Raw genomic sequence first — 72,089 nt, 5'->3', positions numbered from 1 at the left:
GTTCTATTTAGTAATGTAAACTGAGAAGGTTTCTTTGGGTTTTGTGTTTAGTTTGTTTTTTTTTTTCCTTTAACAAAATTATTTTCCTTCTGGTTATGATGACTTTAGAGAACAATTTCTTTTTGTTGAAGAACAAAATTCAGCTGAGTAAACTTTAAGGATTTTATTGGCTTTATCCAGGGATTCATGAATCCAGCAAGATCCAACCCAGATACAGAGGTGCTGCAAATAGTTAACACAATTCAAAAGCATTTCATAGACCAAAGTGAGCAAAAATAAGGAAGTTATACTAGTCCACCTGGCTGATTATACACTAGCTGGTGTTGGACATGAAAGTCCACTAGACCAGCCCCTGAATAGCCAGGTAGTGGGACTGAGTAGTCAGCCTCAGTGCCAGGATAGGCATCCTGGAGCCTGGTTGACCACTATATCCTGGAGGTCCTGAAATATGAACAAGTAAAATAGTTTGTATCTGGACAGAAAAACAGAAACATCAATACATTTAGAATTGCCCCAGTTATCTACAACCTGAAATTTCAGATTAAGAAGAATATATGCACCCCTATGTTCATAGCAGCTCAATTTACAATAGCTAAGATTTGGAAACAGCCCAAATGCCCATAAGCAATGAGTGGATAAAAAAGCTGTGGTATATTTACACAATGGAATACTATGCAGCTGTAAAAAAGAAGGAACTCTTCCCATTTGCAACAGCATGGGTGGACCTGGAGAGCATTATGCTAAGCGAAATAAGCCAGTCAAAGACAAATATCAAATGATCTCACTCATATGTGGGATCTAATGAACAAAATAAACTGATGAACAAAATAGATCCAAAGACACAGAACCATGAACAGGCTGATGAATTTCAGAGGGAAGGTGAAGATGGAGAGTGGAGGGGAGATTAATGGGGGAATTTATATGTATCTATGCATAGCCCATGGATACAGACAATAGTGTGGTAAGGGTTTGGGAGGGACGGGTGCAGGGAGGAGGAGGTCAATGAGGGGAAAAAATAAAGCAGACATCTGTAATACTTTCAACAATAAAGATAAAATTTAAAAAATATTTTAATCGCTTCTCGGCCTTTTGGCTAAGATCAAGTATAGTAAAAAATATTTTAAAATTATATGATCTTATCAATAGATGCAGGAAAAACATTTGATAAGATACAATATCCATCCATGATTAAGATACTCAATAAAATATGTATAGAAGGAAAGTACCTCAACATCCCCAGTGAATGTCATACTCATTGGTAAAATACTCAAAGATTTTTCTCTAAAATCAGAAACAAGACAAGGATGTCCATTCTTTTTCAACATAGTTCTAGAAGTCTTGGCGTGATCAATAAGGCAAGAGAAAGAAATAAAAGGCATCCAAGTTGGGAAGAAAGAAGTAAAAGGGTCACTTTTTGCACACAACATGATTCTGTATATAGAAAACATAAAGACTCCACCAAAAAACTACTAGAAATAATAGAGTGAAATTGTAGGATACAAAATAAATGCACAAAAATCCACTGCTTTCCTATATAACAATGAAACTTCAGAAAAAGAAATGAAAAAAGAAAATAATTCCTTTTGCTATTGCAACCAAAAGAGTAAGATACCTAGAAATAAATGTAAAAAAGGATGTGAAGAACTGAAAACTGCAAAGCATTATTTAAAAAGATAGAAAAAGACACAATAAAATGGAAAGATATTCTGTGTTCATGGATTGGAAGTATCAACATAGTTAAAATGGTCCTATTACCTAAACCAATATACAGATTTAATGCAATCCCCCATCAAAATCACAATGTTATTTGTAAAGAAATAGAACAACAACTGTGGGATCACTTAACACGACCCGCGTGGTTCAGGGCCCACTCAGGGTCCGGTTTCTGGAGGAGGCCGCACACTAAAATGAAGAGAGAGACTAGAAAAGAGTTAATTTGGGAAAATGGGGGGCCAGGAGGGAGTCAACCTCTAGTGGGAAGACTACCACTAGGCTCTGGCCTTGCTATCCCTTTTATTGAGGCTATGGGATACACCCATTACCCTTAAGCAGCTTTGGGAAACACCCATAGCCCTTAAGCAGGTAATTAGCGGATTATCATATCAGTAAGGATTTACATGATTACAAGATGGGGAAGTTGCCTCAGTTACCATTGTTTCAATTAGATAGGGAGTGGTTGGCTCTGACCTTTCAGAGCTTCAAGGTTGACCAGCCTCTTTCTGTTAGTGAGACAATGATTGGTTTTCGGCAACAACAAAACAACAACAACAAAACCATTATATTTGTATGGAACCACAGATGACCCTGAATAGCCAAAGCAATTCTGAGGAAAAAGAATGAAGCCAGAGGTAGCACACTACCTGACTTCAAATTATACTACATAGCAACGATAATCAAAGTGGTATTGTATTGGCAGAAAAACAGATACACAGAACAATGAAACAGAATTGAGAACCCAGAAATGAAACCACATGAATATATGAAATATTTTTTTACAAAGGAGAAAACACAAAATGAAGAAAAGAAAGTTTCTTCAATAAATGGTGCTGGGAAAATTAGAAAGCTGCATTCAAAAAAAAATGGGGGGAGGGGGCTAGATTACAATTTGTCCCAATGTATAAAAATTAATTCAAAATGGATCAAAGATGTAAGTATAAGATTTGAAACAATAACTTACATAGAAGAAAACATAGGTACTAAACTTATGGATCTTGGTCGTAAAGAACATTTTATGAATTGAACCTCAATGGCAAGGGAAGTAATAGCAAAAATAATGAATGGGACTATGTCAAACTAAAAAGCTTCTGCACAACAAAAGAAACACAAAACAAAACAAAAAGTCAGCCAACCAAATGGGACAATATTTGCAAACAACAGCTCTGACAAGGAGCTGTTGTTTGCAAATATTGTCCCATTTGGTTGGTTGACTTTTTGTTTTATCCAAAACATATAAAGAACCCATACAGCTCAACACCAAACAAACAAACAACCCAGAAAAAAATAAATAAGCAGAGCACCTGAACAGACCCTTCTCTCAAGAAGACCTAGAAATGCCCAACAGGTATATGAAAAGATGTTCAACTTCACTAGCTAGTAAGGAAATGCAAATAAAAACTACAATGAGATACCTCCTCACACCTGTGAGAATAGCTATTATCAACAAGATAGGTAATGACAAGTATGGAGAGGTTGTGTAGAAAAAAAGATCCCTTATTCACTGCTGGTAAGAATGCAAACTGGTACAGTCACCAATGAAAATAGTATGGGAGTTCCTTAAAAATTAAGAATAGAGTTACCATATGACCCAGCAATCCCTCTTCTGAGTATCTACCTGAAAAACTTAAAAACACTTATTTGCAAAGATATATGCACTGCCTATGTTTATTGCAGCATTATTTATGGTGGCCAAGACATGGAGACAACTAAAGTGTCCTTCAATAGATGATTGGATAAAGAAGATGTGGTACATATATACTACAGAATACTACTAAGCCATAAAAAAGATGAAATACTGCCATTTGTGACAACATGGATGAACCTTGAAAATATTATGCTAAGCAAAATAAGTCAGTTCAAAATAGCTAAGAACCATATAATTTCACTCATATGTGGGATCTAAAACTGAAACTTGTGGACACAGACAACAGTATGGTGCTTACCAGAGGGGTAGTGAAGGGTAAAGGGGGCCAAATATATGGTGATAAAAGATGAGTTGACTTTGGGTGGTGATCACATAATGCAATATACAGATCTTGTATCATAGAAATGTACACTTGAAAACAATATGATCTTATTAACCATTGTCACCCCAAAATATTTAACAAAGAAAAAGATACATTGGTATAGATAGACTATAGAAGTGAAAGTTAACTTTAATCCTCATCTTATTAGTGAGAAATTAACAATCAAATACACAATTTGAGAACCTATACTCCAAGGGTGGTTAGAGTAAAGCTTCTAATATCACTATGTAAATCTATACCAGAAGGTAAGCTGTTTGAATTTATTGTTAAGAAGAAAAATTAGCTAATGATGATAATAACAAAAAAGTAATTTATTGAATAATTAGAGGCCCGGTGCACCAAATTCATGCCTGGGGGTGGGGGGTGTCCTGCAGCCCAGCCTGCACCCTCTCCAGTCTGGGACCCCTCAAGGGATGTCCAACTGCCCGTTTAGGCCCTATCATGGTGGGATCAGACCTAAACGGGCAGTAGGACAGCCCTCACACAATCCAGGACTGCTGGCTCCCAACCGCTTGCCTTCCTGCCTGCCTGATGGCCCCTAACTGCTTCAGTCTGCCAGCCTGATCACCCCTAACCACTCCCCTGCCAGCCCAATTGCCCCTAACTGCCCTTCCCTGCTGGCCAGGTCGGCCCCAACTGCCCTCCTCTGCCAGCCTGGTCGCCCCTAACTGCCCTCCCCTGCAGGCCTGGTTGCCCCCAACTGCCCTTCCCTGCTGGCTGGTTACCCCTAACTTCCCTCCCTTGCTCAGCTGGATTGCCCCTAACTGCCCTCCCTTGCTGGCCTGGTTACCCCTAACTGCCCTCCCTGCAGGCCTGGTCGCCCCCAACTGCCCTCCCCTGCAGGGCTGGTCCTCCACAACTGCCCTCCCCTGCAGGCCTGGTTGCCCCCAACTGCCCTCCCTTACAGGGCTCATCCCCCCAACTGCCCTCTTCTTCAGGCCTGGGTCCCCCCCAACTGCCCTTTCCTGTAGGCCTGGTCGCCCACAACCGCCCTCCCCTGCTGGCCATCTTGTGTCCACATGGGGGTGGCCATCTTGTGTGTTGGAGTGATGGTCAATTTGCATATTACCTCTTTATTACACAGAATATGCTTTGTACAATGTCATTCACTTAAGAGTACATTCATTCATTCAATAAACATTTAGTAATAATCTATTATGTGTCAAACACAGTGAGAGGCCCTGGGTATACATTTGTCTAAGATGGATGTAAAGCCTGCCCGGTGGGGCTCCAGGATGAGGCCGGGATGAGACAACCCCTACCTGCTAAGGCTGGTGGGGATAAAGTTCTAGGCAGTGAGAACATCAAGGACAGGCCCTGGGGACAGGACACATTCTGTGACTGATAGGCAACTTGGGTGGTTAATAGTAGGGAGCAAGAAATGATTCCCTGGGCAGGTTTCACTTGACCTTCCAAGGCACTGGACCTGCTGAACCTTGAAATTGCCTCCCCTTGATTTCCATGTTGCTTCTATCCTTGTTTTTTTTCCTCCATCTTATACTAGGTAGGTTGAAGAGTGTCTCCCCTCCTCAAATTTATATTCACCTACAACCTTCCAATGTGACCTTATTTGAAAATAGGGTCTTTGCAGCTGTAATTAGTTAAGATGACTACACTAGTTGGATGGATGAGGCCCTAAATCCAGTGATTAGTGTTCTTATAAGAAGCCTATGTGAAGACACACACAGAGATAAAGGTGAGGTGATGTCAGAGCAGGGATTGGAGCAATCCAGCAATGTGGGGAAGCACAGGTATTGGTTAAAATGTCAATAAGGAGGATTCTCTGAAAGGTCCAGGGCCTCTGAGGAGACCTTGCTGAAGGTGGCAGCCCCTACCTTGACTTTTCAAACAAGTCCGATCCCCGGGGGTGTTTTGCTAGAATCTCTATGTTTAGTCTTTAAAGACCCGACCTTGTAGAGGCATATACTTTCTCAAGGATGCTTGCCCTTTTGATTGTATCTAGAGGTTAATTTGAGTTCAATCTGTTGTTACAATAAAAAGCCAATGAGGCATGCAAACAGGACTGCTTTTACTTATAAAGTAAAACAATCCCTTAGCTTCTCTTTCACAGAAACCTGTATCAGAGTAATCTGTTCATCTGTCACTCAGGGTCTGCTGGTCAGCCCCAGCACAGCTCAAGCCAAGCAATGCCAAGGATTACTGGAAACCACCAAAGCTGGGAGAGAGGCAAGGAACGGGTTATCCCTCAGAACTTCCACAGAGCCAAATGTGCTGGTACCTTGATTTCAGACCTCTAGTCTCCTGGACCAAGACAATAAATTTCTGTTGTTAAGCCGCTGAGTTCGTGGTAATGTGTTATGGCAGCCTTAGGAAACTAATAGACATCTCTTCACTGTACATTCTCAATCTTCTTCCTAGTTTCCTCTTCTATGCATACCCTGGTATGAGCCAAGTTTTGCATCCTTTGTTGATACTCTCTCTTAACACCTTCTCCCTGGCACCTATTGGCAAACAGCCTTACTCTCCACCAAAGGAAAATCTATATATACTAGAAGCTCAGTGCACAAAATTTGTGCACTTGGGGGGCATCCCTCAGCCTGGCCTGCACCCTCTCATTCAGAAGCCCTCGGGGGATATCCGACTGATGGCTTAGGTCCGCTCCCCAGACATCCTTAGCACTGCCATGGAGGTGGGAGAGGCTTCTGCCACTGCCACTGCACTCGCCAGTCATGAGCTTGGCTTCTGGTTGAGTGGTGCTCCCCCTGTGGGAGTGTACTGACCACCAGGGAGCAGCTCCTGTCACATCATAGTGACTGGTCATTCTGCTTTCAGGCCGAAACTGGCTCTCTTACATCCCCTGAGGGGTCCCAGATTGCGAGAGGGTGCAGGCCAGGCCAAGGGACTCCATTGGTGCATGATCAGGGCCAGGGAGGGATGCTAGAGGTTGGCCAGCTGGGGAGGGACTGCAGGAGGGCTCCAGGGCATGTCTGGCCTGTCTCGCTCAGTCCCAATTGGCCGGACCCCAGCAGCAAGCTAACCTATCAGTTGGAGCATCTGTTCCCTGATGGTCAGTGCATGTCATAGCAAGCAGTTGAGTGGCCTTTGCATATCATTAGCATATTACACTTTGATTGGTTGAATGGCCAACCAGACAATTGGACACTTAGCATGTTAGGCTTTTATTATCTTATCTAATAAATAGGGAATATGCTAATTGACCCTCATGCCATCACAAAGATGGCAGCACCCACAGCCAATAAGGAGGGAATTGCTAATTGACTGCCATTCCCTCAAAGATGGTGGTGCCCACAGCCACAAGATGGTGGTGCCCAGTCCCCTGAGGCTGCCAGGGTGGCAGGCATGGAAAGGCCGGGCCCACCCCCAGGGTGTCTGCCTCCAGAGTTCCCCAGTCCCCTCAGCCTCCCAGCCACCCAGGGCCAGCCCAAGGTGCAGGCAAGCCTCAGATGGCAGCTTCCCAGCCACCCAGGGCCACCTGAGGCTCAGGTAACCAGGGCTGGCCAAGGCTTGCACTGCTGGCAGTGGCAGCAGCAGAGTGTGATGGGGGCATTGCCTTCCCCTGATTGCCAGGTTGCCTCTGCTCCTGAGGGCTCCAAGACTGTGAGAGGGGGCAGGCCGGGCTGAGGGATCCCCCTTCCCAGTGCATGAATTTTCATGCACTGGGCCTATAGTATAGGATAAAAGGCTAAGTGTCTGTCCTTCCCTCTGACTGGTAGCTATGACGTGCACTGACCACCTGGGAGTAGACGCTCAACACAGGAGCTGCCATGACCCACACTGGCCATTTGAAAATAAATGGCCCCACGGACCTGGCGCCAATAAACCAAAACTTGGCTTCCCCCAAGAGGGACACAGGTCCCACCAACACCCCAGAGCCACACCCTACCAAATCACAGCCAACACTGCCAAGACCTCATGGCACAAATGCGGCCCACAGCCCTGCCCAACCTGGAAATGATCACTGTGGGTGCTGGGTAATGACATCACATAGCAATGCCCGGCTTCCTCTCCCTAGCAACTAGCCTCCTTGGAGTTTTTTCAGCCCAGGAATCCGACTTGCTTTATAGCCAGGTGGAAACATTTTACACTTTAACCAAATGTCTGTGAAGTGTTTTCACATGCATCATCTCATTTGATCCTCACAGAGTTCTGGAATAGGTAGACAGGAGACTTGGTAGAATTCTATTTTCTTTTCATTAGCCATAAAATGGAGATTTAGAAAGTTTAGTAATTTGACCCAATGGAAAAGAAGTAAGAAATGGTGGAACTTGAAAATGACTTCAGGTTTTCTCACTGTGCAGCCAAACACTGCTGCAGTTAAATATTTTACCCTTAGTTCTCCCTGCGTGATCTACAATAATAATCTGCTTTGGAGAAACCAAGATGGTGGCATAGGTAAACACCTGAAATTGCTGCCTCGCACAACCACTTCAAAACTACAATTAAAAGACAAAACAGACATCATCCAGAACCACAGGAAAGCTGGTTGAGTGGAAATTCTACAACTAGAAGGAAAGCGAAAAGCACACTGAGACTCAGAGGAGGTGTGGAAGTAAAGTGCAGAGGTACAGAGGCGCACACATGGAAAGGGCTGGCAACTGAGTACGCAGTTGTCTTTTCAATCAGGAGGGAGACACAAGCTACCGACTGCTCTGAACTCCAGTTCTGGGTGAGACTCTGAGGACCCAGACTCATACGAGGAGAAACTGGACTAAATGGCATCAGGCGGAACTCGAGGGTGGCTTTCTCTCAGAGGTGCTTGTAGCGATTACCGAGGGACACTGAGACCCGGGGGCCTCTTAGGGCAGGGCTGATGGTCAGCCATTGCTGTTTGCTCTGCCCTGTTGATTCCCTGAGACCCCACCCCACCCAAACTGTGTGCAGAGGCTTTTGCATATGAATGGCCTGGCCCTTTGCAATCTAAAATTACCTAACAAACTGCAGCTGGGTCAGGGAGCCCCAGAACTTCCAAAAGAAGACCTAAGGCTCCACAGCAGCTTTCATTGCTTCACAGTTGGGCTTCATCTGGGCACCTCCAAACCCCAAACAAAGAAGAGGAATCTGCAAATCTCTCCATAGCTCCTGCTGGGTGGCCTCAGGCAGAGCTAAATTTGCACCTCCTTGGAGATCCAAGAGCCAGTGTACCCAGTGGTCAGAGTGGGACCATCCAAATTACAACTCCTCAGATCCATAAGGGACACACTCAGGGGGCAGACTCAGTGAGCACCAAAGCCCCACTGAAGCAAGTCTTCCCCATAAGGGTATCTCCAGCACAGAAGTTCTCCCATCGTAGACACAGCTGATCATCACAGCCAATTGGCCTGGAGGTCAATTCCTCCCAGTGATACCAACAACAATCAAGGCTCAACTACAACAACATTGTGCACACAGCCCACAAAGGGGTGCACCAAGAGTGTCCACCTCAGGTAATTGGGGAGGCTGAGCCACTGGGCCCTATAGCACACCTAGCACACAAAGCAACTCTATCAACACAGGGAAGCAGCCAAAATGTGGAGACAAAGAAACAGGTCACAAATGAAAAAAATGGAGGAAAGCAAACTACTGGATATAGAGTTCAAACCAAGGTTATAAGGTTTTTCAATAATTTTCTAGAAACCACCAATAAATTTAGTGATATCCTCGAGGATATGAAAAAGGACCAACTAGAAATTAAGCATACACTGACTGAAATAAAAAATAATATACAGAGATCCAACAGCAGACTAGAGGATCCCAAGAATCAAGTCAAAGATTTGAAATATGAAGAAGCAAAAAACACTCAACTGGAAAAGCAAAAAGCAAAAAGAATCCAAAAATATAAAGATAGTGCAAGGAGCCTCTGGGACAACTTCAAGCATATCAACATCAGAATTATGGGGGTGCCAAAGAAGAGAGAGAGCAAGATATTGAAAACCTATTTGAAGAAATAATGACAGAAAACTTCCCCCACCTGGTGAAAGAAATAGACTTACAAGTCCAGGAAGTGCACAGAACCCCAAACAAAAGGAATCCAAAGAGGACCACACCAAGACACATCGTAATTAAAATGCCAAGAGCAAAAGACAAAGAGAGAATATTAAAAGCAGCAAGAGAAAAACAGTTACCTACAAGGGAGTACCCATACAATTGTCAGCTGATTTCTCAACAGAAACTATGCAGGTCAGAAGGGAGTGGCAAGAAATATTCAAAGTGATAAATAGCAAGAACCTACAACCAAGATTACTCTACCCAGCAAAGCTATTGCTGAGAACCAATTCCAGCATGTAATAATTACAAGAGTTCCATCAAAAGGTTGATGGGACTTGGGGGGCTCAACAAGGGTGAGCCACACATGTAGTTTACCTGTTGGAAATGGCTAAAAGGCACTTCCCCCAAACTTGAATAGGATTGTTAGCTCAGGGCATTTTATTGCCTCCTGTTGGCCAAACACCTGAACAGCTATAGGCTATTCCCCAAACTGACAATGATTCTGTAAACCCTTTGAAACCTTACCTTTTGAAGTGTATATTTCCACCTTGCCTTAGGATAAATTGTGTTGAATAAAAGCACGGGTCCTTGGTCAAGGAAGAGTCTTCAGTTCACTTTAGCTGAAGCTCCTCTGACCCCCAATGCCTTTCAAAAATATCTTTTGTCTTTGGACTCTTTAATCATCTATGCGCAGCCCCTTTCTCCAGAATGCTGAACCCTTTGTAAGGCTGGGAAAACAACTCCAGCATTATGGTACCCTAACAAGGGACACCAACAATTATGGTGCCCTAACCAGGGACACCAACAGCTATCATTCAGAATTGAAGGTCAGATAAAGAGCTTCACAGATAAGAAAAAGCTAAAAGAGTTCACCACTGCAAAACCAGTATTATATGAAATGCTGAAGGGTATTCTTTAAGAAGAGGAAGAAGATGAAAAAGGTAAAGATAAAAATTATGAACAACAAATACATATCTATCAACAAGTGAATCTAAAAATCAAGTGAATAAAAATCTGATGAATAGAATAAACTGGTGAATATAATAGAATCAGGGGCATAGAAAGGGAGTAGACTGACAATTCTTGGGGGGAAGGGGCTGTGGGGGGTGCAGGAAGAGACTGGACAAAAATTGTACACCTATGGATGAGGACAGTGCGGGGAGGGTAAGGGCAGAGGGTGGAGTGGAAACTGGGTGGATGGGAGCTATGGGGGGAAAAAGAGGAACAACTGTAATAATCTGAACAATAAAGATTTATTTAAAATAATAATAATAATCTGCTTTGTGTTGATATTTACTGCTGTGTTGCTGACAATTACTTGAAAGAGAAATTGGGGTGCTTCACTGGGCTGGAAAAAGTTTAGCTAAATCAGAAAGCAGGTCTAATTAAGCAAGTTTATCTATATATCTTAATAATAAAAGCCCAGGATTGTAACGACAGCTCACGACCAAACGCTGACCAGCGCTGGGTTGCCCAGCTGCAGCCTGGTGACCCAGCACTGACTGCCCAGGTGGCTGAGACCCAGAAAAGTGAGTCAGGCTCTGATGTGCAGCCTCAGTGGAAGCTATTCAGTGTACTTACCTCTCTTTCTCTCCCTCTTTCTTTCTGATCTTCATCAGCAGCCAGGCTTTTCTTTCTCTCTTGGCCTCCATGGGGGCTGCTGTTAAGCCCTGCCTCTTTGATCAGGCCCAGAGATAGGCCTGGAGATGCTGAATGACATAGGAACCAACCAATCAGAACCAAAGGTGGCTGCTGTGGGGAACCAATGGCTGCCTAGGAGGCAGAGCTTTTGATGCTGACTGGCATAGGAACTGACCAATCAGAACCAAATAAGGGTGCTGTGGGGAGCCAATGGCTGTCTAGGAGGTGAAGGTTCTGACACTGACTGGCATTGAAACCGACTAATCAGAACCAAATCTGGGTGTTGTGGGGAGCCAATGGCTGCCTAGGAGGCAGAGCTTTTGACGCTGACTGGCATAGGAACCGATCAATCAGAACCAAATTGGCCAGCAGAGGAGGTCAGTTGGGAGCAACCAGGCCAGCAGGGGAGGGCAGTTAGGGGCGATCAGGCTGGCAGGGGAGGGCAGTTAGGGGTGATCAGGCTGGAAGGCAGAGGCAGTTAGGGGCAATCAGGCAGGCAGGCAGGTGAGCAGTTAGGAGCCGGTGGTCCAGATTGTGAGAGGGATGTCTGACTGCTGGTTTAGGCCCGATTCCTGGGATTGGGCCTAAAATGGCAATTGGACATCCTACAAGGGGTCCCCAATTGGAGAGGGTGCAGGCTGAGTTGAGGGAACCCCCCCTCCATGCACAAATTTCATGAACCGGGCCTCTAGTCCTATCTAATAAAAGAGTAATATGCAAATTGACTGTCATTCCAACACATAAGATGGCTGCCACAAGATGGCCAGCAAGGAAGGGCAGTTGGGAGGGACCCGGCCTGCAAGGGAGGGCAGCTGGGGGCAATCAAGCCTGCAGGGAAGGGCAGTTGGGGGAGGACCCAGGCCTGCAGGGGAGAGCAGTTGGGGGGGACCAGGCCTGCAGGGGAGGGCAGTTGGGGGGGGGGGGACCAGGCCTGCAGGACAGGGCATTTAGGGGTGACTAGGCCTGCAGGGGAGGGCAGTTGGGGGGACCCGACCAGCAGGGGAGAGCAGTTAGGGGAGATCAAGCCTGCAGGGAAGGGCAGTTGGGGGCAACCAGGCTGGCAGGGGAGCAGTTAGGCATCAATCAGGCTGGCAGGGGAGTGGTTAGGGGGTGATCAGGCTGGCAGGCAGAAGCGGTTAGGGGCAATCAGGAAGGCAGGCAGGCGAGCGGTTGGGAGCCAGCAGTCCTGGATTGTGAGAGGGATTGGTAGGATTGGGCCTAAATGGGCAGTCGGACATCCCTCGAGGGGTCCCAGATTGGAGAGGGTGCAGGCTGGGCTGAGGGACACCCCCCCATGCACAAATTTCATGCACCAGGCCTCTAGTATCTATATAAAAGGCTAAGTTGACTCACGCCTGCGCAATACATATAAAGCTCTCAGTGGTGCCAATCACACGCATGTGTTTCAACCTGTCATTGTTGATCATGAATTTGGTTGACACTTCTATTATAGAGAAAGGGAAAATAGTGATATTAGAATATTTCTTCTAATTAATTTCCTTTCAATGTGCACTAATCTGCACAACAGGACACTACTAGAAAATAAAGTGTGGGCATGGAAGGAGATGGATGGAGGAGGAAGAGGGCATAGAGGGGATAAATGGTGATGGAAAAAATAAAATAAAATAAATTAAAATAAATTTTAAAATAATAATAAGAAAAAAATAAAGAGAGAGAGAAAGAAATAGAGAAAGAAAGAGGAAAGAAAGAAAGAAAGAAAGAAAGAAAGAAAGAAAGAAAGAAAGAAAGAAAGAGAGAAAGAGAGAAAGAGAGAAAGAGAGAAAGAAAGGGATAAAGAAAGGGAGAAAGAAAGAGAATTGTGTGGTAGTTAGCTAGCATGAATGTGGAAATTCCCTATTTCAACTTCCACATTCAGTTACCAAGTCCCATGGACACTGCAACATTTTCTAAAATTATTTCTCAAGAGGAATGAGGGCGTAATACTTGCATAGGATTTTAAAAGGTACAGCATGAAAAAAGATACATACAGACCAATGGAATAGAATAGACAATGCAAAATGTCTAGACCAAAGTATATATGGAAATTTAGTAAATGACAAAGATGGTCACTAGGGAAAATGTTACCTTAAAAAGTTAGAGACAACTGAATAGCCTTATTTCATACCACAGAGCAGAATAAATTCCAAATGGATCAGTAGTCTAAATGTTAAGAAATTAAGAAATAAACGTACTAGAAGAAAACATAAATGGGATTGAAAAAAACTTTTCTAAGTTATAAAACAATATCCCAAAGCTATAAAACAAGATCCCAAATCATCAATAAAAATTTTGGATAACTTTGACTACATAAAGCTAAAGGGTTTTTTTTTTGTAAGGTATAAACATTATAAACAAATTTGTAAGGAAAATGACAAATGAAAAATATTTGCAACTTATTTGCAGACAAAGGACCAACCTTTTTAATATTAGTGCCTAAAAATTAAAAAGCCCAAAACTAATAGGAATATGGACAAAATCACCAATAGACAATTCACAGAAAGAGATATACAGATGACTTTTAAATATGTAAAAACATATTCACATTTACTCAAAATAAGATAAATGAAAATTAAAACTATACAGAAATATAATTTATCACCTATTAAATTGACAATAATTCACTCTGTTGGAAAACTTGGGAGAAAATAAGCACTATCATACAATGCCCGTGAGAATACAAAATGATACAGCCCCTGATGAAGCAAACCAGCCAGTGTTTAACATTGTATTTACCCAGGAAAACCACTTCTAGGAAACTATCTTGAAAGTAAACTGTCACAAATATAAAAGAATGCATGTATAGTGCTCTTCATTACAATATTATTGCAATAATAACAATGTATCAATACAAATAGCCACTAATAAATCTACATTTCAGCTACCTGATTGAGTACCATGCAGTCATAACAAAATTTTTATAAACTTTATATAACTTTATAAACTCATATGGACTGATGTCCAGGATATATTATTAAGTGAAAAAGTAATGTGGCCCTGGACAGCAGTTCAGTGGTTAGAGCATCTGCCTGCTCACCAGAGAATTCCAGGTTTGATCCCTGGTAAAGCCCACATACCTGGATTGCAGATTTGATCCCCACCCCAGCTGGGCATGTGTGGGAGGCAACCAATCAATGTTTCTCTCTCACATCAATGTTTTTCTTTCTCTCTCTTTATCTCACATCTCCCTTCCCTTCCACTCTTTAAAAATCAATGGGAAAAGAAACATGTAAATTGGCCGTACCTCCACTACACCCACAAGCCACGCCCACCAGCCAATCAGGAGTGAGTATGCAAATTAACCCAACCAAGACGGCTGCGGCCATGGAGCAAGCAGGAGGCTTGGGTTTCCCTGGCAATGGAGGAAGTCAAGCTTCCCGTAGCCCTGGCCGGCTGTGGCCTCCACTCAAGGCTACAAAGTTTCAATTATAGAAGATAAATAAATCCGAACAAAAATGGTAGCAGTCACAGAGCTGGAGAGAACAGGAGGCTTGAGTTGCCCCTGGCAATGGAGGAAGCCAAGTTTCCCGCAGCCCTGGCCTGCCCTGACCTCCGCTCAAGGCTACAAATTTTCAATTATAGAAGATAAATAAATCCCAAATACCAGGGCCTCCGCTTGGGTCCCTGGGGGGCGTGGATGGCCTGCAAACCATCACAGGCCCCTCACCCAGGCCACCCCATGCCCCAAGGGAACCCTCACCCTGATCCGGGACACCCTTCAGGGCAAACCAGCTGGCCCCCACCCGTGCACCAGGCCTCTATCTTATCTAGTAAAAGAGTAATATGCAAATTGAATATCACTCCAACACACAAGATGGCTGCCCCCATGTGGTCAAAGATGGCTGCCCCCATGTGGACACAAGATGGCTGCCACAAGATGGCCAGCAGGGGAGGGCAGTTGGGAGGGACCAGGCCTGCAGGGGAGGGCAGTTAGGGGTGACCAGGCTGGCAGAGGAGGGAAGTTGGTGGCGACCAGGCCTGCAGGGAAGGGCAGTTAGGGATGACCAGACCTGCAGGGGAGGGCAGTTAGGGGCAATCAGGCTGGCAGGGGAGCAGTTAAGCATCAATCAGGCTGGCAGGGGAGTGGTTAGGGGGTGATCAGGCTGGCAGGCAGAAGCGGTTAGGGGCAATCAGGAAGGCAGGCAGGCGAGCAATTGGGAGCCAGCAGTCCTGGATTATGAGAGGGATGTCCGACTGCCCGTTTAGGCCCAATCCTACCGGGATCGGGCCTAAACGGGCAGTCGGACATCCCTGGAGGGGTCCCAGATTGGAGAGGGTGCAGGCTGGGCTGAGGGACACACACCCCCGTGCACAAATTTTGTGCACCGGGCCTCTAGTTAAAATAATAATAATAGTAATAATGTGCATATGGTACATTACCACATAAAAATAAGGGAACATAAGAATATGCATATATGTTAGCTTATTTTTGCAAAAAAAAAGGAACATAGGGAGGATAAAAGAGAGACTAATGAAAATGCCTGCTTATGGAGATGGTGGAGACAGAGTGCAGGAAAAGAATGAGAGTGGCACTTCCTTGAATGATGTAAAGGCAACCCATTAAAAATATGTAATAAAATATTTTTAAAAGCAGAGTCTAAAATCAAATGCAAAAAGAAGCAAATGAATCTCTGTATCAAATTATTATCAAGATTTCTTTGCAGTCCCTTTTGACCTTAGAATATGTCTCACTAAGTAAGGATTGCATTCAGAGTTACTTGAATTACTCTGTTCCGTATTGGACACAGTACCCTGATTGTTCATCTTTGGTGTCCTTATATTCCAAAGAAAAAAAGGACTGCAACAAAATCTAAGCTCTAGTTTAAAGATTTACTAGAGGCCTGGTGCATGAAAATTCATGCACTGAAGGGATGCTCCCTCAGCCCGGCCTGCCCCCTCTCACAGTCCAGGAGCCCTTAGGGGCAGGAGGCGACTCAGTGACCAGGGGAAGGTGACGCCCCATCACATCTCTGCTGCTGCCACTGCCAGCAGCGCAAGCCTCAGCCGGCCCTGGTTACCTGAGCCTCGGGCGGCCCTGGGCAGCTGGGCAGCTGCCATCCAAGGCTTGCCTGTGTCTCGGGCTGGCCCTGGGCGGCTGGGGGGCTGAGGGGACTGGGCGCCGTCACCTTGTGGCTGTGGGCACCGCCATATTTGAGGGCAGGGCAGTCAATTAGCATATTCCCTCCTTATTGGCTGTGGGTGCCACCATCTTTGCGATGCGTGAGGGTCAATTAGCATATTCCCTCTTTATTAGATAGGATAATAGTAATATTAGAATTATAATTCTAAAGCTATTTGTATATTGTAAAGCAAAAAAGTAAATATGTTATTCAAAACCAAAATTTGCAGTGTAGTCATATAGAATGTTCTTGGGTCTTAGAAGATGCCTATTGAAAGTTTTCCAATGAAACCTCATAATGTATGCAACTCACTTTTAAATAATTCAGAAAAAATAGCATGTGAGAAACATAACACAAAGGGAGCAAAATATGAGCAATCAATGAATTTAGTTAAAGGATAAATAGTGATCATTATACAATTCTATTTTTTTTCAAGTTTTCTAAGTTCAAAAATTTTTAGGATAAAACATTTTAGAACAGTAATATATCTTATTTAGCATTTTATAAAACATTTTTTTTTTTGCTATTTAACTCTAATCAGAATACATTATTTGTATCTGTAAAAATAAGTTAGATTTTGCTTCAGTAAAAAAACAGCATCAAAATATCAAGGGCTTAGTAAATCAAAGGTTTATTTTTTGTTCCAGCTATTTACCCATCACAGTCAACACAGAGAGTCCATGCAAGAACAGAAAGAGAGCTATAGGGAATCTTTCACAAATAGATATGCTTGATTGGAAATACCACACACATTAATCATATAAGCCAACTCACCCCTAAAGAAAATCAGAGAGTGGGGAATATCTGATGAGCAATATTAACATCTGCTTTGTTCATGTGTTTTATGCCACAGAAATTCACAGATGTGGGAAGTTAATACAGTGTAGTGATTCTGTAGCCAGATTATCAGTTGCAGCCCAATTATTTACCACCTAATCTTAGGCAAGTTACTTAATTTCTTTGTGCCTCATTTACATCTGGTGTAAAACTTGGACCTAATAATATAAACTGGGGAAACAATTACATGGTTTAATATAGTTAAAGCATTTAGAACAGTAGCTGGCATATTACTATCATCAACATATTTTCTAGTATGAAACTCAATATAATCATAAAAATGTTTTAATGCCCCTCTGCCAAATCAAAAAGTACGAAGATTTACAGAGAAAAGTTTCTCTCTCACATCTGAGTCTCATCAACCAGTTTTCTACCCCAGACACAATTGCTACCAGCTGTGACATTTATGACTTTATTGCCTTTCGGCCACAAATCCCCAGTTCGTTTCTCTGCTTCTTATAATGAAACATTTCCTTTGTCAGCTGACATGATGTTGAACCTTGATAGGGACTCCAGAGGAAAAATGGGCTTCTCTTCCTAGTTCTGGTTCGCCTTCTGTTCTTGTTCCTGTGGTGCTGGGTGGGTATGTGGGAGAGACAATGATGGAGGTTACCCTAGCAAGTTCCATGGATGCCCCAGGTGGTTTCCCCAGAGCCAGCTCAGAAACACCCCTGTCACCAGCTTCCTGGCAGCTTCCCAAGGACTGCAATTTGTGGACCAGCCAGCTTCCCTTCAGGTTCCACCGCACTCTCCATGGGCAGTTTCCCAGTGAATTTCATCAACAACCTCATCAAGGGATTTCTTCCTGCTAAACTCAGACTCCTGGTTCCCCTGTGGAATTTCCTGCTTGTTAGTCCCTCTCTGTGACTCCCAGCCTGTAACCCATGGACCAGCTTTGACATGAGATAACCCAGCAAAACATTACATCATTCAGGGGGCTGCCTCCTCTCCAAGGAGGTCTGGGCCCAGCTTTGAGGAGCCCTGCCTTCCAAGTCTATGCCTTCCTTGGGTACTCTTTCTCAGCCTTAGGGTATTCATCAGAGGTCTCTTATTCCCACTTAATAAATAATTATTCTTTATATTAAACCTTCACTATGCAAATTATTGTGTAATTTCTGTCTCCTGAATGGGACCCTGGCAGATAGAACAGCTTCTTGTCATAATCTTCTGGAGATATTCTTTGCCTATAGGAGTGTGTATATACACCTTTTTTGTTACATTAAATAGTAATATTCTGTACAGTGTTTTTTGAACTGAGCAATCAATTCATATCAGCACATATAGCTTTATTTTATTCCATATTATGTAGATATGTCATAATATATTTAATCAACTTCCTATTAATGGGGAATTAAATTATTTCCAGTCTTCTCTCTCCACAAATACTGTAATAGTATTCTTATTTGGTTGGCCCATATGCTCATGTGAAAGCATATCTTATCTGAAAAATCACTTCCTGGAAAAGATCCTATCTTCTTAAATTCTCTCCAAACTATCTGCATGCCTAGTGCTGCCACCTTATTATAGGCATTCTTCATTTTTTAAAATGAAATATTTTTTATTAATTAGAATTAAGAAATCATTTTGCATATATTTTACTTGCTTAAAAAACATGTAAAATCAGTGAAAAACATATCCCAAGGAAGATTATCATCAGTTTATTTGAGACAGATATGCACATGCACATATACACACACAAAAACTTCCTCTGTATGTCCCCAGAGTAAAATTTTTTTTTGAGAATCCATTATACACGTTTGAAAGTTAATAACATGTTCCTCATATAGTGAAAAACTGGCCACTAAAATAATACCATAAAAACAGGTGAAAATATCTGAGTGTATTCTGAACTACTCCCAGATATAACTTGATTCAGCATTTCATTCCCTCAGTTAAATGACTGTATCATGTGCTATCGCTTCCTTCCTTCCTTCCTTCCTTCCTTCCTTCCTTCTCTCTCTCTCTCTCTCTCTCTCTCTCTCTCTCTCTCTCTCTCTCTCTCTCTCTCTCTCTCTCGCTTTCTTTATTTCTTTCTTTGTCTTTCTTCCCCCTCACCTGAGGATATTTGACTTTTACGGAGAGTGGAAGAGAGAGGGAAAGACAGAGAGAAACATCGATGTGAGAGAAACACATCGATTGGTAGCCTCCTGCATGAGCCCTGACCAGGGCCCAGGCCAGGGAGGAGCCTGCAACCAAGGTACGTGCCCTTGACCAGAATCAAACACAGGACCATTTGTCTGTAGGCCTAGACTCTATCCACTGAGTCAAACTGGCTAGGGCAGTATGCCTGTTTTCTTAATCATCAAAACATCTTTTACTTTTCCTTCCCCTATTCTCTGTCCAGTAAGTTGTAAGTCCTATTATTCTTTTTCTTCCCTCTTTTTTTAAAATTTTCAATTACAGTTGGCATTCAACATGATATTAGTTTCAGGTATACAACCTAGTGATCAGTCACTTATATAACTTATTAAGCCCCTGATAAGGATAGCAACTATCTAATACCATACATAGTTATTGCAATATTATTGATTAAGTTCTCTATGCTGTACTTTACTTGATTATTTTGTAGCTACCAGTTAGTACTTCTTAATCTCTTCATCTTCTCATCCAGCTCCCAACCCCTCTCTCACCTTCCCCTCCTTTTTTTGAAGTGAGCTGTATTGAGATATATTTTCTGTACAGTGAAATTCACACTTTGAAAGTATAGCTTTGACAAATGTATACTGTTGTGTAATCACAACCACAATAAAAATACTGTATACAGTATTTCTGCCACTCCAGAAAGTTCTTTGTGGCCTTTGTAGTCAACTCTCCCCCAAACCCAGCCCCTGGTAATCACTGATCTGATTTCTATACCAATAGCTCTGTCTTTTTCGTCACATATAGCAATGAAATCATATAGTATGCAGTCTGCCACTAAACATAAAGCTTTCAATATTCACTCATGTTCTAATATCAATAGTTCCTTCCGTTTTCATTACATAACATCGCATTTATAAATGTACAATTTATCTATAAGTTGATACTTCCAATTTTTGGTGAATATGAACATTTCTGTAAAGGTCTTTGTGTGGACTTATGTTTTCATTTTTCTTAAGTAAATAATTAGGAGTGGGATTGCTAGGTTGTATGGTGTCAGAGACAGAGCTAGAGCCCTGCACGAGCACTGCTGTTGAGTCATTTATTCCTCTAAATTCTTCCCGACTACGTCAGGGCAGGTTCCTTCTCGAACCCTGCCCACTGTACTAACTGTTGGGAACTTAGTCCAAGTTCCTCCTTTATCCTCTGCTCACTAGTAACAGGTGTTGGGCCCGAGCCCCCCTCCCTGGGGCTCGACCTTCTTGGACATCAGGTTTTAGATGGAGAAGCCATGAGAAGTTGTGGGTATATAAGAATGAGTCTATATTGCAGAAGCCAATGGCCATATAGCCATTAGACAAAACATTTCTTTACAGCAAAGTCCATACAGGCAGGTAGCCAGACACTGGCTGGTTAACGTACTTTTCCCACATAGCAGCATTAACCTTTTTATCCACAGTTATTATCTGAGCTGCCCCCTAGACTCACCACCTCATATTGTAGCAGTACCTAAGCTCTCTGGCTCAGCAGGTTCTCCAGACTCTCCTGCCCAGCACTCTGGTTAACATGGAGCTCTCTATAAGCTCTTACCCTTACATTGTGGCAGTACCAGCTCTCAGCTCCATCTGAGCTCTCCTCTTTCCTGCACACATAGGAGCTACATTCTCTGTCCTACCACCTCTGCTTCTCACACTAGCTAGTCAGTAATTCCAGAGACAAAGAAGGCTAGTTGCCAACAGTGACATCAATCATTTGGCTATAGAAGGACTCAGCTTACTGTGAGATTGCTGTGGCCTTGCAGCTGTGTATGGTATCTTAGCCTAGGTGCAAAGTGGCCTTGGACAGTCCGGTATATTGACAACAAGGCCTCTGTGCTTTAATTGGGCTCGACTATCAGGCACCTCTGGCGTGGTTCCCACATATGGTATGTGTATATTTAACTTTGTAAAAGGCTGCCAAACTGTTTTCCAAAGTGACTGGGCCATTTTCCATTCCCACCAGCAACAAATGAGGATTTCTGTTGTTCTGCATCCACACCAGCATTCATCCTTCTTTATATATAGTGGAATTACTACAATTGTCTCTGGAGTGATCTCTTAGTTACAGACCTTTCAAACTCTGAACCATCCTTCAAACTGAAAAAAGAATGAGCCTTAAAATTCTATCCAGTCTTTTTTTCCTTTTTATTGAATGTATTGGAGTGACTCTGGTTAACAAAATTATACAGGTTTATTGCACAATTCCACAACACATCATTTGTACACAGTATTGTGTGTTCACCACCCTAAGTCAAGTCTTCTTCCATCACCATTTATCCTCCCATACCCTCCTCCACCTCCCCCAGCAATCACCACACTGTTGTCAGTATAAATATTTCTCTTTTCCACGTCCAGCACATCTAGAGAGTGGTCCGGTTCCTGAGTAGGGGCAACGGGAGATTGAGAAAATGAAAGAGACGGACACAAATATAGTAGGGAAAGCTGAGACTGGGTGGGACCACTGTCCTCTGATGGAGAGTCAGGGACCCAGAGCCAATACAGCACGATTATTTTATACAGCAAAAACCAGGAAGTCTTACTAAAGGTCTAGACAAAGGAGATTATGTGCATTCTTGGGTGAGCCCGAGCCATATTCATTCCTGGTGCTTGGCTGGATTTAGATAATGAAACCCACCCCCTGGCGCCTGGGCTGAAGGTCAGACTGACAACACTCCTGCCTCTGGCAAGGTGTGTTTCCAGGACATGGCTCTGCCAACGCCACTGGATTCAACTGACAATAATTAAAGAAATGCTCATGTGCCTTCCCAGGTGCTCTCTACATCTCCCCCTTCTTTTGTTTTTAAGCTACTATAATAAAAGTAAAACGTAAATATCAAGAACAAAGCTCTGATATTAAAACAATAGCAAACAATGCCAATGCAAAAACTAAACTACAGACATGTTATCATTTTAAAACTTGGACGTCAAGAGCAAAACTCTGGCTATTAAAATAACAACAAAACAATGCCAATGCAACACAGCACTAACAGAGAAATCAAACTACAGATATGTTAACATTTTTAGCTACTAAATGAAAGTTTCTTTTGCTGCTGGTGTATATTTACTCAGAGACCTCAGACTTGGCTGTGCAAGAGTTTGCAGAAGACTGGCAGCTAAACAATGCTAGCATAGCCAGAAACATGGTTGAGGGAGTAGCTTCCACTTCTTGCTTTTCTACTATCTGCTGGGCTGCAGTTGTTGACTTCTTCAGCTGACCACATGTTGGCACCTCAGTCCCTTGCATAGTGTTTGTTTCCTTCTGCTTCCACTTTGCTGTCATCAGGGTAACTCTCAGTCTTTTGAACAAAGGGACAAGGAGCTTCTCTGGGTCCATTGTGGTGATGCACATAATGCTCTGGCACACAAATTGGCTGTGCTGCTCCTTCTGGAAAGATACAAAACAACCTCTTTCCCACATCATTACTGGATCTGGTAAAACTCTTGTCTGGTTTGTGCATCCTTCCACCAGGCTAACCCAGAGAAGACTATTGTACAGGAGGTCCAATGCCTTTTTGGCTGCTGTACGACCCTCTACATCACCATTCTAAAAATTTGAAGTATTCAGAACATGACTGAGTTTGTTTTGAGGTGGCACATAACATCTGTCTCCCCCTTTTTGTTTTAGTAATTGCATTTTAAGAGTATGATTGGCTCTTTCCACTATTGCTTGACCTTGAGGATTGTAAGGGATACAAGTTTTATGACAAATTTGATATTGCTGACAAAAGTGCTGAAAAGCAGAACTAGCGTATACGGATCCATTGTCTGTTTTTAGCTCTAAGGGAGGTCCTATGACTGGAAAAGCCGCTAGGCAGTGGTTAATTTCATGCTTTGCACTTTCCCCTGTTTGGGGAGTAGTGAAAATGAAGCATGAGCATGTATCTATGGAGACATGGACCCACCGAAACCTGCCAAATTCAGGTGTTTGAGTGAAATCCATTTGCCAGATTTGATTAGGTTTAAGCCCTCGGGGATTTACCCCTAATGCTGGCACAGGGAGATGGATAACACACTGAGGGTATTGCTTGACACTTGGCTAGCCTGTTATTGGGAAATATGGAGTTTCTTGTGCAAGGAAGAGGCATTTTGATAATGTAGGGCATGCGAGGCCTGTGCCATGGAAAATGGAGTGACATCCTCCACTGAGGCAACGAGGAGATCTACTTCCTCATTACCTACAGCCAAGGGACCCGGAAGGCCAGAATGGGATCTAATATGGCCAATAAAACATGGAAATTGTCATTCTCAAACAACCTTTTGAAGGCTGAAAAATAAATGAAAGAGTTACTCCGAATTAGTGTGCCCTATAGTAGCTGTTTCATTAATTTTGACCATACCACATAAGCACTATCACTATAGGTTAATGGGCTCTGTAGCAAAATCTGTCAAGGCATAAATAAGAGCTTGTATTTCTACCCATTGTGCTGAAATATAAGGGGTTTGAAGGACCTTTGCTCCCCTGCTGCAGTAGATCCAGCCTTTCCAGAACTGGATCCATCTGTAAAAATGGTGAATCCTGAGGTACAACATCTCTTTTAATGCAGCAGCTAATACCATTCCCTAAATGTAGGCTGGTCCAATATCAGCAATGGATAAGATGCTTCGATAATGAGTAATCTCCAGGTGACAGACAAGCCTCTATGACAATATTAAGTCTCTGGTAACCTTTCACTATTAGTTCCCCTGAACTTTATTTGACCTAGGGTGTGGACAATAAATGAAATTAATTGGATTTCTGCTATCAGTCTTTTTGGGTACTTTGGCATAATCTATTTACCCTCTGTTTTGGGAGGCAAAATGTAAATCACTGACTTTTAAGTGTCCTTGGTTTAGGGAAGACAGGGTTTACTAGATTGCCCCAAGCTGCTTGGCATTTATATATTTTTAGGTGGTTGCAAACTGTTGTTACATGTGAGTCATGAAATTAGAAAATTGACTTTGTAGGTCTTTGCATACACTTAATAAAAGCTTTCTTAGGATTCCTAAGTATATTGAATAAATTTGTCACTTCTTCTGTAGAGATTTTAGATAAGGTCTTAACTAAGTAATGTCCTCTAATAACCTTTAAAAGTCATTTAAGGTCTTGAGGCAATCTTTTCATATTTCTACCTTCTGAGGCCTAATATATTGATTTTTAAGTACAGTTCCTAGGTATTTGAAGGGCATTTCCCACTGTGTTTTTTCCTATTTAGGGAGTTTCTTTTAAAAACTTTTACTTTCTTTTAAACTGAACAACCAAGTTGGTTGCTTTTCAGAAAAACTAGTAGGAGAGAAACATGCTGGCCAATACTGCAATGCATACATCTCAAGTAAAAGTAACTTTCTTTTTATTCATGGTGTCTCATTAGTGGTGAGTTTTAATGCCCAAATAATAACTTTTTCGTTTACTTTGTAAATAGTAGAGGAGGAGATTTTCAAATTTCTCCTTTTTAAATTTACTTTTAAACAATATTCTTTTTGCAAATTTTACTGTGGACTTTGTTAGGACCAATTGCTTATATGTATTTAAACAGAACACAGTTATTAATTTTTATTTGATAAAGCTTCCCACTTGATTTAAAGTATATTAGATTGGCCTAATTTAGTTCAAATATATTTCTTTTGAGAGGAGAGAATAAAGCCTTGAATCATTCCAGGGCCCTTGAAATGTACCAAAGCTATCTCTCAGTTAAAGCCTTGAAATTTAAATTGGAAAGACTATCAAATATACATAACCCAAAGATTATATTATACACCTTTTATAATTATTTCTAAAAGACATCAATTAAATTCAAACTGGTCTTAACATTAAAAATTTGGTTCAGACCACAGAATTAATCCTTATCCTCTAATTAGGCCAACAAAATACTATATTCTAGGTTGAAATTCCACCACAGGCAATACATGTAAGGCCCACAATACACTCTGAACCAGCAATTTCTCCAGAGAAAACACAAGAACCATTCCTCTCAAAGATGAACCTCCACACTCCATGCACTCTGCCATCACAACCATACAATTTCTCCCAACCTAACCTGAACTCCAAACTTCCAGAAGCCTCAAACTCTAGCCAGCAAGCCAAACACCTAGCATTTCTCAGGTTAGCAACATATTCACATCTCTAAGGATATATTTCAAACAAAACACAAGGCACATTCAATTAATAGATTCAATTCTATCCTCTAGATCTTTCATATGAGGCAAACTCAGATTGATATTTCGGTACCTTGTCATTTTAAAATACCTAGATATTTAATAATTTTTATTATTTAATTTAGCAATGTTCCAAAGTCTTTAAGTTACCAAAGACTATTGAAAACTATGTTTACTCATATGTAATTACCACTGAAAAAGTTTTACCATATACCTTTCATTTTAGTTATGTATATTTTGCCTTAACAACTTTGAGATTTTAAAGCCAATTATTATTGCCCAAGGCATTTTCTTTGGCAAATTCTGTAACAGAGATAACTTACTGACTTTCAGAGGCTTTAATGTTAAAGTATTATTTTACTTTATTTTCCTTTATAAAAACAGGAGTGTCCCAGGACCTGTGAGGCAACCTTGGAATGCGGTCCATTGTTATTCAAGAACTACCCATTATTATGGAAACACTAATCCTGTTGCCTAAGTACAGCCTGTGTATTTTCCTTATGTCATTTTTTGCCATCCTTTAAAGAAAAACAGTCTTGGGTTTATTCTATAGCATCTGGGAAGAGATATGGGGCTCAGTTCAAGAGCCACCCAAAATAGGTCAGGGTGTGCCATTTCTCTTAATCTAGCCTTTATCTATCATGAGTACAGAAATCCCAGACGTACTCCTAAATTGTGAAAAATGTCTCATTTATCCAAATTTCAAATGACAGACTGGGAAGTAAAAACATGGCAAAAAATGAGACTTACTAGTCAATGGGCTGGGGCACTTTTTTTTTGTTGTTGTTGTTGTTGTTACTTCATTCTCTCAAGGGAATTTTCTTAGAACCCGTGTTATTGGCCAGGTGTGCCACTCATCCATTTACATGCTTCATGTCCCCAGGGCTGGCCTGCATGGGTTTATGCATCACAGACATGCTTGGAATTAACTGGCCTTTGTTTAAACTTCCCTGGGTTGCAATTTTTACAGATTTTACACTTTCAAATTAATCTTAGAATCTTAAAATTTTAACATAGCACAATAAAATCATAAAGCAGAGAAAATCAAATTAAAGTTACAATACAGACACATAGAAAGAAATTTAACTAGCTAAGAGTTTCTGGTGGCCTCAGAGGGAAAGAAAAAGATTTTTTAAGATAAAAATTATTGGCAGTTGCTGAGAAATTTCTTTAATCCTTTCTACTTGGTTCAGCCCAGTACAAGTAGTTTGAGCTTACAGCAAAATGAAATATGAAGTCGCTTTCACTTTCAGCCAAGCGCCTGCAGCCAGCCATAAAGGCTGGGCAATTGCAAGCAAAACCTTTCTTATCATCTGAGTCATCCCGCTCACAGTGATGCTTGTCCCACTCTGCCTCAAACTGTAGCTCCTGCTCATAATTATGAGGTAAATATTTATTAGGTGGGCTCTTGACAGTGGTTGCAGGAGTGACAGGCAGAGATGGAGGTGGCTCAGAGGGGGGAATTGGTATTTTTAGAGATTTGCATCCCTTCACTGTAGGCTGTAAAGCCGTGGCTACACCCTGCTTAGACATTCTTAAACTCCCCTGTGCTGGATCAAGGCAATCAGGAATTAAAGACCATGTAGGAATAGGAATCTTCTCTGGACCTTCTGCTGTGTATTGGTCACACAACTGCTTTCCGACCTTTTCCCACATTTGAAAGTTGACGGTTCCCTCTTCAGGAAACCAAGGGCAAGTTTCATTAACAAAACTTAAGAAATCAAGAATCTGACTATGCTTAACAGAACATCCTCTAGCTTTAAGCATAGTTTTAAGCATTTGAGAGTAGTGGTCTCTTTCCTGAGACCCTGAATATCCCATGTTTTATACCCAGGTCTTACCTTATGCTCCTTGCCTTACTTCTTGAGTTCCTTGTGTGTGCACTCCCGGAGCATGCCCCTCGCCTGACTTTTGAGAGTGCCTCAGTATTCAGGTCCCTGGATCCAGGTGCCAGATATAAATATTTCTCTCTTCTTCACATCTAGCACGGCTAGAGAGCAGTCCAGTTCCTGAGTAAGGGTGATGGGGGATTGAGAAAACGAAAGAGACAGACACAAATACATTAGGGAAAGCTGGGACTGGGTGGGACCACTATCCTCTGATGGACAGTCAGGGACCCAGAGCCAATACAGTGTATTTATTTTATACAGCAAAAACCAGGAAGTTTTACTAAAGGTCTAAACAAAGGAAATTATGTGCATTCTTGGGTGGGCCCAAGTCATATTCATTCCTGGTGCTTGGCTGGATTTAGACAACGAAACCCACCCCCTGGTGCCTGGGCTGAAGGTCAGGCTGACAACACTCCTGCCTCTGGCAAGGTATATTTCCAGGACGTGGTTCTGCCAATGCCACTGGATTCAGCTGACAATAATTAAAGAAATGCTCATGTGCCTTCTCAGGTGCTCTCTACAGTCAGTGTCCATGAGTTTTTTTCTCTGTTTTTCTTTTTCACTATGGCCCTTCACCCTCTCCACACAGCCCCCCAACACCCTCCCAATAGCTGTCAGCCTGCTCTCTATCTGAGTCTGTCTCTATTTTTCTTGTTAGTTCATTTTGTTCATTACATTTCACATATGAGTGAAATCGTATGGTACTTGCCTCTCTCTGACTGGCTTATTTTGCTTAGCATAATATTCTCCATACTGTCACAAAGGGTAAGATTTCCTTCTTTTTTATGGCCCAGCAGTATTCTGTTGTGTAAATGTACCACAGCTTTTTTTTAATCTACTCATCTACTGATAGACATTTGGGCTGCTTCCAAGTATCTAAATCTTGGCTATTGAAAGATCTAATTAGTGTTTTGGGTTTCTTTGGATAAATTCCCAGAAGTGGAATCTCTGAACCATAAAGCAGTTCCATTTTTAATTTTTGAGGAACCTCCATACTGTATTTTACAGTGGCTGCACCAGTCTACATTCCCATCAAGAGTGTATGAGGGTTCCCTTTTTTCCACATCCTCTCTAACACTTGTTTGTTGATTTATTGATGATAACCATTCTGACAGGTGTGAGGTGATATCAAAATGCTATCTACTTTTAAGTGGCTCTGACTTCCTCAGGATAAAGTCCAAACTCTTTGGCCTGACATACACAGGACCTTTTGGGCTCTGAGCTCCTTCCTCAGCCATCCTCCCAATCACATTCCTTGTATCCCACTTTGCAGGCAGACGCAGCCAGCTCAACTGGTCCCAAGCTGCAGAGTGGGCACTATTTCCCAACTCAGTGCTCTGTGCAGCCCGATGCAGTTGTTTGGGCAGAGCATTTATTTTCCACTTTGAATTCCCAAAATGAAATCACCCTCTGAATGTTGGGTAGTGTTGGCAAATATGCAACTAAATGTCTACCAAGTAATCTTTTTCAACTACTTTAATTTCATAGAGGAAGGGAGAGATAGAAACATCAATGATGAGAGAAAATAATTAATTGGCTGCCTCCTGTATGCCCCACACCGAGCCTGCAACCTGGGCATATGCCCTGACCTGGAATCGAAACATGACCCCCTGGTCCTTAGGCTGATGCTCAACCACTGAGCCATGCCAGCCAGGCACTTTTTCAACTATTTTTAAAGAAATAGTTCAAAAATTCAGGAAAGTAGAAAAACTAGTGAAATGAATATTCAAGTTGAATTAAACAATTGTTAACATGTTGTCACATTTGCTTCATTTATCAATCTACCATACTTTTTCTCCCTCCCCATCTCCTCCTCCTCCTGCTAAATCATTTCAGATTTCAGATTTTTGTTAAACCATTTGCTAAATGCATTTCAGGTGTATATATCTCTTAAAAATTAGAACAACCTCCTTCATAACTACACCATTATTACACCCAAAATAAATTAAAAATAACCTTCCAATATTGTCTATCTATTTTCATGTTTTTCTAGTTGTTTCCAAAATGTATTTCAACGTATTGTTTTCCAAACAATCAAGTGTCATACATTGCACTTATGTATCAGTAAAAGTTTAATTTTGCTTGAATCTCAGTTTGCCCAGCTAGTTGCCATGACTAGCTCTGTCCCCACCTTTCCAAGGACTCTCCCGTAAACCCCCAGCTCCATTCAGGGTTCTTGTGACTGCTGTACTTTCACAAAGTCTATGCTTAAATTTATTGAAGATTCAACATTTTGTATTACAAACTTTTGGCTGAACTTTTCTATTTTCCCCAATTAGACTTTAAGCATAGCATCTTGGGGGCAAGAAATGGCTCATTTGCCTCCCTGCTAGGTAATAATTGTTCAAAACACATTTAAAGAATCAATGATGGAATGCAGCTCCTCGGTCCTTCACTGTGAAGAGCTGGAATAAATAAATGGACTCTGGAGTGCTTGGAGCCAGGGAGAAGGGAATAAAAGGCAGGCAAGACAAGTCTATTCCTAATATGGACTATTCTTGAGGAGCTTTGAATATGAGTTGTATGCTCCTTCCCTTCTCTCAGTAGGCAAAATGCTAGATATTTACCTAAGTTGGAGATGGACCTAAAGTCTAGTGGCACTATAGACATTTGGGGGCAGATAATTCTAGAGAAAGAATTATAAAAATCAAGGGTTCTTCACCCCAATGGTCCATTTCTGTTTACACAGCTGTTCTACTGTTGTTTTTCTAATGTGTTTTTAAGGAAATATGCACTCCCAGTGGGCATCTAAATTGAACCATAACCACCACTTTATGCCCATGGTCAGTGGAGTAAATCACAGTTCACCCACTGAACTCCTTGGGTGAAATTTCTCTCTGAATGTTAGCTTTTGCTGCATTCAAACTTTTGTCTTTGTGGCAAACTTTTTGATAAATTTCTTTCAGATACTTCCTTCTTCTGCACTTCCCATCATTTGTGGATTAATTTCAGGATCATATTTTAACTCTGATTTTAAAGTGACTCAGAGACTGCACACCAAGACTATTTTAAGTGGAGTGTTTCCTCCTGAGTCACCTTATCTACTGATAGCAGGCATCCTGCGGATTTCCTCAGCTCTGCTAGAGAGAATGGGACGTCAAGGCCAGGGACAGCCAATGAGCATAAACCCAGTGACTCTTCCCGGTTCCTGGAGGACAAGCAAGAAAATCCTGATTTAGTAAGAATTCCTTGGCAAGAAAATTGGGAATTTACTGGAGACAAATGACTTTAGAAGTGCTTTTAATGAGTATAGTTTTTTTTTTTTTTTTTTAAGCAGGCATGTTAAAAAAGAGTTTTCTTAGGAATGAAATTAAGCAAAATTTTTAGTTGCCTAGGAAGAATTCATTAGATATTTTTGTTAATGGGATAACCAAAGACAAGGAAATTGCTTAATCCCCCTTTCCACAGTTTTATCAAGGTTTCCAGCTTGTCATCTCCTCTTTATTCTCTTCTGTCACCCTTACTAAAGAGTCTTCCAAATGAATGGACTTCATAACTGCCTGTGACATGAAAACATCACCAGAGACATCTTTTAGAGTGTGATCAAGACTGGGGAATACTAACCATGCATGTTGCTCTTCCCCAACCCTGTCTTCACAGAATACATCAGTAATCTATCTAGCTAACAGCCAACTATATATCTCTCCCACCAAAACCAGTGTGTCTTCAAAATAAGACTGTAGGAACCAGAACACCCACACTTAATAAATATTTGCAATGAAGAAGAGAGGGTTCATGCATGAAAGTGTATCAGACAGTGGTGAACATAGTGGAAGAGTCCAAAGAATATGAAAGTCTTGGGGTTAACTTCTAGTTCCTGGGCAAGTTTTAAATTTTTTTCTTGGATCCATTTTCTCCCCACATTCAAAATGAGGTTAATAATGCCTTCACCTTCATGTCATGTGAGAATACTTTTTGTTTGTTTTCAATGTATCTTAAAGCTTCCAGCACAAAAGATGTCAATTTATCATAATTAGTTTGAGGGAGGTGTGATTGGCAGTGACAGCTCACCTCACTGATACTGAAAATTCCTGGAAGCTACAATTTAATACATTAATCATTAATACAGGATGGGAAATGCTCAGTGATTCCCTCCACATGAACTTTAACAAAAGGTATTCTTAGTTACTTCCCTCCAAAGAACAAACTATTGGCAATAAAAACTCCATGAAATCTCAATTACACCCTCCCAGAAGCTTGCAAATATGTTTAGTAAAACACATTGCTTCTGAGTTTCTTGGTAGCCAATTATTCTCTTCAGAGATCAACCTCTTCTCCCCCTTTCTTCTCATGTCAGACCTGTTAGAATTACTATGACAAGAAATTTTAAGGTGAGAAAAACTGAAAGCCAAATCAAACATTTTCAGTATTGTGAATAGCTTTGCTTAAAAGTTAATGAGAGAGGAGATGGTTGAGTATTGGCAGAAGAGAATGCAAATTTCACTACTGGATTATATTGATGTCATCTCCCACCCTCAGTTCATGTTCACTTCATCTCGAGGTTACTTCCTTTTACTCCTTGAAGAGTTCAGCACCTGGCTTTCTAGTGTAGCCATTTTTCTCCAAAACTACCATTGTCATAATTGTTGGTTTTAATACTCATTCTAATACCCAGCTCTGTCAGTTTCTTTCCTCCAATCCTCTTGCATCCACCCTATCTCACTCAGCCAGTCATGCCCATGGTTACACCTTGTATCAGTGTGTTAGGGCTGCCATAACTAACACTACAGATTAGGTCACTGAAACAACAGAAATTTATTTCTCACAGTAATGGAAGCTATAAAAACAAAATCAATATGTCAGCAGGTTTGGTTTCTCTTGAGATTTCTCTCCTTGGCTTGCAGGTGACCACCTTTTTGTTGTGTCCTCCTGTGGTTTTTCCTCTGTACACAGGCATCCCCAGTAGCTCTCTGTTTTCAAATTTCTTCTTATAAGGACACCAGTCAGGTTGGATTAGGTCCCACCCTAACACCCCTTTAAAGGCCCTATCTCCAAATATAGTCACATTCTGAAGTTATGGGGATTAGGGTTTCAACATATGAATTTTGAGGACACAATTCAGCTTATAACTTACCTTTAAACTTTGTCTTCACCAATTCATAAAACATCTTAATCTCAAGTTTGAAGATCCCACTTCTTAATCACTGAAATTTTTCTTTCCAGTTCTTTCTCTCTGCTGCCCAAAACCACACTGTGACAATCTGCAAACCCAACCCTCTTTTTTGCTGTTCCTCACATTCTCTCATGTCCTTATTCAGATTAAGTCCCACAATCTATCATTATAATCACTCTATTACTTATATTCTTGATTCCTTCACCCCTTTCTCTTCATGGTACTTGTCTGGCAAAGTCTCGGGTTTATTCCAGCTTTCTCACTACCTCTGCAGCTGAACTTGAACACTCAAAAGTGCTTCCCAGTCTTACCATGAATTCATGACCTCAAGGGGGACCTCAGTGCCTACTAGCAATCCTACCAAATTTCTCTAGATCATTTACCATACAACTTTCTTAGGCAACTGTTTCATACCTTCTCTTCTCTCTCCAAATCTCTAACACCCTCTCCCTATCTTCTTGTTCTGTCTGCTGATAAACTTTCTCTTTCATTGAAAAAAGCAGAAGCAATCAGAAGTTCCCACTACCTCTTTCCCATATGCTCTGTCTTCCCTTCTGTTAATAGGACTGAACTGCCCACACTGCTGTCTAAGGCCAGCTCCTCCATTTCTGCACACACTCCCACCCCTTCTCACTTACTCAAGGGCACTCACTGTTTCAGTCATTCTCTATCTGTCTCTCTCTCTCTCTCTCTCTCTCTCTCTCTCTCTCTCTCTCATGTTGTCAATCCCCACATCCCTGCCCCACCCACAACAAAAACATTGCTATCAGTATACAAACATGCTATAATTTTCCTCATTAAAAATTTCCTCTGGACTCCCACTTTCCCTCCAGCTACTGTCCCCTTTCTCTGCTCTCCTTTATAGCAAAACTCTCCAAAAAAGTTATTTCCCTGTCTCCAATTCCTCTCTTCCCATTCTTTCATGAACCCACTCCAGTTATACCCTCATGTCTATCCCACCACTATAGCTCCTTTTTTCAAGGTCATTGGTGACCTTCACATTGCTAAATCCAGTAGCCAGTGCTCCAGTCTCCCGTATTACTTACTCAGTAGGCAGCGTTTCACTCAGTCGATCACTTCCTCCTCAACTAGAAACTGGACTTCCAGGATAAGCTCCTGGTTTTTCTTCCTACTCACTGGTCACTTCTCAGCTCCCACATTTCCCAAAACTCAATTTATTGTACTGTCTAGGATTTAGTCTTCAGACCCAGACCTCTTTTCTGCCCATACTCATTTCCATAGTGTTTTATGGCTTTAAGTACCATTTAAATACTCCATCGCAGACCTCTTCCCCAAGCTTCATATGTGTGTATCCAACTGCCTAATTGGCATATCCACTTGGATTTCTAATAGGTTACCTCAATATGTGGGGTGCCTAAAACTGACCACCTCATCTTCCCCCTTCCAAACCTACTTAACTCACTGCTTTGCTCATTTCAGTTAATGACAACTGCATTCTTCCAATTGCTCAGGCCCCAAACTACATAGTCATCTTTGACTCCTCTCTTCTTCTTCATTCAATCTGATCTGTCACCACATACTTGGCTCTGTCTTCAAAATACATACAGGATCCAACTGTATCTCACCATCTCTGCTACTGCCATCATGGTCTGACTCGCTATCATTCATGGTAAGGCTGGATTGTTGAAATGGCTTTGAAACTCACCTCCTTTCTTTCACACATACCCTTACAACCTATTCACAACACAGCAGCTAGAGTGATCCTTTTAACATATCAAGTCATTGTTCTACTCAAAACTAATTTCAGTTATTACTATTCTTCCCCTCCCTCACCTGGCTCCAGCCCCAGTGGTCTCCTTGTTGTGGTTCCCTCTACCTCAGGGCTTTGGTACACTTGCTGTTCTCCCTGCCTGTAATGCTTTTTCTCAAATTCTCTGCATGGTTGACACCCTCCACTTCCTTCAGATCTTTGCTCAAATGTCACCTTCTCAGGAAGTCTTCCCTGACCACCCTTTTTAAAATGGTATCCTCATCCTTATTCTCTAGCACTCTTAGTTGCCCTTTCCTGATTTATTTTAGCCACACTTATCACTACCTGATAAGCTATATGTTTTACTTATTCACTTTTTTATTGTTAGTCTTTCCTATAGTAGAATGTAAACTCCACAAGGACCATGATTTTGGACTGTCTTGTTCAGTGATTTCTCCTCAGCTCTTAGAACTGTACCTGGCACAGAGGTGCTCAATAAATATTCAACCAAAAATGTTGCTGCTCTCCTTATCATCGCAAGGGCTCTAGTAAAAATTATTTTAGTTTGCTTCTATGTCCTTGGGGGAAAAATTTAATGATGAGACTTTGCTCAAAACACTAGAGGAAAAAAGGCACATTCATCAGGAGGTGCCAAGAAATCTCTTTGGCTTTGTCACAGTATAAGACTGCTGGTTTCTTTTGTTTGTTTTGTTTGAATCCAAAAGTGGCTCCAAGTATCTCAATTTTTTAAAAAAAGTATTAGTATAATACAATTTAGAATTATTTGTATAAAAATAAGTTTTTATTCTCTTATTAGTAATATTTTTGGAGGACAACAACAAATTAAATATTTCTGCAATCAAGATTTTAAGAGTTCATGATACAGAACTCTGGATCAGAGAGGAGATAATCTCATTTAATTGCACACATAATATCATTTAATGTTTACATTATCCTTGTGGGGGAAGTACCATATGTTATTCCCATTTCACACTGAGACAGTTGAGACTTGAGAAAGTGAAGTCAAGCAAGATTCTGAGATTCTGAGGTTACCAATAATGTTGGCAATGAGGTCAGGCAATCTTTGAATTGCTTACCACCGCTGTCTACATTGTTTCTAACATGTTAGCACCAAGATTCCTTCCCTCAATCCTCTCCTCATGTCACCATAATCAGAGGGGATCTGTGGCTCTTTAAATTTAGGACAATAATATGGAAGAAGAATTCTTAAATCTTTGTTTCAAACTTATTACTCACAAAAATCTTAGTCAAATTGCCCAACTTTACTCATTCCTGTTTCCTAAGCAGTAAGAAAAATATGAATTTATCCCTATTGTTGTTTTTCAGAGAGGTAGAGGAAATAGACATGAACTCTTGGTGTTGTGACAGTGAACTCAGCCACTGTGATGTCTTATTTTTCTCAACCACCAAGCCAGTTTGTCCCTTTGTTTTTTTTCTGCCCCCTGCCATTTAAACAATGCTTGCTGAAGAGGGAGTCCACAATTAAGAAGACTGAATTAAAAACAGTATAAAATGACAGGACATTTGAACAAACATACCACATGCCTACCATGCTCTAGTATAAACTCCCTTAGTAGTTTTCTCTTTAGTCCCTTTCTACTGTTAGATGAAATTTGCTAGACTCAATGCCAGCACCAGTTCTGACTTCCTTCTTAACATGTACTCAGGGTTAAGTCTGTAGTGTTCTAATCCAAAGGAAAATTACTTATTTTAAAAGCAGTAAAAACACTGCATTCCTCTGGCACAGGATGAAGACCAACTCAGCTCTTTAGTCCTAGATCATTATCTATTGTTCTCCAAACAGTAAACCACTCTTTCACAGAGAGAGGCTGTGGGCTGCAGTCCTGTCTGATCCTGGGCTCCTCGTGAATAGGAAGTAAAGGACTCTGACCTAGAAAGTGGAGGTAATGTGAAAAATAAGGGGGGTGGTTGGAGGAGCAGATAGGATGAAAACAGGCTTTATGTAATTTTACACTCTTACAATCTCCTGCAGGTTCTGAGCAGGGTAAAATGGGGTCTCAGAAATGTGGAGGCTGCCTAAGTGGTCTGCTGATTCCGCTTGCACTTTGGAGTATAATTGTGAATTTACTATTGTATTTCCCAAATGGGCAAACTTCCTATGCATTCAGCAGTAAACTCACCAACTACGTGTGGTATTTTGAAGGAATCTGTTTCTCAGGTATCATGGTAAGTGTGATCTGGGAGACTGGGGATCACAAAAGGAGACGTTTTTACTAAGAATTGCTTTGTTCCTACTAAAAGTTATCAATAATGGTAAAATTGTTCTACTAATCCTGGGTTTGGGATTTGGAAGATGGGTGGGGGTGGAGAGGCGAGTAGTCACTTGGGACTTGAAGAGCAGCTTTGTGTTTTGGTTAGCTGTTCATTTTTGTAGCTTAGGCAGGACAGGAAAAGGGTCCTAATAAAAGTTTGCGAGACTGGCCTATAGAAATATTTGTGTCCTCATGAACTCTGCGTGTCAACTTAAGCCATCTAATCCCTAGTGGCACTGCTCTTTTCCAGAAAGACTTTCTACCTGCACTCACAATTTATCTAGCTTGATACTAAGACAGCACAGAAAAGCAGAGGCTTGAAGATGCACACAAATTTGCATTCAGATCTAAGCTCTGCATTTGTGCCATGAGACCTTGACCAAGTTACTCAATGTCTTGTCTTCATTTGGAAAATGGGGATAAATGACATTTACTTTTCAGGTAGTTGTGGAGATTGCATAAAATCTCATGTATGAAGTGCCCAGTACAGAGACTGACTTGTAGTAGGTAGCCAGTGACTATTGTGATTATAAATACTTATCGAATGATAGGTGGTTTCGTTGTTAAATAGTGCGACATTATACCCCTAATAATGGAGAATATTTTTTGAAAACTAAATCAAATTATGCACGGTAAGAACCCATGAGTGTTTTCCTGATGACTCTTCTTTTAAAAAAATAAATCATGTTGGCAACTCAGAGGAAAAGACACTTTTCCTGGTTATATCAATACTAAAAACAACACATTTACACTGTAAGCTTACTATGCCACCAATAACTAAAAGAAGATCCATTATAATCTATCTCTTCATCTTTGTGGGGCTTTAATTTTTATAATACTTGAATAGTTATGTTGGAAAATAGTTTTCATTTTGTTACTATTTTGCATACTAAATTAGTAAACTTTAAAATATTAATACTCATTGCTATTAAAACTACTATATGATAGGTACATAATAAATGGTGCAGTCGTTCTATAAATAAATGCAAACTTTTGGATGAATTTGAAATGATATATTAAGATTCATGAGAATGCTCTGTCTTCCAAGTCAGTAATCTTAAATCTGAGAATTCATTCTGAGGAAATAATCCAAAATAAGGAAAGAGATGTATACACAGATGTTTGTGGCAGCAGTATTTGTAATAGGACATAGTTAGAAGCATTGTAACATAGAAGTAGACAAATAAACTGTGATACATTCATTTTATACGGTGATGTAAAGTGTAATGATGAAGATCTAACAACAAGGAAAATGAACATTCTGTAAGTGAAAAAAAAGATATAACAAACTTGTGAATAAATTATGATTGCAACTATGTAAAATATACACAGATGGGAAAACACTGGGGACACATATATGAAAATAAGTGAGGGTCGCAGAGCTATGGATAATTTTCCTCCCTTGCTCTTGAGCCCTCTGTAATGCAGTTATATTTTACAACAACAAAAAAAAGAAAATTTCTCTTTCAACACAGGCCCTGCCTGTGTTTCTCTTTTGGCACAGGACTCCAGGGCCTAGGTCTAAGTATTTCTACCAATATTAAAATGAAGCTGGTTATCTTGTTTCCCTCCATACGTCATTGTAGTAAATGGAAGAGTTGCAAGGCATGATTGGGTTAAAATCTATTAAAATCTGTGATAACTAATGTGTTGAAAGGAGGGTAACATAGGACTCTTTTGTTTATATTCATGTAAAATTTAAAACAGGGAAAGAACCTATTCTCTATATTTTATTGTCTAAGATTTTTTTTTGAAAAATATTATTGTTACTATATCAAATCCTTTTAAGAGAAAGGAGAAGAATATAAATAAATAATTAAGTTGATTGATAAATAAAGACTGAAGGAATTTGGAAACTGGAAATGGTTGACCACAAACAGTAAAATAGCAATGAACTTAGCTTCAATATCCAGTACAGAGTAGTGGGAGTAAAGGATGTGTGGAGAATTTGCCAGAACCAATAGATGCTACATACCTGCCCCAACCATGAGTTATAAAAATCAAGAAATTCATTTCTTTCCAGAACAAAAATACAATGCTTTGCATAAGATGCCAAAAAGAGGGGAAGTAGAATATATTGAATTCTCACAACTTGTTGGCTTGCTACAGACAAAACACTGGAAAATTTGTACCTGAGATGGCTTGAATGCATGGGGGAATTGACTTACTTTACTGCCCTAGCCAGTTTGGCTCAGTGGATAGAGCATCGGCCTGCGGACTGAAAGGTCCTAGGTTCAATTCTGGTCAAGGGCACATGCCTCTGTTTCAGGATCCATCCCCAGTGGGGGGCATGCAGGAGGCAGCCAATCAATGATTCTCTCTCATCATTGATGTTTCTATCTCTCTCTCCCTCTCCTTTCCTTCTGAAATCAATAAAAATGTATTTTTTTAAAAAGGACTATCTTTTCAGATTCACCATGCATCTAACCTACAATCCCAGACAGCAATAAATGGAGAGAGGCTTTGCAAACTGCAAATTTGTGAATGGCTTTCCTTTGTCTTTTGCAACTGGGTCAATGAGAAATGCAGGTTTGCTGCCAGGTGGTATTCCCAGGTCCATACCATTTACTTCTCTTTAGTTGTTAGCTTTTGGTGACTGATCAACCATGATAATAATAGCTAACATTTATCAATTACTTACTATGAATTAAGTGCTATTTTCAAAATTGTACATACATTATCTCATAATCTATCTATATAAAAGCTCAATGCAGGAGCTGCCCCCTGGTGGTCAGTGAGCTCCCACAGCCAACCTCCCATGGTCCCTCCCGCTGGCCGGCCTGCCTCAATTGGCCCCTATTGGCCCCGATCACCAGCCAGGCTGAGGGACCCCACCAATGCACCAATTCGTGCAACTGGGCCTCTAGTACTCTAATAACACCATTTATAGGAAGGACTTATGAGTTGACAGTTAGACAGTGGCAGATCTGGGATTTTGAACCCAGATATACCTGACCTAGAACCTATGCTCTCAATGACTGTGCTCATATTATGAGCATGAATGTTCACTAGTACCTATTTCTGATCTTTTTTTCTCTTTCCTATGGCAGATGCTCATGGTTGCAGTAGCTCTTCTTGTCCTAGAGAGTGACAACTGTCAATGCTGCCAGAGTGAAAACTGCAGCAAAAAATACATGGTAAGAGCAACAGTTTTAAGAAGATGGTTGACTGGGCTTTAGATTTCTTTCCTCTTACTCAGAAACACAAAACTATTAACATTATGGTACCCTCACCATGATCTTTTTAGTACAGAGCCCAAGAGTTTACTCCCAAAAAAAATCTTCCTTTTTTTTTTTACAGTTTTTCTTCACCTTTGTTCTGATGATGTTCTTTCACAAATTCAGAATTTAAAGATACATGAGATTAGAAATAATACTATCTTTTCCTGTCTGGGTTTTTGTATAGTTTTATTTTTTCTTCTTAACAACTTTATTGAGGACTAATTTACATATAATAAGTGGCATCCATTAAAAGAGTACAAATCCATGACTTTTGACAATGAATACACCCATGAAAGTGAAACAGAATTTTTGGGCTGGAACCCGTATTCTTTGTCCACCATAGTTGAAGAATGAATCCAAGGACAGAAGATGGTATAGCAAAGGTGGAGATTTATTGAAGAACAAGTACAGACTCCCAACTGGGGAGGGGGAAAAGGTCCCACAGACTTCCTATTTCCATGGTTTATGAAGGCTGCAGTTCCTGTGTCCTGATATCCCCTCTGATTGGTCAATATTCCCTTTCTAACTGGTTACTATAGTAACTCCTGAGTCCCTCCTCCCTCATTGTCCTCTTATTCCTTCTGGGCTTTCTTCCTCCTTTATTTTGTAAATACAGATCTCTTGGCTACTCCCAGATCCCTTATCTTATGTAGATGTATCTGTTGTCTCTCCCTTGTGTTATGGAGATGTAATCATGCTTGGCTTCCTTGTCTTATGGAGATGTACCTATTGCTGCTTCCTTGTCTTATGGAAATGTTAACTGCATCTGGTTTCCTTGTGTTATGGAAATGTACCTTCTCCCAGTTTCCCTTGTCTTATGGAAATGTAACTGGGCCTGGCTTCCTTGTGTTATGGAAATGTATCTTCTCCCAATCAGTAGCCCTGTGTTTTTTCCATGGACCCCAATTCTAAATATTCCATAAACCTGCCTATATTCCCCTAAAATTCCTGTTTCTAAAGCACCATCACAATCAAGATATAGAACATTTTCATCACCCCAAAAGATATTTTATCTGCTTTTTGCCATTATAGAGTGATTTATACTTTGTATCAGCAGAATCATATAGTATTTGTCTTTTGTATCTGGCTTCTTTCATTCAGCATAATGATTTTGGATACATCCATGTTGTTAGGTATAGGCAATGTACATTTCTAAATTGGAACTTTAAAAAAATTAAAATAGAATCAAGAGAGAATAATATTCCCCAATTTTCTAAGCCTGTGCCACATAAACATGAGTTGGGCTGCTACATTTCCACCATTATTCTTCTCATCATCATCATTGTCATTGTTCATTCATATTTTCATAGCACTTCATAGTTCTTTTACATTTAGCCAGTGAAATAGATCATTCTTACTCCTATTTTATAGATGAGTCACCTGCGGCTCAAAGAGAGCATGTTGTTTATCAACTAGGAGGAGTTTTCCCAGAGGCTTGGTATGCATTCTTTGCAGCAAAGGCTCCACACCTTAGCTGCACATTGCAATCATCTAGGCCAGGGGTGGGGAATATCCAGCCCACAGGCCATATAAGGCCTGCAAAATCATTTGGTCTGACCCTTCCAAGGCATTAGGGGTGAGTTAATTAAATGTTTGACCAAATATAACAGGCTAATTTTTAAGTTGAAAATTTTGTATGGCACTCGAATGATGAAATCAATATCCAAATGGCCCTTGGCAGAAAAAAGGTTCACTACCCCTGATCTAGGAGTTTGGAGTTGGAATCTCACCCTCAGAGTCCCTGACTTGGCTGGTCTGAGGTGCAACCAGATTTTAATGTGCAGCCAAGATGCTTCTTTAACTAATGCCTTTGGAAGATCAAATTAGTTGCTTAATTTAGCTCTGTGTCCATGGCGAAGAATTGAAAAATTTTAATATTCTTGTGTGTGTGTGTGTGTGTGTGTGTGTGTGTGTGTGTGTGTGTGTGTGTTTTCTTAACTAAGTGACCCAGATATCCCTGAGTACCTGCTGGTAGTATATTTGTGGGAACGTTTTCAAAATTGCCTAGGGGAAGCAATGGATTGAGGTAAATTTAAGCTATGAAACTCAAGAAATTTCTAGAAAACAAATTTATATGCCGATAATATATATGTTCAATTTGCCTAAACTCAGTATTAGCATCTCCAGCACAAATATATGCTAGAAATAGGCTAGAGTTTTAAAAGGGTCTTATAACCAACACTGATGAGATGACTGCCATCTCAATGGGAAGAACAGGAGGAAGGGAGAGAGGATTCCCTGGATCCCTGCTTGGCCCTTTCAAGGTAGACTCTAGAACAGAAGTCCCAATTCACATGTCTCCAGGAGCTGAATATCTGATGGAAGCTAAAGAAGTGAGCCTAGTAGGCATCAGAGCAAACTTTCCATTTAAGGAAGGAAGGGAGCTGCTACTCTAGTCCAGCCAAGTATTATCATGACAAAATTGGGCAATAATTCTGTTTTAAATAAAAAGTAGAAATATGAATTTTTATCTAAAACCTCTCAACTGTAAATGTTGACAATTCGTTTTCATTTAAATAAAATGAACATACCTTGCAGGCCAAATTTGAGTCTGTACCAGTTTGTAAATTCTGAAACTCCAGAATGGAAATTGAAATCATACAAGATTCACTTTTTAGGGGGAAAAATTGTCCTTGACCTTCTTAGGGGTCCCTGGCGGGGTCTGAAAAATTAAACTGATGGAAGACAGATTAACAAGAGAAAAGCATACACATTTTATTACATTTTTTACATATTCATGGTAGTTTTCACAGGAGAATAAAGTCCTGAAGAAGTAGCCAGAGCATCAGGCTTTGATACCTTTTAGATAAAGAAACAAATAAACAAAGAATTAGCAAGACAAAAGGGCTTGGGCTAATGAATGGATAAGAAGTAACTGGGAAGACAAGGGTTCGTTTAGTAAGATTTGATTATATAGATTTCTCAGCCCAAATTCCCTGTCTCTGGTGATATGAATGTCTTCCTTCCTCCAGGCACAGGGAGGACACCTTTCACATGGGAGTTCTATGACCTGTTTCAGGGAAGAAAGGCAGGAGTGAGTGGTTTGGTCAGAGTACCTTCCTGCTTCTGCCACTTTCTCATACTTCTTTAGCTTAAAATATTCCAGTTTCAAAGATGCCATATTTAGGGGGTAGCATTTTCTGAACCCCATTTGAAACTTCCCCCAAGAATTCTCACAGTCCACAAACTGAGTTAGTAGATTGTTCCATAACCCATGGAAGCAAGTATCTCAGTCTGGAGCATTTCTATGGAAAAGCAATGGTTAATGATTAGAATGAATTTAAGTCTAAAGGTCATTTAAAAATATTTCTAGATGTTGGGCTTCAAGCATCTTCAGATAGAACAGGGCAGGCAATGGTAATCTGACAGATTTTCCTGGTTTGTAGTTGAATGTCCCTGGGGATGTTATCAGGTATTTTGGTAAACTTACTGAGTTGCCCATACAACAGGCATGAAGATTGTCTAAATGTGAGTCATTGTGTTACTGTTGTATTGTCAATCATTGAGCTAGATACAAGACACCTTAACAAGCCAGTTAATTAGGAGTCATTTATTGTGTGCAGGTTCAGAGCAGAATACCTCTGTCAAATTCTGAACAAACCCAGGAAGGAGTATTCCCTTTTTATATTCTTCTAGGTCTTTGTGTAAGTTATTTCTGTAGATAGCTTGTAACCTTGAGTATATATCATATCTAACAAACACCTGTCATATCTATACAGACAACTTATAACCTTGAGTACATATCATATCTATACAGACACCTGTAACCTTGGATACATAATGAACAAACACTTGTCATGAGAATATGGGAATTATTATCAGTATCAGCATATCAGCCCCTTTAGATGGCTAGCTTGTAAGGTCAGACAGTTAAGTTTATCTTTTCTATTATTCAAGCTAAAAAACAAAGTTATTTTTATAGAATAAAAGACCATCTAAAAATAACATAGTTGACTTACAGAGCAAGGGACTATCTAAAAATAGCAGAGAATTTCAAACAGCAGTTTTTCCAAAGGAGGGACCACCATGCTTCAGTACTTTCTCTGAAGTTTATATCAAGCTGTCCAACTTTAGCTTGTAGGGCTTTGGGAAAGGCAGTTTTAGTTCTCAATGATTCCAAGTCAGCAGGTGAGAGAAAATTGGGAACATTAATTTGAGGAGTTGTAGCCAGATATTGGAGACTCCAGTCCAGTTTACAGGTAGATAACCAAACCTCCAAAAAAGTGAGCAGAACCAGTATCTGATCTCCTCAAGGGTGTGTTATAGTTTCCAGCTAAAATATTTTTTTTATAATCACCCCATTTCTATCAGAGATAATAAAAGTAAGTCTAATTTCATTGCAAAATAAGTCTAGTCTCATTAAACTTGGCCTGGTTTTTCATATAGGAGCAGCAAGAATAGTGATGATCATATAAGCTCTTTTGAAATTTGCTTTGTTGGAATTTTTCATTACTCAGTTAGACTTTAAAAGCCTCTCAAGGCTAAGAAACCAAGCCAAGGACTTGCCACTAGACGTTGCCTGCAATACCTATAGATTTAGGTTAATTTCTTTCTTCTTGAAGTCTCCAAAATATCCTGGATTTCCTGGGCCCATCAGAAGTGACCTTCCTTACTCACTTGTTAAGGCTGCTGGGAACCCTGAAATGTAATAAGCAAGGTACCAGACTAGTTTTGCCAAGGGGCTTCATTTGGCTCCATAAAATCAACCTTTGTTTCTTAAAGCTGTCTTGTAATATTTTATTCTATACACATTCTTAAATATGACATTCTAGTCAAAGGTTGGTAATATTTGCAATGTTTCCAATTGTCTCCCTTATAAGGAAACAGACTCTTTATTTAAAAAGTATGTTTTTATTGATTTCAGAGAGAGAAATGGAAAGGGAGAAATAGAGAGAAACACCAATGATGAGAATCATCAATCAGCTGCCTCTTGCATGTTCCCTGACCAGGAATCAGACCATGACTGCCTGTTTCATGGGTCGACACTCAGCCACTGAGCCACACCAGCTGGGCAGGAGAACAGACTTATTGAACTTATGCAAATAGATATATTGCCATGAAAATAAGAAAAATAACTAAGAATTTTCTAATTCTGGAGAAATAAAGTAGGGAGAAAAGTAATTATTTTATCTTTGTTCACAAAGGCATACTTTACCAAATTGCTGTAAGTCTTAGATAGCTTAAGAGAAAAAAGAAAAATGTTTCCTTAAACCTGGAAAACAAAATATTTAGAATCCAGAAATTTTTTAAAGTCATGAAAATGAATCATCCTCATCAATTTATTCAGTACTATATAATTAATTTTTGTACTACTTGATCTTGTGTTACCAATTTTATGAATGCATCAGTTTCTCCATTAGAGTTTTAGCAATTTTTAGCCAGTTCAGAGGTATATACTTCTTAGAGTTGTTTCCATGTTTTGAAGACAAGCACTTTTGCAAAAGCATCAGAACAAATAAGTAGCTGTCTGTAAATGGCAAAAGACTTAAAAGTGGCCAAATTAAAGATTTGATTAGAGTTTATTATAATTTAATTGACACAGAATTCTGGTTATTTTTGTGACATACAATATTTTAAGTTAATAATTGGAATTAGCACATATATTGTGATTATCAGAGATACTAGAGGCCCAGTGCACAAAATTCATGCACTGGGAGGGAGGGTGTCCCTCAACCCAGCTTGCACGCTCTCCAAACTGAAACCCCTCGGGGTGGGGATCGGGCCTAAACCAGCAATCGGACATCCCTCTCACAATCCGGGACTGCTGGCTCCTAACCACTCACCTGCCTGCCTGCATGATTGCCCCTAACTGCTTCTGCCTGACAACCTGATCACTCCCTAACCACTCCTCTGCTGGCCTGATTGACACCTAACTGCTCCCATGCCGGCCTGATAGCCCCCAACTGCCCTCTCCTGCTGACCCAATCGCCCACAACTGCCCTCCCCTGCAGGCCTGGTCCCCCCAACTGCCCTCCCCTGCCAACCTGGTTGCTCACAACTGCCCTCTCCTGCCGGCCATCTTGTGACAACATGGGGGTGGCCATCTTGTGACGATGTCAGGGCAGCCATCTTGTGATGACACAAGGGCCACCTAGGCTTTTATTAGTATAGATTGCCCTAGTTGCTTTAATGGATAGAGCATCAGCCTGTGGACTGAAAGGTCCTAGGTTCAATTCTAGTCAAGGGCATATGCCCAGGTTTCAGGCTCAATCCCCAGGAGGGGGTGTGCAGGAGGCAGTCATTCAATGATTCACTCTCATCATTGATGTTTCTCTCTCTCCCTCTCACTTCCTCTCTGAAATCAATAAAGATATATTTTTAAAAAAGAATTATCACAGATATTATCAGTCCTATTTTACTTCAGGACAAAATTACTCTCTTTTTCTCCTAAAAAAACACATTTCCAGCCCAGCTGGTGTGGCTCAGTGGTTGAGCATTGACCCATGAACCAGAAGGTCATGGTTCAATTTCCAGTCAAGGCACAAGCAGGAGGCAGCTGATTGATGATTCTCTCTCCCTCTCCCTTCCTGTCTCTGAAATCAATAAAAACACTTAAAAAAAAAATTCCATACCTCATATTCTTTTGTACCAAAAACACATCCTAATTGTTTTGCCTACAAAGTTGTTCCCTTATTATTCTACTAGAGGCCCAATACTCGAAGATTCATGCAAGAATGGGCCTTCCTTCCCCTGGCTGCCAGTACCACCTTTATTCCGGCCAGAGCCACTTTTCCACCTTCCCATGCTGCCCAGAGGCCCAGAGCAGCCAGGGCGGTGCAGAACGCCCCGGCCACTCGGTCCCTGCATATGCAAATTAACGGCCATCTTTGTTGGGTTAATTTGCATACTCATTTCTGATTGGCTAGTGGGCGTCTTGAAGGTACGGTCAATTTGCATCTTACTCTTTTATTAGTGTAGATTAGCTTTAATTATTTATGTTAATTAGAATTTTAAGCCTCAGAATCCTTAATTTCTAGTGAAAACTAGAGAATAAACAATTATGAACTGTTTTTATAAATATACATTTTACCATTTCTAGAAGTATACACTTTCTCAGAGGAAAGTTTTCAAAATGGCACAGGACATGTTATCATTAATTCTTCTGTAATAGGAAGACAAAAGTAAATAAACTTATGTTCAGTAATTAATGTTTCACTATTTTATCTAATTTTGAAATGATCTAGATACTCAATGAATTATCATCATTTAATTGAACAGTAAAATATTAAGGTTTCAAGTTACCAAATATTTTGAAACCTATTTAAATAGACATATTTTATAAAACATAATGTTTTGTTGAAAAGCTCATTTATTATAAACTTTTATCTCACATTTATTAATCCACTCACTCATAACAATTGTGTTTAAATTACTAATGAAAATTTAATGAGACGTTAGACAAGATTAGCCTCCATCATTTGTCATTTCTCTTTTTGACAAATTTTTTAACATATAGTTAATCAAATGTATATATGTAAATAGACGTATACCTATATATTGAGAAGCCTCAAACATCACAGAGACAATGCAAGTAAAACTTTAACATATAATTTTTCTCTTTTTCATACTACCATATTCAACATGCATTAAGCAGTTTATATTTATGTATTTTTTGTTTTTAGATTGAATTTATAGTTTTATACTCTTAAATATCTAGTAGAGATAACAAAACTTTGACTAGTAAACTAAGTAGAAAAAATTATATGTTGTATCACAGATCAGCGAGCTGGACAAGACACCTAATGAGCCAATTAGTTAGGAGTCATTTTTATTGTGCGCAGGTTCAGAGCACATTACCTCTGTCAAATTCTGAACAAACACAGGAGGGAGTATTTCCTTTTTATATCCTTCTAGTTCATTGTGTAAGACAGCTTGTAACCTTGAATACATATCATATCTAATCAAACACCTGTCATATCTATACAGACAACTTGTAACTTTGAGTACCATATAATATCTATACAGATACATGTAACCTTGAGTATCATATCATATCTATACAGACACCTGGCATCAATATCAGGGTATCAGTTAGATGGCTCACTTGCAAGGTCAGACAATTAAGTTTATCTTTTCTATTCAAGCAAAAAAAAAAAGTTATTTTACAGTCTAAAAATAACAGAGTTGACCTACAGAATAAGAGACTGTCTAAGAATAACAGAGTAGTTCAAACAGCAGTTTCAAACAGCAATTTTTCCAAAGGAGGGACCACTATGCTTCAATGTCTGCATTATATTTAATGCTGACAACTCTGAAGTTATGACTATGTTTTTTCTTAAAACCAGCTGTTTACCAAAGATTATTCCAAACTACATGAACTTAAAAAACAAATCTTTGGGTACATTCTATATTTCTGAGAATTTTAGGATTACTTAATTTATCTGTAAGTTCATTCATATCCAAACCAATTTGAATAAAATTCCTTTGAAATCTTTTATAAGTTAATTTGATAGTACTACACAAAGGTAGAAAAATATCACACATCCGTAACATACTGTTAAAAGATACACTTAGGTCTTTAAAACTTTTAAAGAGTTTGAATAAAAATCTATTTGAATTAGGCATTGCCAAACAGGAAGTTACACTCAACAGACAGGAGTTCAGAGAAAGACTTTTATAAAAAAAAGGCAGAAGCAAATAAGGACATTAATGGTTGGCTATAGCTTAAAACCAAGTTGGCTGTTTGTGATTGGTTGTTTAATTTCACAATCCTGAGGCATTTACAGGCTTAAATTTGGTTTGCTTGAATAGGTTCCATGCCATTAAAGCCCCCTAGCCTTATGGTCTACCATTTAATTAATTTAATGACACATGTACACATATATCAATATAAATAAGCATGTAGATAGACACACATAATTTATAGCTTTTTTTAAAATGTTATCATGTTAAGTACATTAATACAAACCTCCCTAGTATAAAAGAACAGATGGAGCAAGTTAAGGTTATCTGCTCAGATGGCTAAAGCATTTTACTAATATTTATGAAGAAGACTTAAAATTTGCATCTGTTCTTGACAAGCGATCTTACGGAGGCTGTGGACTAGATTTTGGGCAAGGGAACTTTCTTAGCAGTTTGGGGTTTTGTAAGCCTTTTTTCCCTTCAATCTCAGGTGGTGTGGGTTGTATCTTAGTGATCTCTTGGGATGTTTACATTTCAAAGACATGGTAAGATTTACCTCTCCTAGAGACACAAGAAGAATGTAGGTCTCTTCCTAGAAGGAGTTTTGGGGCATATTTGTCTATTATGGTGATTATTATTTCAATTTTTCTCTTTTTCTTAAGTGCAGAACAGTTCTGTTTCCAATGTCCTGATCTGTTATATCTGCAAAAATTTGGAGATAAGTAGGGGATGTTTGGGTATTGTTAAGTGTAGGTGGACTTTGAATTGCTATTCAAAGAGCCTTTGTAATTCAAGGATGGTTGTTTTTTTTAAAATTCCTCACCCTGAATGATATAAAGGACTGACACCCCCCACATCCAACTACATTATCTTCAATTTGCTTCTTATATCTTTCAACTAAGATAGAAGTGAAAAATTTCTATAATCTAGATTTAGAGCTGTGTGTCTCTGGAATGCTTTAATGTCAAACCACAAAGCCTTCAGCATATTTGCTTTTCTTCTGAGTACATAGCTTCATTTCAGTTTAGGACAGAGCCCTTAAAAGAAGTTCTATCAGGCTCTGAATTTGGCCAACTTCTGGCCATAGAGCTCTTTTAAAAAAATTGTTTCAAATATATATCAAAGGTTTACCTATCAAGTGACTTAAAACTAAAACCAGTACTTAGCTGTGAATTCAAGAGTCATCCCCAAAGAAGGTAAAAAGATGGAGCCCTCCTAAGATGCAGAACTGGTCCCAAAGATAACCAAAAGAAAGACTTTCCTGAGAGCTGGCAACAGTCAGTAGGACACTAGTCACAAATGGGGTGCAGCCCACATTTATATACACCATTATTTGAGGGCCCTCAGTCTAACAATTGGTTGTCTGAGTCACTTGCATCCCCCAATAGACTGAAAGGCAAGCCAGATTCTCAAGACACAAAACAAGAGAGAAATAGGAAAGCAATAGCTATCCCTGGGAGGGAAAGTATCAATAACTATTGGACACCACAAAATCAATTTTTTTTTCAATTGCCAATGATTTTTTCCCCATTTTAAAATATAGTTTTTATTGTTGACTAGAGGCTTAGTGCATGGATTTATACATCAGTGGGATCCCTCGGCCTGGCCTGAGGGGCTCGGGCTGAAACCAGCTCTCTGATATCCCCCGAGGGGTCCCAGATTGTGAGAGGGTACAGGCCAGGCCAAGAGACCCCACCAGTGCACGATTGGGGCCAGGGAGGGACTGCAGGAGGGCTCCAGGGCATGTCCGGCCTGTCTTGCCCAGTCCCTATCAGCCGAATCCCAGCAGCAAGCTAACCTACCAGTCAGAGCATCTTCCCCCTGGTGGTCAGTGCACATCATAGTGACTGGTCGAATGGTCAAATAGTCGGACACTTAGCATATTAAGCTTTTATTATATAGGATAGTATTACAGATGTCTCCCATTTTACCCCACTTCTTCCCCTCCTGCCAGTTCCTACTCCCCTCCAGGTCTTCACTACCCTATCGCCTGTGTCCATGGGCTATGCATACTAGTAAGTATATAAGTTCTTTGGTTTATCTATTCTTGTCCCTTCAACCCAACATCAAGATATATCACTCTGTTCCATGCCTCCCTACTTCAGGTCTTATTTTGTTGGTCAATTATGTGATATTTGTCTTTCTTGGTTTGGCTTATTTCACTTAGCATAATATTTTCCAGGTCCATCCATGCTCTCCCAAAGGGTGAGAGATCCCTCTTTTTTATACCTGCATAATATTCCATAGTGTAAATGTCCCACACCTTCTTTATCCATTCATCTACTCCTCGGCACTTGGGCTATTTCCAAATCTTAGCTATCTATATATACAAAAAGCCAGCAACCGGAATGACCAGAATAACCAACAGCCAGGCAGCAGCCACTCACTCCCTCAGTAGTTCTGCAGGTTCAATCTCCAGAGAATGGGCCAGTCACCAATGGACCAGTGCTGCTGGCAGGATCCCTACAGCCCTGCCAGCCTCCTGGAACTCCGCCTCGGTCACCTCAGCCACTTTCCCTCCTTAGAAGCTCTGCAAGGAGCTGTGACTACTCTCCCCTGCTTCCTCCAGGTCATGCACGCTGGCCCCCCCTGCCTGTCCCACTCCAGATGAAGTGTGATCACTGCACACATGGAAGGAATGTAGTAAAAAAAACAAACACCGATGACCAAGAGAATGCTACATTTAACGTCCAAAGTTCAGCTCAGGAAAATGGAGAGAAGGGAGAATTCCATAAGTTGGCCAATGCCAAGATATATCTGAGTGACTGCCTGGTGTGTGACAGTAGTGTGACCGCAGAGGAAGGAGTCCAAGATTCTCAGCAGAAAGCCAAGGACTTCTTCCGTGTTCTGAACCTTAATAAGAAATGTGATACCTCACAGCACAAGGTGCTAGCAGTGTCCGTGTGTCCTCAGTCTCCACCTTATTTTGCTGCTAAATTCAGCCTCAGTGTCACTGTTGCATCCAGAAGACTTTGCAGCTTCCTCAAAAGCCTTGGGGCGCACTGTCTTTGATGTGAAGATAGCCGCGGACTTCAGCATCCTGGAGAGTCAGAAGGAATTTGTGTGTTGGTACCGCCAGCACTGTGATAAAGAGCCCCGGCTACCCATGCTGACCTCTGCCTGGCCCAGCTGGGTCCAAGCGGAGCTTGTGCTGGGTCACCCCATCTCACCCCACCTCTGCATGGCCAAGTCTCCCCAGGAGATTATGGGCTCTGTGGTGCAGGATTACTTCACCAGATGGCAGAACCTGTCCCCAGACAAGATTTTCCACATCATTGTAGCCCCATGTTATGACAAGAAACCGGAGGCCCTTTGAGAAAGGTCCCACAGCTTTACATAGTTCCCACAGCTTTGCATAGTTCCCAGGGTGCTGACTGCATGTTAACCTCAGGTGAAATTGTCCAGATAATGGAGCAAAGTGGCCTTGCCACGAATGACACTGCCATGGACACTCTGGAGACATGAAGGAGGAGGAGGTGAGGCTCCACGAGGGTGCCAGCTCCGACAGGTACCTGGCACACATCTTCAGGCACATGGCCAAGGAGCTGTTCAACGAGAATGTGGGGGTGCTCACCTACCACACCCTGAGGAACAAAGACTTCCAGGAGGTTACCCTTGAAAGAGATGAAGAGGTTCCGCTACACTTTGCGGCTGCTTATGGCTTTCAGAGCATCCAGAATGTGGTCCTGAAGCTGAGGAGGGGCAAGTTCCCCTGCCACTTTGTGGAGGAGGATGCCTAAGCAGCAGGAGCCAGGCCCAGGCAGAGGACGGGCATGCGGACAGGGACAGGGTGCTGCTAGATGGAGGGCATCTGAGCCGCCATCCTGGTGTGGCCCCCAGAGACCAGGGCCCATGTGCAGGAGCTTTACCAGGAGTGACTGGGGGGGGGGGAGTAACTCCCCCTGGGCCCAGGTGGCCCTGCACACTGCCTAGCAGCAGGGACATCAAGTGGCAAAGGTCCAGCAGATGCCCGGCCTGCAGGCTGCCTGAGGAGGGGTGTCAGACCCATGAAGGAAAGGTTTAGCGTCTCTGTCATCCCTTTGGTTTTCAAAATTCCTTGCTCCCAATCTGTTGGCTCCCTCCCTCTGAGGGGCGCTGTCTTCATCACATGGGTGCAACTGGAATATTGTATCTCAAGAGGATTGCCCCAATGTACGTATCCATTTACCCTACGATGAAAAAATCCCAAAGAACAACAATGGAGACAGACTACAGTCCTTTAGGCTTAAAAAAAAAAAAAAAACCCGCAAGTGCCCTGCGAAGAGCTGAGACTTGGTTCTGTCCATGCACCTCAGAGAGATTGGATGAAGAAATGGCCCGGTTTGGCCCTGACTTCACCCACTTATGTTACTCTTGAAGGTGTCTTTGCCACAATGTGAACAAACTGCCACCTTTTGGAACAGGGGCTCATATAAAAGTCTGCATTCCAAACTTTTTTTGAAACAGATCTACATTCTGCAGTGGTGGCCACCGTCCTGAGACCAGGTTCTACCGCTGGGAATCAGGGGGCACTGGAGTGGAGCCCCCCCCACCCCATGCCCTTTTACATTCAGGGATTGAGCTGAACTCACTTTGGGGGAGCCCTGGCAAGGGTGACAGGTGTCACAGATGGAAGGATGGAGAATGGAGAGGCAGATACCCCGCTCGGTCCCTCCCTGGTGGGGTCAGGCAGATGAAGGCCATCCAGCCCACCCCACAATTGAGTGAGATAGCGTCCTCTGTGCCCACCTCTCACCCCATGGGCCCGGCCACTCCCCTCAGCTCTGGGCAGCCCTCTGTGTTTCATGACGGCATGCTCTGCCCTCACATGCTGCTCACCCTAAGTGAGAAGGAAGAGAGCAGTTGGCCCACAGACAACTACACAGAAAGATACGCAGCCACCACACAGCTCAGCACCCCATGCTGTCCTATGAAGTGAGGCCTGTGGCCAGCCTGGTGCTGGTTTCTAGAGCACTTAGATTTTGTTACCATGTGGGTGACATTCTTCTTGAACCCCTCAGCCTGTTAGATTTTCCTCATTCATGTGTTATTGTACCTGTGCACCCACCTAGGTTGATAACTGGGACATTGTGTGAAATTACCTATTTTCTGCTTTCAATCTATTTACAGTGGGGTTTCATCCTCTGTGGTAACATAGATCCATCCATTATGGAATAAACAGTTGAAGTGTCAAAAACAAACAAACAAACAAAAAACGTGGCCGCCAGGTGGCTCTCAACAACTGGCAGGAACGACACCGGGATGGATCCGGATCCCCTCCAGCAAGGGCAAACCACTGCCCACCTGAAGGGCCGATAGTGTCCTGGCTCCCCAACCCCCCTGGGGACCCCATCCGTTCAAGAATTCATGCACTGGGCCACTAGTTGTAAATAATGCTGCTATGAACATAGGTGTGCATATATCCTTTTTTACTGGTGTTTTGGGATTTTTTAGGATATATTCCCAGATATGGGATCATTGGGTCAAAAGGAAGTTCCATTTTTAATTTTTTGAAGGAACTCCATAGTGGCTGCACCAATCTGCATTCCCACCAGCAGAGAACTACTGTTTCCTTTTCTCCACATCCTCGATAGCACTTGTTGTTTGCTGATTTTTTAAAATCTTTTTATTGTTTAAAGTATTACAAATAGTGGTACATATGTCTCCTTTTTTTTTTTTCCAATTGACCTTCTCCCAGCCTCCCCTATCCCCCAGCATATGCCCTCACCCACCTCCCAGTGTCTTGTGTCCATTGGTTATGCTTATATGCATGCATACAAGTCCTTCAGTTGATCTCTTACCTCCTCCCGTCCCAACCCTCCCCAGCCTTTCTGCTGTAGTTTGACAGTCTGTTTGATGCTTCTCTGCCTCTGTATCTATTTTTGTTCATCAGTTTATAATGTTTTTTATTATCCATAAATGAGTGAGATCATGTGATATTTATCTTTCTCTGACTGGCTTATTTCACTTAGCATAATGCTCTCCAGTTCCATCCATGCTGTTGCAAATGGTAGGAGTTCCTTTCTTTTTACAGCAGCATAGTATTCCATTGTGTAGATGTACCACAGTTTTCTAATCCACTCATCTGCTGATGGGCACTTAGGCTGTTTCCAAATCTTAGCTATGGTGAATTGTGCTGCTATGAACATAGGGGTGCATATATCCTTTCTGATAGGTGTTTCTGTTTTCTTGGGACATATTCCTAGAAGTGGTGTTACTGGGTCAAATGGCAGTTCCATTTTTAGTTTTTTGAGGAAACTCCATACTGTTCTCCACAATGGCTGCACCAGTCTGCATTCCCACCAGCAGTGAAGGAGGGTTCCTTTTTCTCAGCATCCTCTCCAGCACTTGTCATTTGTTGATTTGTTGATGATAGCCATTGTGACAAGTGTGAGGTGGTACCTCATGTTGTTTTGATTTGCATCTCTTGGATGATTAGTGACTTTGAGCATGTTTTCATATGTCTCTTGGCTTTCTGAATGTTTGTTGATTTTTTTTTTTTATGATAGCCATTCTGACAGGTGTGAGGTGTTATCTCATTGTGGCTTTACTTTGCATTTCTCTGATGATTAATGACTTTTAACATTTTTTCATATGTCTCTTGGCCATTTGTTTGTCATCTTTGGAGAAATGTCTATTCAGGTCTTCTGCCCATATTTTAATTGGATTTGTTTGTGTTCTTTTTGTTGAGTTCTATGAGTACTTTATATATTAACCCCTTATCAGATGTATCATTGGCAAATATGTTCTCCCATTCAGTGGGTTCCCTTTTCAATTTGTCAGTGGTTTCTTTTGCTGTGCAGAAGCTTTTTATTTTGATGTAGTTCCATTTATTTGTTTTCTTCTTAGTTTCCTTTCCCCTAGGAGATGTATCCGTAAACAGATTGCTACGTGAGATGTCTGAGACTTTATTGCCCATGTTCTCCTCAAGATTTTTATGGTTTCATGCCTTATATTTAAGTCTTTTATTCATTTTGAGTCTTTTCTAGTGTATGGTGTAAGTTGGTGGTCTAGTTTCATTTTTTGCATGTATCTGTCCAATTTTCTCAGCACCATTTATTGAAGAGACTGTCTTGACTCCATTGTATGCTCTTGCCTCCTTTGTCAAATATTAATTGACATAATGGTGTGGGTCAATTACTGGGGTCTCTGTTCTGATCCATTAGTCTATATGCCTGTTCTTGTGACAGTAATAGGCTGTTTGGGTTATAATGGTTTTGTAGTATAGTTTGATATCCTGTATTGTGATCCCTCCTACTTCTTCTTCTTTCCCAAGATTGCTGTCGCTATTTGGGTTTTTTCTATGGTTTCATATACATTTTTGGAGTATTTGTTCTAGTTCTGTGAAATATGCCATTGGTATCTTAATAGAAATTGCATTGAACCTGTAGATTGCTTTGGATAGTATAAACATTTTAATGATGTTAATTCTTCCAATCCATGAACAGGATATATGCTTCCATTTGTTTGTATCTTCCTCTATTTCTTTTTTCAATGTTGTATAGTTTTCCAAGTACAAATCTTTTACCTCCTTGGCTAAATTTATTCCTAGGTATCTTTTTTTGTTGTTGCCTGGTAAATGGGATTGCTTTATAAGTTTCTCTTTGTGAGAGTTCATTATAGGTATATAAACATGCCATCTAATTCTGGATGTTCATTTTGTATGCTGCTACCTTGCCAAATTCATTTATTAAGTCTAATAGTTTCCTGGTAGAGTCCTTAGAGTTTTCTTTTCTTTCTTCTTTTTTTAATCCTTAGCCAAGGATATTCTCCCATTGATTTTTAGAGAGAGTGGAAGAGAGAGGGAAAGACAAAAGAGAAATATTGATGTGAGAGAAACATTGATTGGTTGCCTCCTGCACCAGCACTGACCAGGGCCCAGGCTGGGGAGGAGACTGCATGCAAGGTATGTGACCTTGATTGGAATCAAACCCAGGACCCATTGGTCCACAGGCCAACACTCTATCCACTGAGCCAAACCAGCTAGAGCTTTAGGTTTTCTATGTACAATATCATATCATCTGCAAATAATGAGAGTTTTACTACTTCCTTTACAATTTGAATGCCTTTTATCTCTTCTTGTGTAATTGCTGTGGCTAGGACTTCCAATATTAATTTGAATACGAGTGGTGAAAGCTGGCATCCTGTCTTGCTCCTGTTCTTAAGGTAACGCTTTTAGTTTTTGCCCATTTAGTATTATGTTGGCTGTAGGTTTGTCATATATGGCCTTTATTATGTTGAGGTATGATCCCTCTATTCCCACTTTACTGAGAGTTTTTATCAAAAAACGGTGCTGGATTTTGTCCAGTGTTTTCTCTGCATTTATTGATATGGTCATGTGGTTTTCAATTTGTTTTCAAAGATTTCAACTCTCAATTTCTTTATGTGATGTATCACATTTATTGATTTTTGAATATTGTACCAGCCTTGAATCCCCTCAATAAATCCCACTGGATCATGGTGTACGATCTTTTAACATATTGCTGGATCCAATTTGCTAATATTTTGTTGAAGATTTTAGCATCTGTGTTCATGTTCATCAGGTGTATTGGCCTGTAATTTTCTGTTTGTAGTGTCTTTATCTGGTTTTGGATTTAGGATAATGCTCGCTTCATAAAAGGAGCTTGGAAGTGAGTGTTCTTTCCTCTTCAATTTTTAAGAATAATTTGAGGAGGATAGGTGTTAGTTCTTCTTTGAATGGTAAAATTCACCCATAAACCCATGCAGTCCAGGACTTTTGTTTGCTAGAAGTTTTTTAATTTTTGTTTCAATTTTATTAGTTGTTATTGGCCTACTCAGGTTTCCTGATTCTTCCTGATTGAGTTTTGGAAGATTGTATGTTTCTAGGAATTTGTCCATTTCACCCAGGTTGTCCAATTTGTTAGCATATAGTTGTTCATAGTATTTGCTTACAATCCTTTGTATCTCTCTGGTGACCATTATTAATTACATTACCTCTTTTACTTCTGATTTTATTTATTTGGTTTATTTCTCTTTGTTTCTTGATGAGTCTGGCTAATGGTTCATCAATCATGTTTATGAAAAACCAGCTTTTAGATTTATTGACCTTTTGTACTGTTTTCTTTTTTTTGCTATGTCATTTATTTCTTCTCTGATCTTTATTATTTCCTTCCTCCTACTTCCTGTGGGCTCTTCTTGCTGTTCTCTTTCTAATTCACTTAGTTTTAGGGTTAGATAGTTTATTAGTCTTTTTTCTTCTTTCTTGAGGTAGGCCTGTAGTGCTATGAACTTTCCTCTCAGGACTGCATTCACCATGTCCCATTGGTTTTGGGTGGTTGTGTGTTTATTTTAATTTGTTTCCAGGATGTTTTTAATTTCTTACTTTATCTCATTGATAACCTATTCATTGTTTAATAACATGCTATTAGTCTCCATGTTTTTGAGTTTTTTTAATTGTAGTTGATCTATAACTTCATGCCATTGTGATCTGAGAAGATGCTTAGTATTATATCAATATTCTTGAATTTGTATAGGATTGTTTTGTGTCCTAACATGTGGTCTATCTTTGAGAATGTTCCATGTGCACTTGAGAAGAATGTATATTCTGTTGCTTTGGGGTGAAATATTCTGTAAATATCAAATCCATTTGATCCAGTGTGTCATTTAAGGCCTCTGTTTCCTTGTTAATTTTTTGTCTGGAAGATCTATCCAGTGATGTCAGTGGAGTGTTGAAGTCCCCTATTATGACTGTATTGCTGTCAATCTCTCCCTTAAAGTCCATCAAGAGTTTTTTATGTACTTGGGTACTCCTATATTGGGTGCATATATGTTTAAAAGGGCTATATTTTCTTGTTGAATCATTACTGTTAGTATTATGAAGTTGCCTTCTTTGTCTCTTGTTATAGCCTTTGTTTTGAAGTCTATTTGGCCTGAAATGAGTATTGCTACTCCAGCTTTTTTTCCCTTTCCATTTCCATGGAATATATTTTCCATCCCTTCACTCTCAGTCTGTCTGTATCTTTTGTTCTGAGATGGGTCTCTTGAAGACAGTATATGTACAGGTCATATTTTCTTATCCATTCAGTCACCCTATGTCCTTTGGAGCATTTAATCCATTTACATTTAAGGTTACTATTGATATGTATTTATTTGTTAACATTTTAATTTTCTTTATGCCTGTGATCCCCTCTGTCTCCTTTTCTTCTCCTTCTTAAAACAGTCCCTTTAACATTTTTTGTATTGCTGGTTTAGTGGTAATGTACTCCTTTAACCTTTTTTGTCTGGAAAGCTTTACATTTCACCTTTAATTTTAAAGGATAGCCTCACTGGATACAGTAGTCTTGGATTTAGGCCCTTGCTTTTCATAATTTTCTTCATGCCACTCCCTTCTGGCCTGAAGTGTTCCTATTGAGAAGTCAGTTGACATTCTAATGGGAACTCCTTTGTATGTAAATTTCTCTCTTTTGCTGCCTTTAAGATTCTTTCTTTGCCTTTAACATTTGCCATTTTAATTATGATGTTTCTAGGTGTGGGTCTCTTTGGGTTCATCTTTATTGGGACTCTCTGTGCCTCCTGAACTTGTGTTACATTTTCCTTCACCAGGTTGGGGAAGTTTTCTTTCATTTTTCCTTTAACATGCTCTCTGTTTGTTGCTGACCCTCTTCCCCTTGTTAATTACACTTTGTAAAGAAAAGAGAGTTTTTCCTTAAGTAGTAAAACTCTCATTATTTGCAGATGATATGATATAATGCAGATGTTATTATGTTTCATGTTGTCCCAGAGCTCTCTTAACCTCTCTTCCTGACTTTAATTCTTTTTTTCTATTTGCTGCTCTAAATGGGTATTTATGTCTACCTTTTCTTCCAAATCACTGATTTTGTCCTCTGCTTTATCCAATCTACATTTATTTCCTTCCAGTGTGTTCTTCATGTCAAATAAATCACTCTTCATTACTGTCTGGTTCTTGTTCGTGGCCTCTGTTTCCCTTTTCATGCTGTTGTTGATTTGCATTAAGTTCCTTGAGCATCTTTATAACCAATGCTTTGAACTCTATGTCTGATAGGTTGCTTGCCTCCATTTCATTTAGTTCTTTTTTTGGAGATTCACTCTTTTCTCTCATTTGGGGGTTGTGTCTTTGTCTCCCAATTTTATCTATCTCTTTATATTTGCTTCTATGTATTAGATATAACTGTTATGCCTTCCAATCTTTATGGGATGGTCTTATGTAGAAGGTGTCTTGAGGGGTCCAGTAGTATAGTCTCTTTGTTCTCCTGAGCCCAGCCAGCCCTTTCATGCCTCCACCCTTCCTACCAGTCTCTCTGTGGTCTCCGCTTTCCTTCCTTGGTTATCAGGGTTCTCTCCAGCTAGTCCTTAGTTGATTTTTCAGGGTGGTTCTTCTGTATTTTAGTTGTAATTGCAGTTTGGTCCTAAGAGCATGTCTGTGAGCTTCCACTCACTCTGCCACCATTTTTAATCTTCCAAAATTTAACCAGAGTCACAATCCAAAGAACTAATTCTTACAAATGTTTTACTCCTGCCAATCTAAATCTAGAAATGAAACAAATTTATTACCACCTTTGCCCAACTGGTTGCAGCAGGCAGATCTAAAAGACTGATGTGGTGAGAATTTTTACCATCTGCCAGATTTTATCAGAGGTTCATAATCTCTAAGTGCAGCTTCCAGATCAAGCAAGGTGTCTCCAGCTAATGGTGCAGTGTTTTGGGGTGCAAGAAATTGTAGGAAAGAAAAAAGTTTTACTTGGCCCTCTTAGGATCCTTAGCTGGGTCTGAAAATTAAATAGACAAGGGCATATTAACAAAAGAAATGCATACAGATTTTACTGAATTTTTACATGTATCTGAGATCCTTCACAAGAGAATAAAGACTTGAAGAGGTGGGCCAGGGCAGAAATCTTCTTTTACGCAAAGAAACAATAAAATTTTTGAACATTGGCAAAATAGAGGGGTTTGAGTTAGGGATAGTGAATGGTTAAGAAGTAACTAGAAGATAAAATTTAGTTTAACAAGTTTGTTTATACAAACTTCTTGGTCCCAAATTCCCTGTCTCTGGTGATAATTTCTTCCTTCTTCCTTGTACAGGGAAGGTACCTGTTATGGGAGTTTCATGATTTGTTTCAGAGAAGAAAGGCAGCTGTGGGGCAGAGTGACTTACTTCAACTTGCAATTGTCTGCACATGGAGTCCTGCTTCTACAATTTTCTTAAGCTCCTTCAGCTTAAGATATTCAATATGCCAAGGTGCTATATTTTAGTGTAGCATATCCTGAACTTCATAAACTTCTTGGCTTATATTCATTCCTCCAGAGAGTCTCATCTTCTGCTAAAATTCTGTGGGCTGTTATTTCTGGAAAACAATTATTGGCCAAATAGGGGCATTTGAAATAATAGGTATCAATAATTTTGATTTTACTTTACACTTTTCAAATAATTTTATAGGCTTTAATTTTTGAAACAGCCTTGTTATATAAGTGCTAAAATCATCTACATAATGTACATTTTACAGAAAATGAAACTGATTTAGAGAGATGCTTTAATTATTTTTAATTTTATGGATTTAAGAGAGGGAGGAGGAGAGAGAGAGGAGGGAGAGAGAGAGAGAGAAAGAGAGAGAGATAAGTTGCCTCTCACACACACTCCAACCAGGGATTTAACCCACAACCCAGGTACATGCCCTGACCAGGAATCAAACCGAAGACTTTCTGGTGCATGGGATGACACTCCAACCAACTGGATCACACCATCCAGGGCCAAGAGATTCTTATTTTCACTTTATTTTGATGCTTACCTCAATTGTGCAATGGTATCTAGTATTAATTACATAGTAGTGTGTGTATATATGTACATATATATTATGCTATGGTTGCCAAATGAAGAAATTCTTCACTGATCTTCCCAGTGAACTGCTTAAGAGTACAATTGATAAACAGGGAGCTCAATCTTTTCAAAACATCCTTCTTCCTTTTTCAAAGATGGCATTGGTGAATAGGCAAATTTTCTTTACAAAGTGTAATTAACAACAATCTACTGTAAAACAAAAAGTAGCTCTGTTTATCTCATTCCATCATGGAGCAAAATCCTATAAAAATCAATATGAGAAATATAACTTGAATGAGCTTTTAATCATATGAGAGAATATTGATGAAATAATATCAGAGAGGAGAAAAACAGAATTATTCTTTTGTTTTTGAAATATATTTTCCAATTTTCTATAATAAACATGTATTAATGTTATAATTAGTAAAATAATTTTAAACAAAGAAATATAGATAACCCTGCTCCTAAAATCACAGGTTTGTTGTTCTCTCTTTTTCTGGTCTCAGCTTTTGAATTTATCATCAAATTGCTACTGCATGTTTCTGTTTGGCTATACTACTCTTTTTTTTTTTTTAAAGCACTTCTAAAACTAAATTAATTTTTTCCCAAACCAAACTACTTTTCTTGACATTTCTATTTCTGTCTCATTTTCACCTAAGTTTCAAACTCTAGAATTTTTCTTCAGTCATCTTCAGCTACTCATTTCCTTCTGAATGTCTTTTTTCTCCAGTGCATGTGTTTTTCACTTGACTTGAAGTTGTCTCCATATAGAATCCTTGTTCCTGGGCTTTCTTACTTCCAGCTGGCATGACACCACTGCTAGAGAAATTTCCAAAATCATATTTTGTTTTATACTACATTCTTGCTCAAAAACTAATTACATAGCTTGTCAGAAAAAGAACTTATGCCATGTCTAGGGCAACATAAATTTAAGATGAGCTTGAAACATCTGTGCCAGAAAGCACGAAAATGTTCAAAGAATGATAAGGACATGTCAAGGGGCACAGGAATTGACTTTGAATGGATGTTCTCACTAGCCATATTTGGATCATCTCAACATCTAAAAGAATAATAAGTTATTAATTTGTATGAATCAGAATATATACAAAAAGAGAGATGCAGTGGAGAAAGAAATGGAAGTTCTTCTGTGCAGAAAAAAAATAAAAGATAATATAAATGCAAAAGAAATGATAGAAAAGCAGCACATTGCAACCAATTATTGTGATAATTGGCAACCAATGGATATAAGGATCATTAGTGGATGCTAAATCTATCCATTCGTTCAAATATCTTTAGGGAACGAGATATGACACAATATCAAAGTACTATCTCACAAATTATTTACTATTTGCAAAGTGAAAAATGTACATTTATAGATCTGAAGGAAACCACCTTAACCAAGAGCTCAAATTTATCATTACCAATAGCAGTGAGAGGCCCACAATGTACCCATACCAATCATTTGTTCTTGCCAACAGGTTCAACCCAAGTCCAATGTGAAGGAAACAATCAGAAAAGCCCATAATGTAGAGCATTCTACAAGACAACTGGCTGGGATTCTTCAAAAATAACTTACTATACGTAAAAACAAAAAGCAGTAAAGTTAGTGTAGATTAAAGGAAACTAAAGAGATGTGATTTTGTACAAAAACCTTTATTGGCTCCTGTATGAAATGGTAAAAAACAGTTACAGAATAAAAGAATATCTTTATTCTTGGAAGATATGAGCTGATGTATGCAGTAGTAAGAAATCACAATGTCTTTCAAAATTTTCAGCAAGAAAAAATTGTAAATAAATATATGTATGTACATATACAAACAGAGAGAGAGGGAGACTGAGCAGGCAAAAGTGGTAAATATTCACAAAAGGTGAGTCTAGGTAAGGGGTACCTAAGGGTCATTGTACTATACTTTCAAATTTTGTAGATTTGAAAATCCTATAATAACAGACTAATATGCAAATGGACCCTAACGGTGGAATGCCCAGGAACAACCGGTCCCTATGACATGCACTGACCACCAGGGGGCAGAAGCTCAATGCAGGAGCTGCCCCCTGGTGGTCAGTGTGCTCCCTCAGGGGGAGCTCCGCTCAGCCACAAGCTGGGCTAACAGAGCGAGTGCAGCAGCAGTGGCAGGAGCCTCTACCACCTCCGCAGCACTAAGGATGTCTCACTGCAAGCTTAGGCCTGTTTCCCCAGGGATTGGCCTAAGCTTCCAGGTGGACATCCCCCGAGGGGTCCGGACTGCAAGAGGGTGCAGGCCAGGCTGAGGGACACCCCCCTCCCCCCGAGTGCACGAATTTTCATGCACCGGGACTCTAGTCCTATCTAATAAAAGAGTAATATGCAAATTGACCATCACTACAACACCCAAGATGGCCGCCCCCATGTGGTCAAAGATAACTGCCCCCATGTGGACACAAGATGGCCGGCAGGGGAGGGCAGTTAGGGGTGACCAGGCCTGCAAGGGAGGGCAGTGTGGGTGATCAGGCCAGCAGGGGAGGGTAGTTGAGAGGGACCAGGCCTGCAAGGGAGGACAGTTGTGGGGGTGGCCAGGCCTGCAGGGGAGGGCAGTTGGGGGGAACCAGGCCTTCAGGGGAGGACAGTTAGGGGCGACCAGGCTGGCAGGAGAGGGCAGTTAGGGGTGACCAGGCTGGCAGGGGAGGGCAGTTAGGGGGTGATCAGGCTGGCAGGCAGAAGTGGTTAGGGGCAATCAGGCAGGCAGGCAGGTGAGCGGTTGGGAGCCAGCAGTCCTGGATTGTGAGAAGGATGCCGGACTGCCCGTTTAGGCCCGGTCCCACTGGGACATCCCTCAAGGAGTCTCAGATTGGAGAGGGTGCAGGCTGGGCTGAGGGACACCCCCCCATGCATGAATTTCATGCACCAGGCCTCTAGTTTTTAAATGAAAGCTTATGGAGGGAAAGCCCTTTGCCTGGAAGGAGAAAGTCCGGAGTCCTTGATCCATCACTCAAGGCCATGTTCCACTCAGATCTATCAAGCTTCAGTCAGTCTGTAAGAGACACAAGGGCTAGAGTGTGTCCTATCAACCCTGTCTCCCCAGCATTAGCACCATCGTCTTCATAATTCTCTCCTCTACTCTTCTGCAGGACCCCCTCTTAGGTCAAACTAATCTCACTCTCACAACTCCACCTGTGCTGCTCTGCCTGTGAACATTGCTCATTTTCTCCATCCAAATGAAAACACTCTCCTCCCCATCAATTCAGCCTGACTTAAATATAAACATGACCATCTAGGTTAACACCTGGTATTTCCCATCATATTTCTCTTTGTGAAAGTATTAAAATATCATCTACATAAGAGAAAAGCAGGGTTCATAACTTATGATTCTTAGAGACCCCCCCACTTAGAAAATAATATCTCCAAAAAATAAGTATAGATTGATTGATTACATACCTTCACTGCATTATATATGAGGTAGTCATTATTTTGATATCAAAATTCCAGAAAAAAGGAAGAAATTTAGTAAATTAATTAGTCACTTCTATGGAATGCCAAACAAAAATTCATTTAAAAACTTATTTTTAGAATCAGGTGGGTTTGAATTTAATGTTCCCATTTTTGTCATGACATTTTTTATTACAGAGAATTGAGTAGGCTTGGATGAGTAGAGGAAAGTACCTATCTGATCATTTATCCACACTATCCCCTTGTCTCACTCTATGGCACTAACTTCCTTCTTCTGTGTTTAATTTAGACACTGCTATCAATTATACTCTCTGGCCTTGGAATTTCTTTCTCTGGATACTGCCTGGCTATATCAGCTTTGGGCCTTGTCCAAGGCCCATACTGCCGCACCCTCAATGGCTGGGAATATGCCTTTGAAGGCACTGCAGGACGGTAAGGAATAATTCCTCAAGCCAAGGAGGTCAGAAATACCTGACTTAATGCTCATGCTCATTTTCCATGATCACTTTGGTGTTCCATGCAGTTATTTTAGTGCAGAATTTTCTTATTCATTTACTAATATCCAGACTAATATGTTCCTGCTCTGATCTTTGTCCAGATGCTTTTTCTCCAGTCTTTTAATGCCACATGCACTCACTCTTTTGAGGCTATTATGGATATATCCAAATGAAAGACATGTTTCTCCCATACTTCAGAACAGGACTTCATGGTTACTGTGGTCTGGCAACTGCTGGAGCAGTTGAGTGGTTCTGGGAAGTCAGTCTTGCTTTGTGGCCAGGTTGAGCATGTGGTATGTTACAGATATAAAAGGACTCAGCTGAGAGAGAATTACAGTGCCCATGGATGGGTGCCACCCAGAGCTATGCCAGCAGGGGCAGAGCGAGTAACAAAGTGCAGGCTGAGATGCGGAGACACACCTAGGTGCAGGGGCTTGTAGATGGAGCCAGGAGCTTCTCTAGCATGTACTGAAGAAGACTAGAAGTCTGCTGAAGAGGCTGATATGGTAGTTCAGGTGTTGAAGGACTGATGCTGGATCACAGAATGCCTCCCACTGGCACTGTGCTGACCTTACTGGCCTACCAGCATCTGCAGAGGCATCTCAAAAGGTAGCAGGGCCCAGGCAGAGACTCAGAAGAGGGTAACTGAATCTTGTCCTGTCTCATCCTGTGCTCAGAATTCTAGTGGAATGAAATGAGGGAGTGTCCATACCACTCCCTGAGGAAGTCACATTTTCTTCTTAACCCCCCAATGACTGCCTTTATTGTTCAAGACCCACATCTATTTGAGGTCTCACATGCTCACCTAGAGCTCCTTGGCAGAACTGCTTCTGTGTTGCCTTTATTCTGAAGGTTCCACAAGGTGCTCTGGCCAAAGCTCTTTCTAAGGTCAGGAGAAGCTGAAACACAACCCCAGGCCTTTCTGAGAATTTAGAGACAATCCTGTGGAATTGAAGGACTTCAGGAAAGGGACCCTGTGTATCAAGTCTTGCTGGCTACAAAAAATCCCTTTTTATGCCATTAGCCCCTGAACTTTTCCCCACCCCAAAACCAAAGAAGCCTCCCCCCCCCTTTTTTTAATATATTTTATTGATTTTTTACAGAGTGGAAGAGAGAGGGATAGAGAGTTAGAAACATCGATGAGAGAGAAACATCGATAAGCTGCCTCCTGCACACCCCCTACTGCGGATGTGCCCGCCCTTGACTGGAATCGAATCTGGGACCCTTTAGTCTGCAGGCTGATGCTCTATCCACTGAGCCAAACCAGTTAGGGCGAAGCCTCCCCTTTTGATTGCAAGAATCTCAGGCTGCCCACATGCCTCTCCATTACTCCTTTCAAGTTGCCCTCGATATTTGCATTCACCTGGTCCAAATTCTCTATTCCTTGCAAACCCTGTTGGTGCTTATAGGTTACAAAGAATTTTTACATAATTCTCAACAAACAGTCACAGTAACCTTAGGATTAGATATTTTAAGCTCACTTTCCTGATAAGACTCTAGAGGTCAGAGATGTAATATCCCTTACCCAAGATCCTACAGGTCTAAAAGTTTTGACTTCGTATTCAATGCTCTTTACCTCTTCACCTAAGGGTCATTGGCAATATCAAGAAATTCTCAGTGCCTCTCAGTGTACTGGAGCATAGAGAATAGGAAAGAGAGTTAACTGAGGGGGATAAGAATGAAATGGAATGGGGAGAGAGAAAAACAAAAAGAAAATAAAGGCCATGGTGGTGAGGACACCATTCCTTTCTGCCACAGGCATTAATACCCATAGCCACTTTGGCTGGTACCCAGATTGCCTGGATTGCTGTTTTAAGAAAAATCATCTTACTATTGACAAGATATTTATAGAAAATTCCACCCTGTAAATAAGTTTGATTATTTTTGTTTGGGTGATTCTTTTTAAAGATCAGTTTTCCATTTTTATTTAGTTGAACAGAGAGTGTGTCCTCCTTATAAGAAGAAGTAATGGTCATGGTAGACCTGGATGTGGGCAAAAGTCGTCAGGTTGATTCAGTGTGGCTTTAAAATTATCTTGGAAGCTAATTCTCACAATTCTATGCTAAACTAGACTGATCAAACCTTTTCAGCTTTTGCATTCCCACCTCACAGTCTAAATCTTCTTAAGAGCTGCAGGACAGCAACACTCTGAAGAAGAGGTCCTCACACTGTGGACCCCAGACCAGCAACATCACCATCACCTGGGAACTTAGGAATGTAGTCTTGAGCCCCACCCAGAACTGCTGAATCAAAAACTCTGTGGTGGGGCCCACAATCTGCATTTTCACAAGCCCTCCACAATCCTGATACATGCTCAAGTTTGAGAACCACTGATCTAGAGAGTGTTGGGGCAGTGTCTAGAAATATCTACCGTGTTCCCTGAAAATAAGACATCCTCTGAAAATAATACCTACTTACATGTTTCCTTCTGAGTGAAATATAAGGCATCCCCTGAAAATAAGGCCCCCAGGCTCTGTCTCAGAATGAAAATTAATTTACCATAAACTGGTCGCTAGGGCCGCCCTGACTGGTGTCTAGCAACCAGTGACGTTACGCGGAGTCCTGACGTCACTGCTGTGTGGAGGTGGAGCGGAGGTCGGAGTGAGCGGTGAGTGCGGGGCGGGAGAGAGGTGGAGACTTTTGCAGATGCGTGTAGAAGAACAGGAGGATTAGAGCGGACGGGACCGGGCGAAGGTGGTGAGTGCTGGTCTGTCTCTGGTGACACTACCTGATGCTCGCGGCCGCCTTCATGATGACTGAAGGTTCTCAGTCAGTGGCAGACCCCCAGCCCAGATCCAGGCCCCAGCAAGCCCAGTGACAGTCCCCAGGCAGGCCCCAGGGGGTAAATGTCTGATAAAGGGGTAGGGGGGATGTCTGGTGAAGGTGTTTAGTGGCACAGGGGTGGGGGGAGGGGGATCACTTAAAATGACACAGGAGGATCAGAGGGGGCAATCAAAATGACACAGGAGGATCAAAAGGGGTTACTAAAATGGTAATCCCCCCTCTGATTCTCCTGTGCCATTTTGATTCCCCCCTCTGATACCCCCTGTATCATTTTGAGTGATCCCCCTCCCCCCACCTTGATACCCCAATTCCTTTTTTTTTTACCCCTACGGTAGAAATGAGCACAAAAAGAAAAAGCTACTCCGTAGAAGACTCTTGGGGCCAAAATCTTACTGCTTTCTGCAAAGAGAAGATGTTGAGTATCCGACTGGTCTGAAAATGGTGAGCAGAGTATGGTAACCTCATTGAACAAGTGGACAAGGGAAATGCTAAAAAGCGCAAGTGTGGATCAGGTCGGCAACCATTATTTTCCGAGCTGGAAGACCTGATCTGTGAATGGGTTGTTGACAGGAGAGCAAAGGCTTTGGTAGTGAATAGGGCTCAGATTCAAGAATTTGCCCTTGCAATGGCACCACAGTTTGACATAGCCCCCGAAGACTTCAAAGCATCACAACACTGGCTGGATAATTTCCTTCAGCGAAGTGAACTGTCTTTAAGAAGATCTACAACATTGTTTAGGTTGGAAGATACTCAAGTTATTAAGCGAGCACTTGCATTCAAGTCCTTTATTGATGATGCTGACTTCTCTAAATACAATCTTTCCAACATGATTGCTATGGATGAAACTGTAGTGTTTATGGGCCAATCATCTCAAACAACAATTGAACAGCGGGGTGCCTCCTTAGCGTACATTCCCTCCACTGCTTACGAAAGTGCACGTGTTTCCTGTATTTTGGCAATTCATCTGGATGGCACTAAAATCCCACCTTTAATCATTTCTAAGGGCAAAAAGGAAAAGATTGAATGTGTTTTGGGCGTTTTTATTCTTGAACTGAAAAAGCCTGGGCCACACAAGCAGTTATAAGGAAGTGGGTCGATTTAATGCTACCGCTTGTTATGCAAGGGAGCCAAAGAGGTCTGCTAGTCTGGGATGCAGCCAGCACTCACCACGCTAAAGACATGAACACATTTCTTCACGAAAGAAAAATAGATCAGACAATGATTCCCGCAGGAATGACGGCCTATCTCCAGACTCTTGATATTGCAATAAACAAGCCATTCAGACAATTTGCGCATGGAAATTAATGACTACATTGAAAATAGAATGGAGAGAAATCAGCGTGGAAACTTTGTGAAACCTAAACTGCAAGAAGTTGTGACTTGGGTGAAGAATTCAGGGGAGAAAATCACTGACAGTTGCATTGCAAATGCACTGCGAGCAGGCTACCTTGACAAGAAGTACTCATTTAAAGACAGTGCTATTGCTAAACATGAGAGATTTGGTCCACTGATTCTGAAAGAAATGGAGTCACAAGAAATTCACCAGGAAATTCAGGAATTGGATTGTTATGATGATGTTCCAGAAGATGATGACATGATTGTCATTGAATAAATGAGTAAATTCTTGATACTGTAGGATTCACAGTTTGTCTGGTTTGTGTTGACAACTACCGTACTACCGTACCGTATACAGGTAATAAATTTCCTTTATTTTCATTTAACAATAAATGTGTACCATATTCTTCTTCATGGAAAAATAAGACATCCCCTGAAAATAAGACCTAGCATGTCTTTGGGGGCAAAAATTAATATAAGACACTGTCTTATTTTCAGGGAAACACGATAGCAGAATTTCTCTTTTTCATTTTGCCACCTGTGTGATTTTATATCCAGTGCAAGCTCAGCTCTTTGCCCAACAGCTCAGGCTAACTTCTGGACTCCCAGAGACAAGAAGTCTCTACCTCTCTTGGTATTGACATATGCTGCTTTCCATTGCTATTGAACTCTTCAGTATGTGTCTTGCTTCCTAATTGAATTAGAATTGTCTCTGAGGCAGGTACCATGTTTACAATAAGTATAGTCTGGTGCTATATATACTATATGTTCAATATATGTACTGAATGATTTTTTTAAATATATGAATTCATATTTAATAATATATATTTTAATCATATATATTAGTGTCCCAAACATATAAATAACTGTAGCCTTCTTCCTTGGACCAAGTATGTAGGCTTTGGCCTTGTTGGGTCTTGTTGACCATTTCCTTCCTCGCTCTCAGTTTTCTTACAGATTCCAGCATATGGATTCAGTGCCTTGAACCTGCACATGTAGTGGAGTGGAACATCATTTTGTTTTCCATTCTCATAGCACTCAGTGGGCTTCAGGTGATCATCTGCCTCATTAGAATAGTCATTCAGTTATCCAAGATACTATGTGGAACCTATTCAGTCATCATCCAGGTAACAGACCCCCACTGGCACCTGTACCTCACCCATTTTACCCTCACTGCCCAGGATTCAATGAGTTTTTTAAAAAGTCTTTTACAATTCCATTATTTCCATCCCTACTGCCCTCATCTTTCTTTATTCAGCCCCTAATACATCTAATTTTTCCAATATTTTCAATGTGTCTGTTGGTTTGTCTATATGGATTAAATCAATGTAATAGTAAAATCTGTATTCCGTGGTGCATAATGAAAATAACCCAGTGTTTTCAATGAACAACATTTTAGTGTTCCATGTAGTTATAACCCAAAGATCAAATAAATATATGCATTTATGTGCATTGAGAATTTTTTAGTTCATTCCTTTGAATGCTGGTACATTCAGCTAAAAATCCTTTTTTATACTGAGTCATTAGTGAGTGGTTTTTAAGATGTGAAATATGTCTTTATCTATTGGGATTATTTCTGCATCATCTGCTAAAATATTAATGTTAATTTAGTTATAATTGAAACTACTAAACCTATCAAGCAAGTCTGGAGTGAAGAGAAATTGTGACTAAGATCTTGTGTCTTGTTTAACAACATATCTATATATATAAAAGCCCAGTGACCAAATGGCAGAACAACTGGTTGACCAGTTGCTGTGATGCGCACTGACCACCAAGGGGCAGACGCTTAACACAGGAGCTACCCCCTGGTGGTCAGTGTGCTCCCACAGTGGGAGTGCCACTCTACTGACTAGGATGAGCAGTGCTCCCACAGCAGGCCGATCCCCGCAGGCCATGCCCCCCACCAGTGCACGAATCCATGCTCTGGGTCTCTAGTATTAGATAATTCCTTTCCTAGCAGTTTCAAATAGATATTCTTCTAGTCCATTATGTTTTGAATATAAACTGTAAATTTCAGTTGCTACCTGGATTATGAATCATTAATCAAGTCAAATTTACTACTTTACTTACTTTGGTTTTCCTTTTTTTGTAGCCTGGAATCATTTGAATAAGGACAAGAATGCTTTCCATTATCAAGTTATGGTCATCTATCTAAGTCTTTTATTTAGATTTGGCAATATTCAAATGATATTTCCTCCATTTGGTGTTTTTTGTAGTCATTTGTGAAATTTACAGTCCTCACTGAAAGTGCAAATTATGCCACACTTTTATTTAGAATTTTTTTCCAAGCAATATGTGTCAACATCTTTAAAAATGTTTATACATTTTGATCAAACAAATCTATTTTTAATAATATATACTTTGGAAATAAATAAGTATAAAAGATGAAACTTTCTACATTATTTAATATTCTGGGAAATTAGAATACCAAAAAATTCAAAGTTTAGGGGAAAGATTAAGTAAAGAGTGGTACATTAGTTGTAATATTACATAGTTGTTACAAATGATGTTTTAAAGACTATGAATAGTGCTATGTGAAAAAGCAGATTATAATCTTACATTTACAGTAAGAAGCATAACTATCCAAAACAAATAAAACTGATTTTTTTTTTTTCAGATTAAGGCACAGACAGAGCATCTCAGAAAGTTTCATTCTTGCTATTGTTCTTGTTGGCCCTTTAGTTTATTAGGGAACATGTATAAGGGTCAAGCAGAAGAACTGGACTTAGACCTAGGTTTGAAACTTGGCTGTGTCCATAGGCAAACTACTTATCCTCTCTGAGCCTATCTCTTAATCTTTAAAAAGAGGATAACAAGGATTAAAAATGGCAGGAGAGTAGGTAGATACTGAACAGAGATGCTCCCAGGAATAAGCTGGAATTACAACTGAAATA

The 72,089-nt window shown here is 40.6% G+C and overlaps 1 protein-coding gene and 1 pseudogene across 2 annotated transcripts; both read left to right on the top strand.

Moving 5' to 3' along the window:
• Positions 1 to 36,077: 36,077 nt before the first annotated feature.
• On the top strand, positions 36,078 to 71,583 carry TM4SF18 (transmembrane 4 L six family member 18). The gene is made up of 6 exons (XM_080657014.1): positions 36,078 to 36,171; positions 36,261 to 36,454; positions 39,591 to 39,677; positions 64,869 to 65,011; positions 70,142 to 70,322; positions 71,288 to 71,583. The coding sequence occupies exons 2-6, from the start codon at positions 36,278 to 36,280 to the stop codon at positions 71,300 to 71,302; spliced, it is 603 nt and encodes a 200-aa protein (XP_080513140.1). The 5' UTR covers positions 36,078 to 36,171; positions 36,261 to 36,277; the 3' UTR covers positions 71,303 to 71,583.
• Positions 50,991 to 52,316, top strand: LOC308242605 (nuclear prelamin A recognition factor-like; annotated as a pseudogene). The gene has a single exon. The product of its transcript is annotated as a nuclear prelamin A recognition factor-like (transcript).
• Positions 71,584 to 72,089: the final 506 nt, after the last annotated feature.

Source organism: Plecotus auritus (genome assembly GCF_963455305.1).
Source record: "Plecotus auritus genome assembly, chromosome: 2".
NCBI classification, from domain to species: Eukaryota; Metazoa; Chordata; class Mammalia; order Chiroptera; family Vespertilionidae; genus Plecotus; species Plecotus auritus.
The sequence above is the reverse complement of the archived record's forward strand: the minus strand, read 5'-3'. Positions and strand labels throughout refer to the sequence as shown.

Bases quoted from the DNA above. Each gene is read 5' to 3' on its own strand.
- TM4SF18 (XM_080657014.1), top strand. From the start codon at position 36,278: ATGGGGTCTCAGAAATGTGGAGGCTGCCTAAGTGGTCTGCTGATTCCG. The intron at 36,455-39,590 runs GTAAGTGTGATC...TTCCTATGGCAG, and splicing joins TCTGTTTCTCAGGTATCATG to ATGCTCATGGTTGCAGTAGC. The intron at 39,678-64,868 runs GTAAGAGCAACA...TGTTTAATTTAG, and splicing joins ACTGCAGCAAAAAATACATG to ACACTGCTATCAATTATACT.